At 36.6% G+C, this 72,089-nt stretch overlaps 1 pseudogene; it reads left to right on the forward strand.

The window, feature by feature from the left end:
• The first annotated feature begins 21,376 nt into the window (after positions 1-21,376).
• Positions 21,377-25,882, forward strand: LOC145089259 (protease Do-like 7; annotated as a pseudogene).
• Positions 25,883-72,089: the final 46,207 nt, after the last annotated feature.

Below are 72,089 nucleotides of genomic sequence, written 5' to 3' on the forward strand. Positions count from 1 at the left end.
GTGCGAAACCCTAAATCTCGAAACCCTAATGCATTGTGTGAGTTTGTGAGCCATCCTTGAGAGATTTTTGTGTGTTTGAAGCTTGTGGAAGAAGAAGAAGCTTAAGGACTCAAGAATGAAGTTTGTAGATCTAGAAACTTCACCTTATCCTCGTCACTTTTTGGTAAGCAAGTCTCAAACTTGCCAAATGATTGTGTAGATCTCTTTCTTAAATTTTGGTCCAAATATCTTGATCCATGGGAAATGGATGTCCCAAGTGAATACCCTTTTAGATCTAGAGTATTGAAGGGCTTTCATGGTATAAAGGTGCAAACTTTATGGCCATAAAGGCCCCATGCAACCTTTTGTATACCATTTTGGCTTTTTAAGCTCCAAAGGGCCATGCATGAAGGGAAAATTGAAGGCTTTACGTATTCATCTAGTCTCTAAGATCCAGATCTATATTTGTACACCCTATCTTGAAGTATGAATGACTTTTGGATCAAGATCTAGATCTTTTAGAGTTAGGGTTTGAGCTAAATATCTTGGGGAAGGGTATTAACGGGTAAATTTGGAAACTTTGCCCTTCTATGGACATTTCCAGTCTGTATTTGAAGTATGGAGCTTAGATATGAAGATTACTCACTTAATCCATTAAGAAAGCTTAACAGACTAAAGAACTCGACGAGTTCAGAGAGGAACTCGATGAGTTGGGTCAAAGTGCCTCGCTTCTAAAAAAAGGAAAGACTTGAAGAGTTAAGGACGGACTCGACGAGTGAGGTGGGAAAGTCCCGATTCTGTTGATAGGTGAAACTCGACGAGTTGGGTCACGATTTCAGGGTTTATGATTTATGGAACTTGGTGAGTTGATGGATCAACTCGACGAGTTGATGGATCAACTTAGCGAGTTGAGTCAACCCAGAATGTTGACTTTGACCAGAATGTTTACTTTTTGATCAGGGTGTTGACTTTGACTTTGACTTTGACCAAAGTTGACCCTTAAGGGGGTTATGAGTATGAAAGGGTAATTAAAGGAAATCTTTAATGTGTAGGAGTTTGAGTGGGGTTGATTTCAGAGCCAAGGACAGTTCTGCTGCTTCACAACATTTGAGGTGAGTTACCTTTCAGTAGAAGTGGGTCGAAGGCACCAATGCTGGCCCATTAGTAGTTGATTATAGTTGAGATGATTGTATTTGTGATAATTGTCTGGTATGCCACTATCTATTATGCTTATTGTGATAGTATGCTATGATACTATGTGGTAGTGGTAGGAGGGGTAAGATAGACCCCGTTACCAGTCGAAAAGACCGAAGGGGTAGGCCAACACCCAGATATGCTAGGCAGTATGTGACCTATGTATTCATGTATTAGGATGATATATGGTAGTGGTAGGGGGTGAAATAGTCCCCGTTACCGGTTGAAAGAGACTGAAGGTGTAGGCTAGCACCCAGATATGCTAGGCAGTTACCAGTTGAAAGAGACCGAAGGGGTAGGCCATCACCTTGATATGCTAGGCAATTACCGGTTGAAAGAGACCGAAGGGGTAGGCCAGCACCCGGATGTGCTAGGAAGTATGTTATTGTATGGTATGTGGTATGATGGGGGAACTCACTAAGCTTTGTGCTTACGATTTTCCATTTTGGTTCCAGGTACTTCCTCTTCGAAGGGAAAGGAGCCAACATGATCACAGCGCATCACACTACATTTTCCACACCGCAAATCTTTGGGATTTATACTCTGATGTTGTTTTTGATGGTTTTTGAGCACTCTAACAACCTTATGGTGCACATGCAACCCTAAATGCTTTGGATCTATGTTTTCTCTAATTATACATGCAATTTGATTTTCCAAAGAATTGTCCTAACTAGCATACAAAGCATGGGTACTTGAATAGCAAAACTAGTTAGATGACTTACCTCTTCTTGTAGCTTGTTAACTTGGACCTTTAAGAGCCTAGCACCACAAATGTGATGCCTCAAATGTTTCACAAAACACGACCAACAATGGAGGACTTGAGAGAAAGTGAGTTGCAAAAAAAAATCGGCTCTTATGATCTCCTAGAACCACTAGTCTGATTTTAGGAGCTAAGAGGCTTCTTTTATAGTGTGTCAAAGTCTAGGGTTACATCCATGTAAACCCTAATGGACATGACCTTTCATATTACTTAGGATCTATGGGTTAAACCTGCATGGACTATGCATGGACTACCATATTGGTTTAGTCCATCATAAATAACCATAGGCCCACACTATAAGAATTATTGATTTACCAAATCAATCCATGCACATTTAATTAGTCTCTTTTGATCACTAGATTAATTCCAAATTAATTCTTGATCAATACTAATTAAATAATATGATTTCATATTAATATATTAGAACTTATAATATATTAATAAATCATAAATAACCTTTTCTCAAAAGTCCATCCTGTCAAATTGTTCTGGTGAAATGCAACCCAAATGGACCATGCTACTCTCGGGTCAAGTACATACCAATCATAGTTATGGGCTTAGACACCTAATACTACAGTGTCTCACTTGGATAAGTCTAATAACTATAATTGTAAGTACGACTTAAAACACCGACTAGCAATCGTAGCTCTTAAAAGCCTCTGTCAAACTCTGACATGCCATTTAGATAAGGGATCATATAATCCTCTGTTCTTCAAGATATCAGCCGGAAAAATACATGGAACAATGTCTTACTTATTGTCCAACAGTTTGGTTCTCGATTTTCGATTTGTTTGACATAGAACTTAATCGAACACATCAATTGAGTTCTGACCGGGCCCGACAGATAAGCCAAAACAAAATTATCGAGGGGCCCAAGATATCGCTTTTAATCCTCCAAGGCCTAAAAGGAACAGATAAACTTCGACAATATATGCTTGTACTAACTACTCGTTAAATCATACACAATAGTGTGTTTTATAACATCAAGTTACTAATGTGGTTTCGCACTATCAATGTACAACCAACTTATAGTCAACTACTCATATATCTTGGTTTGAAGACTTATATGATGTTATCGTCTCACTATCACTCGAGATAAATCCCATGAAGTGATACAAGTGAGCATGGGTTTAATCCAATACTCAGACCTTATGAGCACTCATGAATGTTGTAGTAAACTTTGCTATGTCTAATACACTTCAGACAATCTACAAGCCAAATTCATGACAGTCTTGCCTCAATACCTACTTCCAAAGTATGATCGACTGTGGATAGTTTGAATAATATAATTATTCTGGAAGTCAAAACATGAAAAATGAAACAATAGTAAATGATTGACACAAGATAGTAACATTACTTATAAATAAAAAACACCTTTTATTTAATCATCAAATGTCAATTACATTTCAACTATTACAAGTTTCTAAACAGCTATCTATTCATTAAACTAATATCGTCCTTCAGCCCAATACGCCTCGCATGCTGTAAGTGCTTAACCCTACTCAGTACCTTTGTGAGGGGATCTGATGGGTTCTCCTCTGACGATATCCTCTTTGCTACGAGGAGTCCTTCTTCTATTCGATGTCTCATGAAGTGGTATTTTCTATCGAGGTGCCTGGATCTGCCATGATCCATTGGTTCCTTGGCTAAGGCAACCACACCCTCGCTGTCACAGAAAATCTCCATAGGCTCCTTTATAGCTGGTACAACTCCAAGGTCTCCGATGAAGTTCTTCAACCATATTGCCTCCTTCACCACCTTGCTTGCTACTATGTACTCTGATTCGCACGTTGAATCGGCTACTGTCTCCTAATTGGAACTTTTCCAAGTTAGTGCTCCTCAATTCAGGGTAAATACCCAGCCCGAATGAGAGCGAAAATTATCTCTGTCATTCTGAAAGCTGGCGTAACTATACCCCGTTACTCTTACGTCATCCCTCTCACCGAGGGTAAGGACCTAGTCCTTAGTCCTCAGTAGGTACTTGAGAAAGTTCTTTACCGTAGTCCAATGAGCCTTACCAGGATTCCCTTGATATCTGCTGACCATGCTCAAAGCAAAGGCCACATCAGGGCTAGTACAAGTCATAACATACATGATCGACCCAACTACGGAAACATATGGCACTCGACTCATCTCAGCTATCTCAGCCTTTGTACTCGGACTCTGAGTTTTACTCAGTTTGGTATTGCCTTGGATGGGTAAGTCACCTTTCTTGGAATCCATCATGTTGAACCTTTTCAACACGTTTTCCAAGTAGGTACTTTGACTAAGTCCAATTAGTCTTTTACTCCTGTCTCACAATATCCTTATCCCTAGAATATAGGCAGTTTCTCCATGGTCCTTCATAGCAAAACACTTCCTAAGCCAGGATTTAACCTCCTGCAAGGTTGGGATGTCATTTCCTATGAGAAGTATGTCATCCACATACAACACCAGAAAGCTAACTGTACTCCCACTAGCCTTGACATACACACAAGAATCATCCTTGCTTCTCGAAAATCCAAACTCTTTGAATTTCTTATCGAAAAAGATTCTGTCTGTGAGATGCTTGTTTCAATCCATAAATGGATTTCTCAAGCTTACACACTCTATTAGGATACTTTGCATTGATAAAACCCTCTGGTTGAATCATGTAAACATCCTCAACCAATTTTCCATTAAGGAAAGCGGATTTAACATCCATTTTCCATATTTCATAATCATGAAATGGAACTATGGCTAGCATAACCCTACTAGATTTAATCTTCACCACTGGCGAGAAGGTCTCATCCTAGTCAACTCCTGGAGTTTGACTAAAGCCCTTCGCAACCATTCGTGCCTTATATGTGTGTACTTTCCCATCCATGTCGGTCTTTTTCTTGAAGATCCATTTGCACCCGATTGTATTACGACCAGATACATTGTCAACCAAGTTCCAAACTTGATTGTCACACATGGACTGAATCTCGTTGTCCATAGCCTCTTTCCATTTAGCAGATTCGAGGCCTGCCATGGCTTCCATGTAGTTGTTAGGTTCATCCAAATTTATCACTGTGCTATCACTGATAAATGTATCACCCTCAGATGTTATATGGAAACTGTTGGATTAGGTGTCTAAGCACATAACTATAATTGGTATGTACTTGACCCGAGAGTAGCATGGTCCATTTTGGGTTGCATATCACCAGAACAATTTGATAAGATGGACACTTGAGTTAGAGGTTACTTTGATTTATTAATATATTATAAGTTCTAATATATTAATATGAAATCATAATATTTAATTAGTCTTGATCAAGAATTAATTTAGTGATCAAAAGAGACTAACTAAATGTACGGGGATTGATTTGGTAAATCAAGGATTCTTATAGTGTGGGCCTATGGTTATTTAGGATGGGCTAAACCAATATGGTAGTCCATGGATAGTCCATGGAGATTTAACCCATGGAGTCTAAGTAATATGAAAGGTCATGGGTATTAGGGTTTGCATGGATGTAACCCTGGACTTTGCCACACTATAAAAGGACTCCCTTAGCACCCAAAATCGGCTATTAGAGTTCTTGGAGTTCATTAGAGCCGATTTTGGAGCTAGCAACATCTCTCTCAAGTTCTCATTTGTCCTAGGTGGGTTGTGAACCGTTTGAGGCATCACACTTGGGGTGCTAAGTTCTTAAAGGCCAAATACAACAAGTTCTACAAGCTACATAAAGAGGTAAACTCCTAACTAGTATTTTATGTTGTTTATGTCAATTGTATCCTAGTTGTAGGATTAATGCTTTGGAAACAATATTGCATGTATAATTAGAGAAAACAAAGATCCAAAGCATTTAGGGTTGTATGTGCACCATAGCATGTTGTAGTATACTAAAACCCAACAGTGGTATCAGAGGCATGGGTTGTTTTTTGTTATATTGATGCAAATGTTTGATTTTCAAAGTTGAAAAAAAAACATGAAGTTTGTCAAATTTTAAGATAAGTACTTGATTTTATGAAAAACTAATTATTTGTAAAATTTGAGTCATTTTACTAAACGAGTTGAATTAGGTCAATTTATTAAAAGATAGAATGATATGATTATTTTATTTGTTTTAAAAGTTTGATCTAAATGTTTTTAAGGAGTTACAAATTTTGTCATAAAATTTTGGAACTCCAAAGTCTGTTTTAAAAGTTATGATCTTAAGAGTTTTGAAACTTCCATCAGTTGTAACATCCGGAATTCTAGGTATCATAATTTAATTATATATTTTGGGTGCAGAAGAGGGACTCGGCGAGTTGGCACTTAAACTTGTCGAGTAGGATCGCGACTTGCTGACTGGATTATTGAATGGACTCGACGAGTCGGTAAGGCGACTCGATGAGTCCGAGCTGTGGACAGAAAACCCTAAATCTTTGGGCATGTGCTCTATTTAAGGGCCCTTATAGCTCTCAGTTGCGGCTACAATTCCAGAGAAAAGAACCCTAGTGAGGTTGAGAGTATAGTGTGAGAGGAGGAGCCATCTTGAGACTTTTTGGTGTGATTTTGCAAAGGAAGAGAAGGGATTCAGCAGGAAGGACCAAAGGAGTTTGTGATTCTGAGACATTCAAGAAGGGATCTCCATTTTGAGGTAGTGATTCGACCCTTTCTTCCATTTTGTGTAGAATCCTTGAACCTACGGTTTTCTTTACACTTTCTTGGTTAGAATATGATGCAGATGAGGTCCCATTGAGAAATAGACACTGGATCTGGACCTTGAGAGGTCCAGAGAGCACCAACCTTCCAACTTTATTCTGTTCCATTGGAGTTGTGAAACTAGGTTGCTATTTTAGGAGCTATTTCTTAAAATAAGGCCATATGAGTGTTGCATGAGCTCAAAGATTGGACCTTTACGTGATTATTAGGTGTTAGAAGGTCAGATCTATAGGTTGGAGAAATAGATATGACCTCAGAAGGTCATTTGAGTGTTGCCATGGAGGGAACTCGCCGAGTCCATAAGGGGACTCGACGAGTCGAGTCGGGTTGCCCCGCGATTTGTGATCTGTGGTAACCCGTGGAGTGAAGGGTTAACTCGACGATCTGAGTGGGGCATAGGAGGATTCATAGGACACACATGGACTCGCCGAGTCACCCAGGTGCACTCGACGAGTCTGGTCAAAGTTGGACCGTTGTCTAGAGTTGACTTCGGTTGGCCTTAGGGTTTTGGTCAAGCTGATTCAAGAGAGGTCAGAGAAGGGTAGAATGGTCTTCTATCAATTATTAGAGATGAGGAAATGAGAGAGTATTGATTAGAGATGTTATCATTTTGGATAGGAGGAGGCTAGGTCGGGATATCGAGCATGAGAGTTTATCTGACTTCATACGAGGTGAGTCTTCTCACTATACTTTACCTTGAGTGGTAGTTATGTGTGACTGGAAGGTCTTATGTGCTTACATTGAGTATTATGTTATCCCGTTGTATGTGACATGCTATGCATTATGTCTTTGTGATTTATGCTATGCGGAGTTATAGACCGGACCGGAGGGTCCAATGATTTATGAGGCCGAAAGGCTCAAGCAGACCGGACCGGAGGGTCCAACGAGCTAAGGATCGGAAGGTCCACAGAGTTAGGGCCAGAGGGTCCATAGAGTTAGGGCCAGAGGGTCCATAGAGTTACGACCGGAGGCTCCATAGAGTTAGGACCAGAGGGTCCACAAAGTTATAGCCTCGAGTGGCTAATAAGTGTTGTATGTGGTATTTTGGGGAACTCACTAAGCTTCATGCTTACCGTGTTATGTGTTATGTGTTTCAGGTTTTCTCAGTATCTCGGGACGACACTGGTTTGATTGTACACACCAGTGAAAGAATTACATTTCGAGGATCCTGGATTATTAAGTAATTAAGAAGGGATTGTGTTTTGTAAACTAAACAAATGATGTTTTTGATGGGTTTTATACAAAAGAACATCCTATGCGCTCATGCAAAACCCTAAAGCTTAGATCTAGGCTTCTCTATTGTACATGTAATAAATCCTAGAATTGTAACCCTAGATCTAGCATGTATAATTCGAAATTAACACTATAAGAACAGATCTAAGTGATTACCTCTTTCAATTGGCTTGAAATCCTTTGATTCTTCTTGTTCTTGAGCTTAGAGTCACAAGTGTCACTCGTCTAATGGCTTACAAACACCACACAAGCAAGAAGGCAATTATGAGAGAGGAGGGAGGATGCTAAAATCGGCCCTAGGGTTTCTCTTGGAATCAAGTGGCCGAAAATTACAAGCAGGGGTCTATATTTATACTGTAGGCTACTAGGGTTTTAGGTAAAACCCTAATTGACAACTTAATCACCAAGTAGCCCATGAAACCTTCTGGAATGGGGCCTATGGACGCAAATATGATGGATCCCCATCATAATTTCGTTCCTCCTTTAATCCATTAGGTTTCCTAGCCCAAAAACTCAACTATCATACATTTGACAGTTTAAGCCCCTTTATTCAATTAATCTCTTTTAGTCACCAAATTAATTCCTAATGACCAATATTAATCAAATAATATAATTTCTCCTTTAATATATTATTCTTATAATATATTAATAAATCATAATATCTCCTCTCTCTCTCTCTCTCTCTCTCTCTTAAATTACCTTGTCAAGTTTCTTTGGTGAAGGCAACCTAAAAGGACCATGCACAACCGGGTCAAGAACATACCAAATATAGTTACGGACTTAGACACTAATCCAACAGTCTCCCACTTGGATAAGTCTAGTAGCTATATCTCACATATGACTTCAGGATTCGATTAGCAATCGTAGCTCTTATACGCCACTATCAACTCTGATTAGTAACTTATCCTTCAGATAAGGGATCGTATAATCCTCTGTTCTAGATATCATGCTTACAATACTTATTGTTAAGCATTTTGTTTCTCGATATCTGATTCGTTTGACATAGAACTTAGTTGAACACATCAACTTTGTTTAGACCGGGACCGACACATAAGTCAGACCAAATCATCGAGTGGCCAAGATATCACTTTTATCCTCTAAGAATAAAAGGAATAGATTAACTTCGAATCACATGCTTTTACTATTTACTAGTTAAATCATGCACACCAATTTGTTTTATAACATCAAGTTACTAATGCGTTTACACACCATCAATGCATAACCAACCGGCAAACAATAACCATATCTCTAAGTTTTAAGACTATAAGATATTATCGCCTTGCGATCACTTGAGATAAAATTCCATGAAGTGATACCAGCAAACGCGTGTTTATTCCAATGCTCAAATCATAATTCATAAGCACTCATGAACTTTGCAACAAACCATTGCTATGTCTAAAACCTTTTAGACAATCTACAAAAAAATTCATGACAGTCTTCTTTCATATCTACTTCCAACATATGAGTGACTGTGGACCGTTTGAATAATCCTATTATTCAGGAAGTCAAAACATGCAAAACTGAAACAATAGATAAATAACTAACACAAGATAGTAACCTTACTCTTAAATAAAACACCTTTTTATATCAAATGCCAAGTACCAATTATCTATTACACGATTCCTGTCTATCTAATCTAAACTCATATCGTCCTTTAGCCCAATGCTCCTAGCGTGCTGTAGGTGCTTAACCCTGCTCAGTCCCTTTGTAAGGGGATCTGCTGGGTTATCTTCTGACGATACCCTCTTCACTATGAGGAGTCCCTTTTCTACCCGATGTCTAATGAATTGGTATTTTCTGTCGATATGCCTGGATCTACCGTGATCCCTTGGTTCCTTGGTTAAGGCAACCGATCCTTCATTATCACAGAAAATCTCCATGGGCTCCTTTATGGACGACACAACTCCAAGGTATCCAATGAAGTTCTTCAACCATGTTGCCTCTTTTGACGCTTCACTCGTTGCAATGTACTCTGATTCACATGTTGAATCAGCCACAGTCTCTTGCTTGGAACTTTTCCAAGTCACTGCTCCTCCATTAAGGGTAAAGACCCGGCCTGACTGCGAACGGTAATTATCCTGATCCGTCTAGAAACTAGCGTCACTGTAACCTCGTACCCTTAAGTCATCACTCCTACCGAGGAATAGAAACCATTCCTTGGTCCTCCGAAGGTACTTAATAATATTCTTAACTGCGGTCCAATGGGCTCTACCAGGGTTTCCCTGATATCTGCTGACCATGCTCAAAGCGAAGGCCACATCAGGGTGAGTACAAGTCATAACATACATGATCGAGCCAACCGTGGAAGCGTAAAGTACTCGGCTCATATCAGCTATCTCTGCCTCTGTACTCGGGCTTTGAGTCTTACTCAACTTGGTATTGCTTTGGATTGGCAGCTCCCTTTCTTGGAATTTTCCATACTAAAACGCTTTAGTACCTTATCCAAGTATCTATCCTGACTGAGTCCTATCAGTCTCTTACTTATGCTTCTCACTATCCTTATTCCCAGAATATAGGTAGCCTCTCCGAGGTCCTTCATAGCGAAACACTTTCCAAGCCAGGACTTAACTTCCTGCAGTGTCGGGATGTCGTTTCCTATGAATAGTATGTCATCGACATACAATATGAGGAAACTCACTATACTCCCACTGGCTTTGTCATATACACATGAATCATCTTCGCTTCGCAGAAAACTAAACTCTTTAACCTTCTCGTCAAAACAAAGATTCCATCTCTGAGATGCTTGCTTCAATCCATAAATGGATTTCTCAAGCTTGCACACTCTATTTGGATGCTTTGCATCGAAAAAACCCTCTGGCTGATTCATGTAAACATCCTCAGCCAACTTTCCATTAAGAAAAGCGGTTTTCATGTCCATCTGCCATATTTCATAATCATTAAACGCAGCTATTGTAAGCATTACCCTAATAGACTTTATCTTCACAACTGGTGAGAAGGTCTAATCATAGTCAACTCCAGGAGTTTGAGTAAAGCCCTTCGCAACCAATTGCGCTTTATAAGTGTGCACATTCCCATCCATATCTGTCTTCTTCTTGAAGATCCATTTGCACCCGTCTGTCTTACGAACCGACACATTATCAACCAAATTCCAAACATGGTTGTTGTACATGGACTGAATCTCGCTGTCCATTGCCTCTTTCCAATTAGCAGACTCCGGGCCTGCCATGTCTTCCTTGAAGATGCTAGGTTTGTCCAAATTTATTAGTGTTTCATCACTAATAAACATAGCCCCTTCAGTAGTAATATGAAAACCATAAAACTGGGGTTGAACACTAACCCTACTGGAATGTCTAAGAGGTAAGGACTCGTCAATTGGCTCAACAGAAGTTTCCTCCTCGGGTTGAGTTCTAGTGTTAGAGGTTCCTTCATCGCTTTGCTCTTGAATCTCTTCAAGATCAATTTTCCTCCCACTGTCTTCTTGGATTATGAGTTCTCTTTCACGGAAAACCCCTCTTCTCGCAAAAAAGACAACATTGTCACTCGATCTGTAGAAGAGATAGCCAAAAGACTTCTGTGGATAGCCGATGAAATAACACTTCTCACTACGAGGTTCGATCTTGTCGTGAGTCTCTCCTTTTACAAAAGCCTTGATATGTGCCAACGAGGGAGCTTTCCATGTCCATATCTCGTGAGGTGTTTTGGCAACCTTCTTGGTGGAAACTATGTTAAGGATATGGGCGGTAGTCTCTAAGGCATACCCCCAGAAAGCTATTGGTAATGAAGCCCGACTCATCATAGAACGAACCATGTCCAAAATGGTCTGATTATGTCTCTCAGCCACACCATTCAATTGTGGCGTTCTTGGAGGCGTCAATTGCGAGACAATTCCACATTCATTTAGATAGTCATGAAACTCAAGACTTAGGTACTCTCCTCCTCGGTCTGACCGAAGCATCTTGATTTTCCTGCCCAGCTGATTCTCCACTTCATTCTTAAACTCTTTGAACTTTTTAAAGGTTTCTAACTTATGCTTGATTAAGTAGATATATCCATATCTGCTATAATCATCTGTAAAAGTGTTGTAGAAGTGGCAAGCATCCCTTGTGGTGGATCTAAAGGGCCCACACACATCAGTGTGTATGAGGAGGAAACCATTGAGACGGTTGGGATAGTGCAATAGATGTACTTGGAGGTCCAACTGATTGGTCGAGAACAGACCTGGTACTTAGTGTTAAAAGGGGTATGAGGAATGGAGCTTGTTAGGGTGCAAAGTCATGATTGGATGTAGTGTTTAGGCTTTCCTCTTTGTATGTGTAAATGGGTTGAGTCTTTCCTATAAATAGGAAGTGAGTGACTCCCATTATGTAAGGAATCATTTGGAGTGTTAGACTAGAGAGAGAAATTGTATACAAACCCATTTGTATAATATTTCTAGATCTAATAAGAGCTTACAAAGATTTATTTACTCCTTATGTTCTTGAATTTGTATGATGAATCACTAGATCTTTCTAATTCTGCACATGCCATCATAATCAACACCACTACAATTGGTATCAGAGCGGGTGTAGTTGATCCTTGATGGCTATCTTGATTTGGTGATTCTTATTGTTCATTGATCTTCGTGTTTAGAGAGTGTTTTTGTGTTCTAGAAGTCGAATTTTTCTTTGATTTGATCCATAATTCGACTTTCTCTCTCTAGAATACTTGTTTGTATCACTTTATCTCTCTAGAAAACCCATTCAAAATCACTTTCTCTCTCTAGAATTCTTCAAGTTTTTGTGATCATGGTGGGTTTGCCATATGATTCTTGGATTGTGATCGTTAAAGATGTGAAATACAAAGTCAATAAAGATCAATTTTATGGGTTGTTGTTAAGCAAATTGATTTCATGGGGTAATTTGGTTTCTTATGGAGGTTTGAAGGATGATCATGGAAGCTTGGTATTTCAACCACTTCGTAAGATTGCATGGTTGAATAAAATTTCCTTGTCCATATTAGTTCGTAGTAGAAATCAAAAGGAAGGAGAAGAAAGAGATTTGTTCAATAAGAAATATGTTTCTCTTATTGAAGACCCAAATGATCTTCGTGCTCTTAAATTTCTTGAAGTTCTGGATAATGGAGTTCAATGTAATGTTCTTGATGTTCAAGAAAAAAGAGTTCAAGTTGATTCTCAAGATGAAAAAGTTTTTTGCTCAATTGGAGTTCAAACTGATGATATTTTGTGTTCTTGTGATTCGTTTGAATGAATGATTCCTTATTGGAAGCCGGTGATCCAAGAAAATCACAAGTATCAAACTCCAAAAGATTTGATTCAAACTCAAAATGTTCATGTTGTTGAAAGTGGGTTTGTTCATGAAGTCAAGTCTTCAAGATGCAAAAAGATGAGAAAGAAAAAGAAGAAGAAGATGAATCGGAAGAATAAGCGGGTTTACTCACAAAAATCGTCATATGTTATGAAGGCAAAATCCGTGAAGCAAATTTGGGTTACAAAGCAACAATCTCCAAGTGTTGAATTGAATTTGAAGTCAAAACCCAAATGTGTTGGTGGTTCTTTTGAAGATGTTCTTGGATCGTTGAAGAACACGAAGAACGAGTTGTACATCTCGCATGGTGGGTGGTACAATGTTCGATTTGGAGATTTTCTCATTCCGACAAAAGAACCAAGATCTTCCAAATTTGATTCGTTTGTTGAAAACGGAACTCGATTCATCAAAAAGGTATCTCAAATTCTCAAATGGATTCCAAAACATCCATGATTTCGATTCGTACTTTGCGTTTTTCATTTTGATCGATTTGTTTCATTGGATCTAATCCGTTTCAACCCTATTGGTGATCCAACTATTTTTTTTAGATCAAGCCCAAACTCAAATACTGTTCATCAATTCAAATTTTGTTTGTATTGAGCCCAAATCACATGTTCGATAATGTTCAAATACCATTTTTGTCCCAAAATCATTCCAATTTAAATCATAATTGAACTCGATATCTTCAGTTCGTGACTTGTTTCTATTATCGCATCTTGTTGTTCACGACTCAAATCAAAATCGATTATGATTTTGTTATTTCACTATTTTTCTTGAATCGATTTGTTCATATCAATTTGAATCGATTTCGTTCATATCAAAATCAAGTTCGACCGGTATCTTATGAATCCAGGATTTAAAATTGAAAACGAATCAGATGAGTACGAAATCGATTTGATGTCTATCACAGTTGAAGTGGTTTGATTTGTACTGGAATCGACAGAAGAATATTGAAGGTTTGATAATACTTCAACTGAAATCGAATTTGATTTGGAATCGATGATTGATGCTTTTGATTTCGAAGCTTAAGATTCATCGATGTGTACAATTGTTAATGTCGATAGTCAAAAGCGAATGGGTTTGAGTCCAAGTCGTTTGTGATTATTGAATATGGAAAGCGAGTTCGTCTGATGAACGGAAAGTCAAAATTGAAAAAGTCAAAATTGATTCTTTTGTTCAGTAAATCAAAAGAATTGATTATTCAAGTGAATCGAAGGGAAGTCCAGTAATAACGAAGCGTTGTTTTTGAGTAAGGTTCAAATTTGATTGACAATAGTTATTTTGGATCATTGTATTGTCCATTGGGAAGACTTGATTTTTGAAAAGAAAAAGCTTGGAGTCACATAGTCGATAGTTGATTTGCGGAAAAAAAAAGTTGAATTCGATGGTTAAATGCTTTAAATAGGGTTCGATGGTCGATGAATGATGACGAACAGTTGATTAATGGTCATAGTTTTGGAACGAAATGGAAGTTGATATGTTATGTCGATTGCTTGAGAACGAAGACTGGGAATCGTTTTGAGTATTTGATTGTGATTGGGTTTGCATTGACTTTTTGGAGTCAAAATCAATGTTCTTGAGAACTTAGAACTGAAATTGAAATAAGATGGGTCAAGAAATCGATTTTGGTTGATGGCTTGATTTCCAAGATCTGTTGATCGATGGTTTGTTTTGGTGTTAATGGCTTCGCTATCTGATCGATTTGAGCTCACGATTTGGTTCATATGAGAATCGTGTTTACAGTTGAATGGTTACAGGTCGATGTCAAATGGGAAGCTGTGTGGGTTTATTTTCATTAGAATTGGGAAGATGATAGAATATTTCACAATTGGTCCCTGTTGATTCTGCAAAGTTACATCTTTCACCCAGTTTCGACAAAATGGGTGTTTTTGTTATGTTTGCGAAGTGAAGAATGCAGAAGTTTTGAAATGAGTCCCTGCAGTTTCGAAATATTGGCAGAAAATACCCAACTTCGAAATTGGGCAAATTTTCTGAGAAATTGAAGAATGTTCATTTCTGGTCCCTGCAGTTTGTACAAATTGACGCTTTCTACCCAGCTTTGGAAAAGGGGGAGAGTTTTGCATATTTGGCTGTTTTGGACGCAACGGGTCCCTGCAAGTTTCAGAAAGTGACAATTTATACCCGGTTTTTGGAAAATCTTGCAACTTTCACCCGAAAAGTCAAAAATTTTCACAAATTGGAAATTTTTTGAGGCTTTTTTGTGATTGTTTTTCCGTGCAAGATTTTTGGTGATTCATTTTTGGTACACATCAAGGGGGACTATTGTATTGTTCATTCCTCGGGCGCTTCTCATCCTTAGTGGGTTTTATAATCATTTTTTTGATTATAAAAAGGGGGAGAATGATGGGTATTCGAAGCTTCTCGGGTTTGTCGAATATTCATTTGCGGATTTGAAGACCGGTGTTACTTCGAGGGGGAGTTTGGTCTTGATCGCGCTAGCTCGTTGGAGATTAAAGCCGGACATCCAATACTAACTTTGAGGGGGAGAATGTTAGGGTGCAAAGTCATGCTTGGATGTAGTGTTTAGGCTTTCCTCTTTGTGTGTGTAAATGGGTTGAGTCTTTCCTATAAATAGGAAGTGAGTGACTCCCATTATGTAAGGAATCATTTGGAGTGTTAGACTAGAGAGAGAAATTGTATACAAACCCATTTGTATAATCTTTCTAGATCTAATAAGAGCTTACAAAGATTTATTTACTCCTTATGTTCTTGAATTTGTATGATGAATCACTAGATCTTTTCTAATTCCGCACATGCCATCATAATCAACACCACTACAGAGCTGAGGCTTATGATTTTGATGTCTGAGGACATTTCTGAGCGAGCACGATTATTCTCTTGTGTACGAGGGCAGAGTGTTGAGAATTCTTTGCTTGGATGGGTTCCGATAGCAGTTCAGTGGATGAGCCCTGGTGGGACGTGAACTGTTTCGTTTCTTGGGGCGTGATTCGGATCGTTGCTATGTTTGGTATGAGTGATCGGTAGCCGATTGTTGTATTATGTACGGAGAGAATCAGAAGGGTTGGTTTTCTTTTGGGATTGGGAACCCCTGTTTGGATTTAGGTGTCCAGAGAGGGGGGTGATAGCGGTGTGGTACGAGATCCTAGCGATGGCGCTAGATCTACATGTTGACGAGGAGCAATTTCGAGGGCGAAATCTAATTTAAGTGGGGGAGAATTGTAACATCCGAAATTCCATGTATCATAATTTCATTATTTATTTTGGGTGCAGAAGAGGGACTCGACGAGTTGGCGCTTAAACTCGTAGAGTAGGATCACAACTTGCTGACTGGATTAATGAATAGACTTGACGAGTCGGTAAGGCGACTCGATGGGTCCGATCTGTGGACAGAAAACCCTAAATCTTTGGGCCTGTGCCCTATTTAAGGGTCCTTATAGCTCTCATTTGCGGCTACCATTCCGGAGAAAAGAACCATAGTGAGCTTGAGAGTATACTGTGAGAGGAGGAGCCATCTTGAGCCTTTTTGGTGTGATTTTGCAAATGAAGAGAAGGGATTCAGCAGGAAGGACCAAAGGAGGTTGTGATTCTGAGAAAGTCAAGCATGGATCTCCTATTTGATGTAGTGATTCGACCCTTTCTTCCATTTAGTGTAGAATCCTTGAACCTAGGGTTTTCTTTACCCTTTCTTGGTTAGAATATGATACATGTGAGCTCCCATTGAGAAATAGACATTGGATCTGGACCTTAAGAGGTCCAGAGAGCCCCAGCCTTCCAACTTTATTCTGTTCCATTGGAGTTGTGAAACTAGGTTGCTATTTTAGGAACTATTTCTTCAAATAAGGCCATATGAGTGTTGCATGAGCTTAAAGATTGGACCTTTACATGATTATTAGGTGTTAGAAGGTTAGATCTATAGGTTGGAGAAATAGATATGACCTCATAAGGTCATTTGAGTGTTACCATGGAGGGAACTCGCCGAGTCCATTAGGGGACTCGACGAGTCGAGTCGGGTTACCCCGCGATTCGTGACCCATGGTAACCCTTCGAGTGAAGGGTTAACTCCACGAGCCGAGTGGGGCCATAAAAGGATTCATAGGACACGCATGGACTCGCCGAGTCACCCAGGTGCACTCGACGAGTCTGGTCAAAGTTGGACCGTTGTTTAGAGTTAACTTCGGTTGACCTTGGGGTTTTGTTCAAGCTGATTCAAGAGAGGTCAGAGAGGGGTAGAATGGTCTTCTACCCATTATTAGAGATGAGAACGTGAGAGAGTATTGATTCGAGATGTTGTCATTTTGGATAGGAGGAGGCTAGGTCGGGATATTGAGCACGAGAGTTTATCCGACTTCATACGAGGTGAGTCTTCTCACTATACTTTACCTTGAGTGGTAGTTATGTGTGACCGGAAGGTATTATGTGCTTACATTGAGTATTATGTTATCATGTTGTATGTGACATGCTATGCATTATGTCTTTGTGATTTATGCTATGCAGAGTTATAGACCGGATCAGAGGGTCCAACGATTTATGAGGCCGGAAGGCTCAAGCAGACCGGACCGGAGGGTCCAACGAGCTTAGGACCGTAAGGTCCACAAAGTTAGGACCAGAGGGTCCGCAGAGTTAGGGCCAGATGGTCCACAGAGTTAGGATCGGAGGGTCCATAAAGTTAGGACCAGAGGGTCCACAGAGTTATAGTCTCGAGTGGCTAATATGTGTTGTATGTGGTATTTTGGGGGAACTCATTAAGCTTTGTGCTTACCGTGTTATGTGTTATGTGTTTCAGGTTTTCTCAGTATTTCGGGACGACACCGACTTGATTCTACACACCAGTGAAAGAATTATGTTTTGTGGATCCTGGATTATTAAGTAATTAAGAAGGGACTGTGTTTTGTAAACTAAACAAATGATGTTTTATGAAATGTGTATTGAGAATCACATGTTTTTTAAAAGAAAAATTGTCTTGAAAATTTACAGTGTTACATAAGTTATGGATGTGAAAAGTCTCATTCATTAGCTCTTTAAGTTATGAATTCCAACAGTCTTCAAAGGTTACAAAATTTGTTATAAATGGCTTTGAAGAGTTTCATAACTTGCCCTCAAGTTATGGAACTTGGAAAGTCTCTTTTATGGAATCCTAAAAGTTTTCAAGAGTTACAAAACTTGCCCTCAAGTTTTGTAATTTGAAAAGTTTTTTTTATGAGACATTGAATGCTAAAACTGAAGTTATTTGAAAAGTTTTCAAAAGTGTAACTCATGGGTTCATAAGTTAATAATATATTAAATAGTTTTAATTTTGTTTTAGCATCGTGATGTTTTGAATAATTCATATTACATATTTATGGACTTTATTAATAGTTAATTAAAGTGTTTAACTAAAAGAGAATTAATAATTTCATAATGACATGGTTTAAGTTTAATTAAATTAAGAGTATAGTTTAGTTAACAGATTAAACAACTTAGTATTTTAAAAGTTTAAAATACACCCTTATACAATTATAATATTAAAATTTTATTATATTATTTGTATAATTAAAAACATGGTCTTACCGTTAGTAGGTCTCATTCACGAAGCCGGTTTATAGGGGGGAGGGGGGGGGGTATAAGGTCACTGCATATAAAATGGGGGTTTAATGCGTGTCCACTCCCACCCACCACTTCCTTGACTGTTGGTGGGTCGTTAGCCAAACGGTTAGGATAGGACATTAATTCAAATTAAAAGTATGATGAAAATACCAAGTAACTAAACATTTATAAATTCCCAATCTTAGTTACTTAGGAAAAATGTGAATTTGGTGCTAACCCATGAAATTGCACTTTGCACCTTGTTAAGTCGTTAGTGGAGCGCGTGTGGTTAACCGGCACACTAATCTGGGACTGACAGTGTGTGGCAAAGGGTAGCTTGATGTTAAACATAGATCAATGGAGCGTGTGTGGTTAACCGACACATTGATCAGGTGATCTATAACATTAAGTATACTAAGCTAATTTGCATGGTTATTCATACCTTGTTTGTGATCCTCGACATTCCAGTCACAAACTTGAAGGGCACAATCGAGATTTAAACATGTCATTGAAAAGTTTAATGAATCTCAAAATATCTAGGAATTTCAATTCATTTAAAACTTAATAATCAATTTTGTTTTTCATGGTGAATTGGTAAATCTTCATTTAACTACCTTCAAATATTTTGCAATTGGATTACGACATCCCTCTTCCAAATTGTAAAATATTGTGTTGGGTCCTAGCCTTAATATTTCATTTTGGGTGTTATATTAAGGACTTAAATCAACTAAACTTGAATTTATCCATGTAGATGTCTAGTTTTGACAACTATGGTCTTCCTAAATCTTTTGGAAAAAGCTTTCCTAATGAAGATGATATCCCACATGGTGATCAAGGTGAAAGATTAATCCCTTTGTCGTGCATTAGTGGGACTGGAAATCATACTTCACTTCCTCCACCTCCTCCAATTCTTCTCCCTAACCCACATGTTCAAAGAGTTGAAAAGTTCAAGGTCATTCAAGCCCTATTGGTAAGCAAACACAAAGACGAAAATTATGTATGTGCTTACATCTTGGAGAGGAAGTTACATATTGACAGGCTGGGAGAGTTGGGTGTCGAAGTCTCAAGGAAGTTGGCTGGTGACTGGGTTCTTCAGTCACTTCCTGAGTCATATAGCGGGTTCATTAAGGACTACCATATGACAGACCATGACATGACCCTTATTGATCTTACCTATTTGCTAATTGCTGCTGAATCATAAATGACTTGGGGCACTGGTAAAGCAAATGTGAATGGAAGATGAATTTCCCAAGCTTCCATGGACTTTGAGAATGGAAACATTGGAAGTCCAGAAAAGATTTCTATTTCCAAGGGAAAGGGAAAGGCTAAGGCTGAGATTGTCTCATGTGCCGATGCGAAAGAAGTCATTTGTTTCTATTGCCAAGAAAAAGGGACATTGGTTGCGAAGCTGCCGAATCTACCTAAAGGATCATAAGGACAGTAAAGTCAGAGTGTACGAATCTGCTTCAGGTAAGTACACTCTCTAACTCTATTAAGTTCCTATTTGGAGATTCTTAATACATGATGTAATGTAATTACATTTTGATGTTTTGTAGAATCAAAGAAAAGAAAGGAAGCTTAAAGGAAGAGTAAGCTGATTCTGATTGCGAAGAGATGGATTTCGTTCACATGGTTTGATGATCAGAATTTTGAGCTGCTGCTTAAGAGTTATGATAGATTGCTTAGGAATACATAACAACATAGTTTTCATTTGTATTTTCATTGTAAGGATAAGTTTCCGCAATTTTATGAATAAAGATTTTTTTTTTGATTTTTATTTGTAAGTCTCCTTACAATGGTATTTGTGAAAATTTTTGTTTATATGTTTCCATTGATAGCAATATAGGAAAATGGATTGGATTCTTTTGTTAGTGGCAGAGTCACAATTTACCAAATAAGGAAAGATTCTCATCACCCAAGTTTCAATTGGATAGAAACTCGTAATCATGCAACTTTTATTGTGTGATGAATGAGAACCTTCATCTTTGGGAAATTAAGACTAATTCCTTATTCACATGTATATGTGACTCAGGTGAAGGACTAGGCGATTGGGTACATTTGGTCGTGCACTTGTCAGGTCCACCATAAGGAGCAGTAAGCACTACTAGAAAATAGACCTTTAATGACGCGCTTTTTACGACACGCGCTGATTAATGATACGCAAAAGGATGTGCACTTAAAATAGTGTCATCTCTCCAAAAAAATTAAGGATATATGTCACGCATTATTGCGTGCCCTTAATTTAGTGTCTCAATAAAAAAATTAAAAACACGGAGGGCGCTTTATCTTAAACGCGCGTCGTCTGTACCTGTCGCTTTATAATTTTAATGAAACGCGCTTTTAGTAGACAAGGGGGAAACGAAATCCCAAAATTTTGAAAACCCTCCTTGTTTTTTCTATCTTCTATCTATTTTTAATCCTTGAAATCCAATCTCCTCTCTATGATACTCTCTCCTCTATATCTCCCTTCATTCTCTACCTCCCGTCTCTCTGTAAACCCTAAGCCATCGCCACCTTCCTTCTCTATAACACGTGCTAGGGTTTTATTTTCATCCAAGCTTCCACTTCTCTCGTTTTCTCTCAACCCAGTACGTGCGAGGGTTATGAAATATAGAAAAACCCCAATGCTCCGCAAAGACTCCTTTCTGAAAAATATCATGTAAAGTCGTAGAGACGGAGTCTGAAATCATCAAGAGGAGAACAAGAAGATAAAGCGAAGGTGAATCGTAATTGATCTGCGAGGTCTCCACATCAATGGGTCGACCAAATCTAAAACCTCAAATTCAAACTGGGGATTTAACCAAACCATTAACCCCTTTCATTTTTCATCAATGGCGTCGACCAAATCTAAAACCTCGAAGGTGAATCGTAATTGATCTGTGAGGTCTCCTTCTTTTTCTTTGTTTTCTTAGGTACGACATCATCCCAATCCATTATACCCTTTCATTTTTCATTAAAAAAAACCCTAATTGACATGGCAAGTTCATGAACCAGATGTAGCATATTCCAAACTGGGGATTTAACCAAACCCGATAGAGCCATTGACGGAAGCTTTGGATTCGGTTAACAAGGACTCTCTGTAATCGTGCAGCTTTCTTCACAAGGGATCGCTGTAGGTCTTCAATCTATCAATATACAATGGCCATTGTCAAGTTACATCGAATTAATGTATAGGGTTTCAAATGCTTCAAGTTCTTCCCAAATAACTTCCCCTCTCAAGACGATTTTCCTCAATTTTCTATCGAACTTGGTAGCTGTTGAATCGGTGCGTATCGGTGTCAAGAACCTGCCACGAGATCTGTTGTATTTATGAATGAGGAAGATTTGGTAAGGCAACTCACTTGATCTTCTACCTCTCTCATGTTTTCAACACATAAAACACAGACCAACCTTGAAGAGAAATTTCAAGCTTTTGAATAAGAATCCTCAAAAACCATCGTGATTTCAAATGAAACCCCTCCCCCTAGAGTCCAGACGCTTCTACTCTGTCGATAGCACATAAAATCTAGGTTTTCTATTGTTTCTATCGACCAGAGACTTTCAATGGAGAAGACAAAACCTGGAAAGAAAGATTCAGATGCCTAGAAATTCAAGGGCATAAACAAAGTTTTTCAATGTATATCATCTCTCTCTCTCTCTCTCTCTGTCTTGCTTCATCTACTCTTTTTTTATTGTGTTCTTCTGATATGATAATCAACAATCTTGTTGCTCTATAATAGAGTCGATTCAAGTGACCAAAGGTAATTAAGCAACATAATTAATCAAAGAATGTTGCACCAGTCCAAGAAGAAGAAAACAGTCCACATTCCTAATGGAGCTGAAAGTCATGTAACCATTCAAACTCATTTAACTATCTATTTTTACTACTTTTTAGCTAAATACTTATCTATGTTCCAGTTGATGCTCGATTTGGGATCCAATTAATGGATATTAACTATAATACCAACAAACTGCAGTTGGATTTTTTTTTCTTTTACATGGAGTTAATGAACCTTCCACGACACGGATAGCATTAGTAAATATGATGTATCACGGTTGTTGACCATTGGAAGTTATTGTTAGTAAATATGATGTATCATGGTTGTTGACCATTATATATATATATATATATATATATATATATATATATATATATATATATGTTCAGGAACTTAAATCTTTATTCTCCTAATTAAGTACTTTTTTTTAACTTGACTTAATGTGGTAATGTATAGACAACTTGATATCTCATATCTGGATGTAGTCAGAAAAATAAGCAAGGACAAAATGGTAAGAAATTTTCAAACTTGACTTAATGTAGTAGTAATGTGTAGTCTGTAGACAACTAGATATCTGGATGTAGTCATACAAATAAGCAAGGGCAAAAAGGTAATAAATTTATGATTATGTATGCAATATTAGCTTAAAATTCATGTTTTAACTAAAAAGATATATCTTTCCTTACTGCAGGGATGGATACAATGATTTCAATACTTTCTACATGCAAGTGAGCTTCACGTAATTATTAGCCTAAATTTTATGATTTTCTTCCAATCTTTTTTTTTTTTTTTATCTTTTTTAATTTTGTATTTGTTTTTTTCTACACACACGCACTAGGCTGCTTCAGATACTAAAGGTGGTTCAAGTGGTTCTCCAGTGATTGATTGGCAAGGAAGGGCAATTGCACTGACTGCTGGCAACAAGACTTCTAGTGCTTTGACATTTTTCTTCCTTCTAGAACGCGTTAGTTAATAATAAATTATCAAACTTTATTCTTATTATTTATATTTATAAAGAAAAATATAAAAAATGACAACTTATATAAATAATATTGTTGCAGGTGGTAAGGATTTAAATTTCTTACAAAAGAGGAGAGATTTTGGTCAAGATAAGTGGGAGGCTGTCTCAATACCTCGTGGTAGGCTAGGCCTGCAAACTGACACAAAGAAGGTATGTGGTTTTATACTTTTATGGGTTGATGATGCCTACGTGGACAAATGATGTAGGTGCAAGGTGGCCCAACTTATAACCATTTAGAGCCATGTGATGTACTTGTTCGCATGAATGGTGAGGTATCTATATGTATAAAATATAAAATATAATATAAATATCACCATATTTCATACCAACAAATACTAATTTATAAGTGTGTATACAGGTGACTACTCAGTTTCTGAAAATGGAGACTTTACTTGATGATAGTGTTGGCCAAAATGTGGAGTTACAGTTTGAAGGAGGTGGCACACCATTAACTGTTCAGTTAAAGGTAAGTAACTATATTCTCTAATTCTCTAGAATCATGCCAAGATATTGTAAAAGTCAAAATACTAGTCAATGATACTAAAATTCTCCATATGTTATTGTTATCTTCAGGTGGAAGATTTACACTCCATAACTCCAAACCATTTTCTTGAAGTTAATTAGTGGTGCTGTTATACACCCTCTCTCCTATCAACAGGCTAGGAATTTTCGTTTTCACTATGGTCTTGTACATCTATTAGAACCTGGCACCTACATCATATGTACATGTAGGCATCATCAACCCATAAAAGTATAAATGGTTATAAGTATGATTATGAAACCGAGAAATTAAGTTTTAACTGTTAATCTTAATTCTCTTAATTAAGTACTTTTTTTTTCAGGTGGTGTTTCTTCACCCTATTCATAATTATGCTATTATTGCATATGACCCTTCTGCCCTTGGAGCTACTGGTGCTTCAGTAGTACAAGCTGCTGAACTTCTTCCTGGTAGGAAAATTTTTGTTATTGAGCTTGACACAGTACTATTACTATACTAATACTATATGCAACACTTCAATAACATATTTTTAAAGAGATGAATGGATATTTTGTAGAGTTTATCATGGTGAATGTAGATTTTGGTAGCAGTTTTTCAGGGGTGCTTACGGATGAGGAAGGAAGGGTTAAAGCTATATGGGGTAGCTTCTCAACTCAGTTTTGTACTAATCATTGATCAAAAAACAAAAAGAAAAGGAAGGCTGGTTGGTTGGTTTTCTTTAGTATTATTGGAATCACTAATAGGTCAACTAATGCTCTAATATTTAAATCCTAATTTCAGATAAAATACAGGGTGAATTCATCTGAAGACCATCAATTTGTTAGAGGCATTCCTATACATTCCATAAGCCAAGTCCTTGATAAAATCATATCAGGCGCAAAAGGTCCCTCCCTTCTTACAAATGGCGTAACATGACCCATTCTTCTAGTTAGGATTTTGGATGTTGAGCTTTATCCTACTTTGCTTGCTTTCTGATAGAGAATGGGTCCTATATAAATATAGGGGCAAAGATGGAGGGACTTATTTGGAATATTTATTATTTACTGTTTTACCCCCATTCTAGAAACACCTTAGCTAAGTATAAATAAGAGTGATAGGAGTAGTGGGGAATATCTTCTGGTTTTGGTTAGAAAGAATCGGCTAGCAATAGCTTGGGCAGGAAGGTTAATCATTAGGTTATCTTCTCTGAATTAGGCAGGAAGGTTAACCATTAGGTTATCTTCTCTGATTTGATTTGTTTCGTTGTATCTGCATTTCCATTTTACTGAAATTGAAGCTTTTTTCCCCTTTCAAACCCATCTTTCATTTCCTTGTTTATTTGTTGGTTATTGTTTCTATCACTTTCTAAGGCTAGAAGTTTTGGCCTCAACAATAATTGGATCAAAGTATGTTTCATTTTTTAATTTTTTTCTTATCGTCAAATTATATGTATAAATTTATATTTTTATAACTTTGTTGTCAGGCTCTTGTGAAAAAGGATCCTGTTAGACGTCAAGTTCTACAGGTGAAAGGCTGTTTGGCAGGATCTAAAGCTGATAATTTATTAAAACAAGAGGATATGGTGTTGGCTATTAATAAAAAGCCAGTTACATGTTTCCAAGATGTTGAAGATGCATTTCATGCATCGGATCTTTCTGATAACATGGAAGAGAAACTTGAATTAACCATATTTCGTCAGGTTTGTTTAATCAAATATATATGGCTCTTATTTGTTGACTTAATGTGTAAAAAAGAAACAGTTCCTTAGATTATTTTAATTTAATGATTTTTATTTGTGATTTTTTTCTCAGGGATGTGAAATTGAAGTTGTTGTAGGAACAAATATAAGAGATGGAAATGGTACAAAACGTGTTATAAATTGGCGTGGATGCTTTGTACATGAACCTCACCCAGCAGTGCGTGCCCTTGGCTTTCTTCCTGAACCTGATCCTGCTGGTTTCCATGATCAGTTAATACCAAATGGAAACACACTTCCCTTTTGATTGTTTATTATAGTTATACACTTTCATTTCTTCTTATTATAATATGAAAATTCACTCAATTATAAGTATAATGTTGTAATATAATGATTTAGAAAAAACATATTTGAAAAGTGAATAAGGGGAAACTTGTTAAAAGTTAGGACTTGATAAGGATAGTTAAAATCACATGTTTTGTAAGGATAGTTAAATTCACATGTTGTGTGAAAACGTTATTCATCTGGAAACCAACTATTGTTTGCTAAACAGGAGTAAAAACGTTATTCATCTGGCAATTCACATGTTTTGTAAGGATAGGTAAATTCACATGTTTTGAATCATTTAGACTACATGTTTCCCTCTTACATTATTTTTGTTTCATTACTCTGTAGGGTGGAGGGATGCTCTTGACCAAGCTACAAAGGAAGGGGAGATAGAGATACATTAACTGTTGTGGCGCCTATTGTTAAAAAAGAAAAGTGCAATAAAGCTTATGATGAGGACATGATATCTGAAACAAGAAGGTGCCCCTTAATAGCAATGTAGTATTAGGTTATATAGTTAGAGAAAACCTCTTAATAACAATGTACAATCAGATTCTTTTAATATCAATGTATTACAATTTTTTGACATAATGTTATTGGATGAAATCGAATGTTTTGGTATATAATTTTTTCTATATTTTTGTATTATGCGTAAAAGAGTATCGTAAAGGCACGTCGTATATGCATATTGTAAATGGCTGCTAAAATTTATGACACACAAATGCGTGTCATCTTCATTTATGATAGGGGCTATAATGATACGCAATGCATGTCCTAAATGCGCGTCCTAAGGTTACGACACGCAAATGTGTGTCTTCTTCCTTTATGACAGGGCCTTCCTTGATACGCATTGCATGTCGTAAATGCACGTCGTAAAAGCGTGTCGTAAATGAGCGTCGTCTATAGATGACGCACAAAAGCATGTCGTCTCTCGTTATGATAGGGCCTTCCTTGACACACATTTTTGCGTCGTCTGAGCGTTTTACGACGCGCAATGAGTGTCGTAAAAGGCCTTTTTCTAGTAGTGAAGACTATTCGTCATGATTTACTAAAGTTTAGTAAATATGGTTATGCTTACAAGATTAAGTATAATTCTGAATCGTTGTAAAAGTTTCAATGTGTAGTAGAACGAATAAAAAGAATCAAATTAGGCAGAAAGATAAAAGCTTCTCCAATCTGAAAGGATGGGAGAGTACCTTAGTATTGTGTTTTATGATCATCTTCGAGTCATACTCCAAGATTGTAACTTGAGTGACATAATCTTAAGAAAGGATTATAACACTTGTCAAATGCAGAGTAAAATGTTTTCTACTCTTGTACATCTGAAATTGGTAAGGTGTGATGTTTTGGATAAAACAAAGGCCAACTAAGACCAATGGTGTGAAGTCTTAGTCTTGATAAGAAACCGCACTAACTCTTGAATTTTGTTTTTCAAGTAATGTCGCTTGACAAAGAGAAATTTATATGTCAAGAGGTCAGTGGGAGTCTTAAAGATCTTGAAAAGGTTCAAGAACTTTTCAAGAGTAAACCTATTGTTAATCACTAGCTCTCGATTTGAGGTTTATAACCTATCGTGTTGACATATTCTTGTTTCTGTGCCCATTCCAGTTGAAGTTGACTATGCATGTGAGTTCTATTAGTGCTAAATTTTTTGCATAACAACTTGGAAGAAATGGTAGGCGCTTGTGCTGCCACGTGGCAAAAAATTAAGATTGAACAAGTTCAGTCCATATGAGTTTGTATTTGTCACTAACCTTGTCTTGTGATTATGGTTATGGAAAATTCACATGGATAGGAACACGTACACCATAAAATCAAAGTTTCATAAGGTTTCTCTCCACTTCATGAAAATGATTGTGAGGAAACGCTTTCACCAAGTAGATTTTAAGAAGAAAAAACTTGTGGTATTTGCGTTCTCAAATTCGATTATGATTATGGCATCCCTCTTCATAGTTCAAATTGTGAGAAATGGCAAAGGTCTAAACATTTGATACTTATTGTTGTAAGTTATAAAATTGTTTAGACACACATGTCGGCTATCTAAGGAAAGGTGTATGAGTTTGAGAAGCCTAGATAAATTCTTATCGAAGCATCTCGTATCAGAAATTAGAACTTTGGTAAGGAAGTCAATAGGTATTGATTTCTAGATGTCCAGCTGATTTCTGGGTACATGTCAAAGCTAGTGGGAGCATAAGTGTTATGCTAGTAAGATATTAATTATTATGCTAGTGGGAGCGTAATTATTATGGTAAGTGTTGCAAGTTAGCAATGTTAATTATTGAAAACAAAAGTTTTAAATCGCAAAGTTATAGGGTTTGAAAAGTTGTTTTGCTATAATTAAGGGAGAGGATTTCATACTTCATCTCAAATCTAAAAGCTTAGTTTGAGATTTTAATTGAATTTAGTCATGGACATATGTGAATGTTATGTTGAAATGATTCAACATAAGGAAATTCTATATGTGGAAATATTATAGCGAAAGACTGGTAAACTATCATGTATTTATGTGAGACATTATGAATCGTATTCCATATGGTTCAGATATAGGATCGATTACATATGTTATAATATTATTGTGTTCTAATTTTCCAAATGCCTAGGGCATTAAGAGGGAAAAGGGACTAGAATGAGATATGACTAAAATGGTTAAGCAATTGTCAAGGACAATTTGAGGTTTACCAAACATTGGTTGCTTATGGACAGTTGGAAGTATATTCTAAATTTTGGAAAGGACCATATTGACATACTCTGAGAAGAGGTAACTCTTGTTCAGGAGTGATAGTCAAAATGGGAATATGGAAATGTTTCCATAAGTGGAAGTTATTCTTTAAATCTGTGTAAGATTAGGAAACTTAATACAAGAAGGATGTTCAAAGGAATGTAATTTGAATGTGAGAATTCGTTTCCATGGAATTCCTCTCCATTGGATTACTTTGTAATGTTTGTTGCCAAGCCTCTATGACTTTTGTGCATAGTCATTACAAGAGGATCATTGCATATAAGTTTAGAATCTAACAGATTACAGTAAATGGCAAGAATTTGGTATTATTACATTTACGGTAAGGATTTGAAATAGTGAAATGAGTTTCAATGAAGATGTGTTCAATTGATTTATTTCACAAAGAGAGGACCATAGGCAAACATAGTGTGCATGCTTTTAGCATGGGATAACTATTGTTTTAATTCAAGTATTAAGTTGATTAATCGAAACATTATACAATGAATAATGTGTAATCAATATGGTGATTAGATAAAAGGTGTTTTATTTATATTAATAAGTTCTGAGACCATACTGGATTCGATTATTCTTGTGTTTCACTTTGCATGGTTTGACTTCCCTAATAACAAGGTCATTCAAATCTTCCACAATCAATCATACTTTGGAAGTAGGTATTGAAGCTAGATTGTCATGAATGGGTCTGTAGATTGTCTAAAGGCATTTAGACATAGCACAAGTTTGCTGAAGTGTTCATGAGTACTTCTGGAATAAGATTCAAGTATTGGATAAAACCATGCTCATCTGAATAACTTCATGGATTTTATCATGAGTGATTGTGAGACGATAATATCTTATATTCTTGAAACCAAGACATATGAGTTGTAGTTTGCAAGTCGATTGCACATTGACATATGTAAACGTACCAGTAACTTGGTGTTATAAAACATATTGTTGTGTGTGATTTGATGAGTAAGTACAAGTAAGAATTTGAGTCGAAGTTTATCCATTCCTTTTACCCAAAGTGGGATAAAAGCGATATCTGTGAGCCCCTCAATGATTTATTGATGACAACCCTAAGCGCTTGGCTAAGCCTGGACTGATTTGATTTGTTCAATTAGTCGGTCGTCATAAATCGGAAATCGGGAAACAACAGATGGACAGAGAGAATGATTATAATTCATGTCTCATGTCCGTATGTATCTAGAATGGAGGAATATATTATCCCTTATCTAATGGATGCGTTATTGACTAGGTCAGAGTTCGTCAGCGGCTTTTTAAGAGCTACGATTGCTAGTCAGGATTTTGGAGTTGTGCTTACAATAATAGTTATTAGACTTATCCAAATGGGAGACTATTGGATTAGGTGTCTAAGCCCATAAATATAATTGGTATGTACTTAACCCGAGAGTAGCATGGTCCATTTCGGGTTGCATATCACCAGAACAATTTGATAGGATGGACACTTGAGTTAGAGGTTACTTATGATTTATTAATATATTATAAGTTCTAATATATTAATATGAAATCATATTATTTAATTACTATTGATCAAGAATTAATTATGTGATCAAAAGGGACTAATTAAATATATGGGGATTGATTTGGTAAAGCAATTATTCTTATAGTGTGAGCCAATTGTTATTTAGGATGGGCTAAACCAATATGGTAGTCGATGGATAGTCCATGGAGGTTTAATCCATGGAGCCTAAGTAATATGAAAGGTCATGGGCATTAGGGTTTGCATGGATGTAACCCTAGACTTTTCCATACTATAAAAGGACTCCCTTAGCACCCAAAATGGGCCACTAGAGTTCTTGGAGTTCATTAGAGCCGATTTTGGAGCTAGAAACATCTCTCTCAAATTCTCCTTTGTCCTAGGTGTGTTGTGAACCCTTTGAGGCATCACACTTGGGGTGATAAGTTCTTAAAGGCCAAATACAACAAGTTCTACAAGCTATATAAAGAGGTAAACTCCTAACTAGTATTTTATGTTGTTTATGTCAATTATATGCTAGTTGTAGGCTTAATGCTTTGGAAGCAATATTGCATGTATAATTAGAGAAAACATAGATCCAACTTTAGGGTTGTATGTGCACCATAGGATGTTGTAGTATACTAAAACCCAACAAAAACCATATAACAAAGATGGAACACTAGCTCTACTGGAGCGCCTGAGAGGTATGGACTCGTCAATTGGCTCAACATGAGTTTCCTCCTCAGGTTGATTGCTAGTGTTTGAGGTTCCTTCACCACTTGAATCTTGAAGCTATACAAGGTCAATTTGCCTCCCACTGTCTCCTTGGCCTATGATTTCTATCTCACGAAAGACTCCTCTCCTCGCAACGAAGACAACATTGTCACTCGGTCCGTAGAAGAGATATCCAAAGGATTTCTATGGGTAGCCGATGAAAATACACCGCTCACTACGAGGTTCGAGCATCTCGTGAGTCTTGCGTCTCATGAAAGCCTCACAACCCCAAACCTTGATGTGTGCTAATGAAGGAACCTTCCCTGTCCATACCTCGTGAGGTGTTTTGGCAACCTTCTTAGTTGGGACTAAATTAAGGATATGGGCGACAATCTCTAAGGCATACCCCCAGAATGAGATAGGTAACGAAACTCGACTTATCATGGAACGAACCATGTCGAACAGGGTTCGATTGCGCCTCTTAGCTACACCCTTAAGCTGTGCTGTCCTGGGTGGCGTCAATTATGAAACAATCCCACATTCCCTAAGATAGTCTTTGAACACGATACTAAGATACTCACCACCCCGATCAGATCGTAGCATCTTTATCTTCCTGCCTAATTGATTCTCCACTTCTTGTTTAAACTCTTTGAATCTCTCAAAGGTTTCTGACTTGCATTTAATTAAGTAGATATAGCCATATCTTTTGTAATCATCAATAAAAGTCACATAGAAGCAGTTAGCATCCCTCGTAGCGGTCCTCTAAGGTCCACACACATCGGTGTGTATGAGATCCAGAAAACCTTCACCCCTTTCACAAGCACCAGTGATAGGTGACTTGCTCATCTTTCCAAGTAAACAAGATTCACAAGTGTCATCCGACCTTAAGTCGAATGACTCCAAAACTCTAGCCTTTTGGAGTTGGCCTATGCACTTCTTGCTGACATGTACAAGACGACAATGCCACAAGCATGCCTTATCCAAATCATTAAAAGAATCAATGTGCAACACATTATTTCCTAAGTTGTCTACAACCATCACAATTTCATATACACCATTACAAGACAATTCTTTAAAATAAAAAACACCATTATAAAAAGCATTAATAGCACCGATTTCATTATCAAATGAAAAACTAAAACCTTATTTGTACAAACCATGAAAGGAAATAATATTTCTCGCCATTTAAGACGAGTAGCAAAAATTATTAAAATCTAATTCTAACCCACTACTAAGCAATAAAGAATAAAGTCTAATCTTGGTGACAGGTGAAACCTTCCTATTCGCCACGATCAAGTTCATCTTCCTGTGCTCCACATCCTTACTTCTTTTTGGTCCCTACAAATCAGAAAAAATGTGAAATCCACAACCTGTATCAAGGACCCAAGAACAAAAATGTGATGATTTATTAGATCGAATAGTATAAATACATGCATGGGTGGCCTTAACCTTCCCATCTTTGACATCCTGAAAGTATTTGGGGCAGCTTCGCTTCCAGTGCCCTTTCTCATGACAATAGAAACACTCTGCTTCCTTAGGAATAGTAGAGGGAACAACAGAACCGGCCTTGGTCCCACTTGAAGAGGGTCCATCAAGAGACTTTCCTTTGTGGCTATTAGAGGGAACCTTCCTCTTTTTCCCTTTCCCATGTCCAATTGCCAAGACAGGGGCAGTAGCTGTAGGAGTAGAAACAAATTTAACTTTGAGACTACTTTCAGCAGTCCTCAAAAGGCCTTGAAGCTTGCTAAGAGTGACCTCCTCCTTGTTCATATGATATGTCATACGGAACCGATCATACCATGGAGGTAAAGAGTGTAGAATGATATCTATGGCCAACTCCTCATTGAAGTTCACATTCAACTTCAATAAGCGGTCCACAAACCTTTGCATTTTCTACAAGTGGGCCATGATGGGTTCACCATCCTTCATCTTAGTTGTTATCATGGAGGCGATGATTTCATACCTCTCTTGATGAGCACTCTGATGGTATCTTTCCATCAGTTCTTGGTGCATCTCAAAATGGTAGAAGTCCTCATAGGACTTTTGGAGTTCAACTATCATGGTGGCCAACGTGATACAATACAACTTGGTGGCATCCTTCTCATGAGTCCTAAACTCAATGATCTCCTCAGTAGTAGCAGACGAATCATCGATTTCCTTAAGCTCCTTATTGAGGACATATTCCTTGTCCTCATAGCGAGTGATCATCCTGATGTTCCTAATCCAGTATTTGAAGTTGGTACCATCAAAGATGACTCTCCCACACAAGTTCATCAGAGAGGAGCCAATAGGGTTTGAGCCAGAAGCAGTGTTGGAAGACATCTGAAAAAGAAAGAAAAAGATTAGATTAGATAATAAACCTTAATATAACACCAAAAAAGAAATATTAAGGCTAGGACCCAACACATTATTTTACAATTTGGAAGAGGGATGTTGTAATCCAAATGTAAAATATTTGAAGGTAGGTAAATGACGATTTACCAATTTCCACCATAAAAAACGAAATTGATTATTAAGTTTTAATTGGATTGAAATTCCTAGATTCCTTTGAGATTCAATGAACTTTTCAATGGCATGTTTAAATCTCGATTATGCCCTTCAAGTTTGTGACTGGGATACCTAGGATCACAAACAAGGTGTGAATAACTATGCAAATGTGCTTGGTACACTCGATGTCATTTATCACCTAATCAATGTGCCAGTTAACCACACACGCTCCATCGATCTATGGCAAACATGAAGCTACCATTTGCCACCCTTACTAGTCCAAGTTAATGTGCCGGTTAACGACACACGCTCCATTAACGACTTGGCAAGGTGCAAAGTGCAATTTCATTGATTAGCATCAATTTCACATTTTTCCTAAAGTAACTAAGAATGAGAATTTAATAAAACATTTAGGTACTTTATAATTTTCATTATACTTTTAATGAAAATTAATTTCTTATCCTACCCGTTCGGCTAACGACCCTCCACCAGTTAAGGAAGCGGTGGGTGAGAGTGGACACCCATTAAACCGCCATTTTATTAACAGTAACCTTATACCCCCTTATACACCGGCTACGTGAATGAGGCCTACTAACGATAAGACTGACTTGTATTATACATATATATAATTATTAAACTTTTAATATTATAATAGTATAAGGGTTGAATTTTAAAGTTTTAAATTCTAGGGTTTGGAATTAAAGTATTTATAAGTGTGACTTTCCAAATTCCAAAACTTGAGGGCAAGTTTTGAAACTCTTCAAAACTTTTCATTTCCATAACTTATGAGTTTAATGACTTTTTAAAGAAAATATTTTTCATTTTCCATAACTTGATGACAAGTTATGGAGTCCACTAAAGGCATCCAGATCATTATTTTAATTAACACAATAATCAAAATAATTCATCCATGATTTAATTAAACTTATAAGAGCAAGATAATTCATATCAACAATCTTCAAGAAATTAGCCTAATCATATAAACTAACACAAATCATGAAATTATGACAATTATCTTTTAATTGGACAAGCATGATCATTACTATATCAAAAACAGATTTTATGGTTAAAAAAAACAGTTTGGGGGTAGTGATCCTAATCCAATTCTGGCCAAAAACACGAAATTCGTCACACAGGAGCATCAACTCGGCGAGTACATGAACTGGACTCGTCTAGTTGATCGAGTACTGAGTGGAATCGTCGAGTCAGCCAGTGGACTCGGCGAGTTCACCAGTCCGAAGGCAGAAAATCGATTTTTTCATCTTTGAAAACCAATAAGCATCAAGTATAACAGAAAAACAATCCTAGTCTCTGATACCATTGATGGGTTTGGAGCACTCTAACGACCTTATGGTGCACATGCAATCCTAAATGCTTTGGATCTATTTTTTCTCTAATTATACATGCAATTTGATTTTCCAAAGCATTGTCCTAACTAGCATACAAAGCATGGGTACTTGAATAACAAAACTAGTTAGATGACTTACCTCTTCTTGTAGCTTGTTAACTTGGACCTTTAAGAGCCTAGCACCCCAAATGTGATGCCTAAAATGTTTCACAAAACACCACCAACAATGGAGGACTTGAGAGAGAGTGACTTGCAAAAAAAAATCGGCTCTTATGATCTCCTAGAACCACTAGTCCGATTTTAGGAGCTAAGGGGCTTCTTTTATAGTGTGTCAAAGTCTAGGGTTACATCCATATAAACCCTAATGGAAATCACCTTTCATATTACTTAGGATCTATGGGTTAAACCTGCATGGACTATCCACGGACTACCATATTGGTTTAGTCCATCCTAAATAACCATAGGCACACACTATAAGAATCATTGATTTACCAAATCAATCCCCGCACATTTAATTAGTCTCTTTTGATCACTAAATTAATTCCAAATTAATTCTTGATCAATACTAATTAAATAATATGATTTCATATTAATATATTAGAACTTATACTATATTAATAAATCATAAATAACCTCTTCTCAAAAGTCCATCCTGTCAAATTGTTCTGGTGAAATGCAACCCAAATGGACCATGCTACTCTCGGGTCAAGTACATACCAATTATAGTTATGGGCTTAGACACATAATCCAACAGTTTTATCATGACATGTTATGACTATCGATACACTGACTTTTGATATGAGTGATACTATGATTGTTTTCAGACAAATGATTTTATAATTATTTAATTTAAAATGAAATTTTTGGTCTTAAATTTTGAGATGTTACAGAAATTGATATAGTAATTAATTTCGGGGTATCCTCGTTTTATGGCTTCTTTTTAAATACTTTATCTCATTTAGGATGTGAATGCGTATTGCATGATTAATTTTTAAAGAAAGATTTAGTTTTTATTTTCTCTTTGCTCCTTGGGTATATATTTGTATATATACTTAGGAGCTAAGGAGAAATACTGCCAAATTTTTCTTAAACGGTCAAGCATGTAATACACATCAACATATGAGGTAAAGTATTCAAAAAGTGGGTTTAGAAGTCTAACCTTGTGAATACTCTATCTGATTGAGTGGCTACTCTATCCTTATAAATATTCAATCATAATTTTAGTTCTTGTAGAGTAAACACTAAAACTTAACTTATGTTTCGGTTGCAACATGTCTATATAAAACCTAACTTATGTATTTGGTACTTTGGTAAATTGTTAAAGACTTAATTGGATTTGTGGTTTGATAGTTTGTTAAATTGTTAATGACTTAATTCATTTGACGGTTTGATAGTTTGTTAATTGTTAATGACTTAATGTGTTTGTGACTTAATTGTTAAGTAACAATAATATGTTTTTTAGTTTGATATTTTAACGTATATACTTACTTTGTAAGATGTGGATGTCAATATTTTTCTCCAAAACCCGACGTTTGTGACGGCAATTAGAGATATTATCCGTTCATTTAAGAACCAATTCATCAACAAGGAAAACAACGATTGGGAAGACGAAGACGCCTCGTATTTCTTGTTTTATGTAATGTATGATGTTATTTTGGATTTATTAGATAGTTTATAGCTGATATATTTGATGTTTAATTTTGATTTATTAGATAGTTTATGTATTTTGGTATATTTGATGTTTTATGTAATGTGTTATGTGTTGTTTTATGTTTTTTGATGTTGTATGTAATGCGGTATGTATTGATTTTTGTGTTTTTATAAAATCCGCATTTTATAATATATACACTAATATCAAATATAAATTGTTTAAAAAACCATAAGCGGCGACACCTTTAGCGACGAAATGCACCAATTGCGACGACGCCTGCCTCCAAGAAGTCTTGCTGGAAAAACTCTGACCGGTGGCCGAAATATCAATAGAGAAGACGCTAATAGCGGCGTCCGAGGCAACGATGACAACTATTAGAGACATCATTAATTGCGACGACAATTTAGCATTAGCTATGAGGTAAGAGTGACGACCTTTTAGCGACGACAAGTCGTCGCTAAACGTATTAGCAGCGATTTTAGGCATCCATTGCGACGATTTTTGTTGTCGGTAAAGGTAAGGTTTTTTGTTGTGTATATAAATAATTCATGTAGCGAGAGTAAGGCTGAGCAGTTCTCACAATTTCTTTGGTTTTGTTTATATTTATTTCTCTTAGTAGATTAGGGTTTCTCTGTATGTTTCTTAAGATATGGCAGTAATAAAAATAAACATGATATATATATATATATATATATATATATATATATATATATATATATATATATATATATATATATATATATATTATTTTATTTTTATTATTAATATGGAATATATATATATATATATATATATATATATATTATTTTATTTTTATTATTAATATGGAATATATATATATATATATATATATATATATATATATATATATATATATATATATATATATTCCATATTAATAATAAAAATAAAATAAATTAAGTTTACATGTAATTTACTCATGAATAAAGTCTTACTTTATTTTGTGAGGATAAAATAAGAAGGTTGCGTAATAACATAGAATTCATGTTGTATTTTTACCGATTGTACAAGACATTTACATAACTCGACAGTTTTTGTTTAGATGTGCATGTCACTCTTTTTCGCACAAAAATGAGTGTCATGTAATAATTTTATACAAAAATGAGTGTCATGTAATCATTTTAAACAAATAATCCCCCTATTTCATTCTCCTTCTTAGGTAGGGATGTCAAATCGTGACATAACGTACGTGATACGAAATGAAATTGGGATGAAACTGAAATTTGAATTCGTGCTCGAGTCTTGTTCATGTCAAATGCAAAAAATATGATGTCGTGTTGTGTTTTGTTTCTGTTCAAAATTTGATATGAAATTGACATGATTTAACATTTATTTTTTGTGTTTTTCGTGTTTATCATTATGTTATCATTGTCGTATCGTGTTGTGTTTATCATTTTTTAATTTGTTCTTTTTCGTGTTAGTTAAAAAAAAACACATCATGTCATGTCATGTCCGTGTTACATAAAACCTTGACGTGCCATATTATGTCAAATAAAAACACGACACGATTACCCGATTTGTCACCCTTATTCTTAGGTTAAAAGCTTGAGGATTTGATTCGCCCAAAAACTTTGATAGGAGATCGACCTTGGCTCCGTAATTCCCATTGATTCTTTTATTGACCAAGAGAAAATGAGATCTGATATGTAACACTTTCAAGATATTGTCATTGAAAAATAATTGAATGACACAATCCACTATCGATATGATAACTATAGGAGAAATAAAATATTCTTCTATTTTTTGTTCCTATTAATCGTGTTGTTGATTTTAGTGTTATCAACATATTTTAGTGTAGTTAGTATTAATATGGAGACAATATGAGTTTAGCTTACTTACCAAGACTATGTGCGGGATGCACACTCTGAGGGACACATGTGGACTTTGGAATACGGGGGTCCGGATGCATCTCCCTTGGGAACAGGTTCCAAGAGGCAGCCCCCTAGCGGGGTCCAAGCGGTAAAGCCCTTGGTGGGGTTCCAAAATTGTATTTTCCCATAAAATCCTTTATTACATCATCGGTGATGTGGCATTGGTTATTCCTATGTAACTGCCATTAACCACCCTTAACCGCCATATTCCATGTATAAAAGGAAGATGGATGTTGCAAGTAAAAGTTAGAACTTTCAATAAACAAAAAATGTTCTTCTTTGCAAACCCTCTTTCTTTCTAAAAACACAAAACAACATCTAGATTCCGTATTTTGGATTCGGAACAACTTTGAATTCCAAATCGAATGTTTTTGGATTATCTCAAATCAAATTTTGGAAAATGTATACACAAAACATGATCCTTGAATTATCCAAGATATTATTGCTATTCTTAAAACCCAAAATCTAACAAATCTTCCTGCACATCATATCAAATAATATTCAAAATCAAGAGAGAACATTAAGAAAAAGAATTAGTGGATTATACATGTCATTATTTATATGAGTAGGAATATGGATAGGAAAAAATGGTGAGTGGATATTTAATTTTGCTTTGATATTAGAACTATATAACTTTTACTTGAAAAATATATCTCATAGTTCGGTTATTTGGTTACAATTAGTTCGGTATCTACTATGACACTTAGTGGAGTATTTGGAAGACAAGAAATGATAGACTTTTCAATAAAAAAAATCATGGTTTATATTTGGTTCAAAAATAAGAGTACAAATAAGGGTTTTAACGGGTGTGAATGGTGCATTTGCACATTCCTATGTTTGTAATCTAAAATTCTATGTCGATCCCCTTGTCTATCTTCTTGCTAGCGCGAGTCTTTATTTATTTTAATATACTCGTTGGCGGGTTCTAAAGAAAAGAACTTTTCAATCAAAATTGATACGTTTGATGTACTCGCCTTTAATGTATCCAATAGTCTCATTATATTAACTGCCAAGCCAACCATGTGAATATTATTCATTAAAAGAGGTATAAGTGATGTGGTTTGACAAATACCCATAAGAATGTAAAGTGATTCTTGGATTGCAAAGGGTTGGATTCCATTGGAAAAGATACAGAATTATGAAGTGAAGACAAAGTAAAAAAGGGATGAATTAGATGCTTTCTTTTCTTTTTCTTAATGAAGAGAAGATTTCCAAAGATAGAGTTCTAATGGCTAATCATGGCGGAAGAAAGCAAACAAGCTTTGAGGAAATGGGGGAGAAGTATAAGTATTATTTAATTGAATTGTTATGGATTTCTTTGAATGGATTAAGCACTTGTTAGTGACAAGTCACCTATTACCTTTCTCCTTTAAGTAAAACGCTTCTTTTGATATTTTAATAAAAATGAGTTAATATGTAACATCACTAGGTGCTATCACCCACATAATGCGACCACTATGATAGTTTTAGTGGTTAAATTGACATCTTTATTTACTAGTTTTATAAGCATAAAGTGAGCTCTTATCCCAAAATAAGCTCTTATGCTAAAAAATTGACCGGATTTATTAAAAACTTGTTTATATATATATATATATATATATATATATATATATATATATATATATATATATATAAAAGTTTTTAATAAATCCGGTTCATTTTTTGGCATATATATATATATATATATATATATATATATATATATATATATATATATATATATATATATATATATATAGGATGAAATGAGAACACTAAAAATGTTGAGAACGCGAGAACAAAGTATATTAATTTGTGATTCCATGTATTCATTTGTGGAGGATTGATAAATTTTTACGCGTTTACTTTCAATTGAAGAAAAAAGCATATTAATGTTGATTGTGCGTAAAAATTTAATATTTCTTCACAAATAAATACATGGAATCACAAATGAATATACTTTTTCTCGCGTTCTCAACATTTTAGGTGTTCTCATTTGATCATTTCCATATATATATATATATATATATATATATATATATATATATATATATATATATATATATATATATATATATATATGATAAAAAAATTTACGTTACTAGTTGACTACTTTAGTTTTTAAAAGGTTCATACATTATTTCAAAATCTTCTCAATTTCTAATATAATGATAACTTGATAGATGAAATCTTGATTCACTAATAAAATCAATGTTTTTTTTTATCATGACATAAGTTTTTTTTGAACGACAGTTATATATTAAAAAAACGAAAGTTATTTAAAAACTAGCAAAAAATGAACACAAATTAAGAGAAAATTGAATGTTGGACCCACACATTCCAATATTTAGAAGTCTTAGCGTTTCTAAAAGAAAACGCTACAATATTATCAAATAAAAATCGCTTCCGATACTTGCTTTGTCAAAAAAAACGGCGTTTCGATACGTCTAAAGAACCCAAATTAAGGCCGAGACAATCGAATCAAGCTTAACCTACTACAATCTCCTTGTAGATCTACAATCAATCTAGTGAAAATGTCTAAAACCAGACCAAAACTACGCATGCCAATATCAACCCACAAGACAACTCTCTTCCACAACTCAACATCTACTTGACATTTGAAAAAAAAATGAGAAGTATCTTCCCTATTTGCACCATATATCGGACAAAGGACATTATCCAAATCGACACCTATCAAGTCAAGATTGGATCTCATAGGAATACGATCAAGCAAGACCTGCAAAATAAAAACATTGATCTTGATAGGGATCAACCTATTCCATCTAGTTATAGAGTTACCCATCGGAAGACAAATGTCATCAATGTGACAACGAACCGACTTCATCGAAAAAAAATTCCGCCAAATCAAGATCCTAACTTCATGCATCACGTTTCGAATGAAAATTAACCGACTCCAACACCTCTAAAAGGGCCGAGAGTTGTGTGACCTCAACACCACCTCGAATAGGACGTCTGTAAGAAAAACTCCACTCATTTTGGGACCTGAACTCCATAACATAACCTTCCTTCAACAAAGAAAGGACATAAAGATGATAAAACCTTAATATAAAAGAAGTAGAACCACACTAAATATCTAGCCAAAACCTTATGTTAGTCCCATCGCCCAACTCCCTATTAATGAAAGTTAAGGAATAACATCATTGTCATGAAAGATGGTTTATAAAACCATCAATGGAAGACCAACTGTAACGTTCCAAAATTTACAAAGAGGTTATTCATTTTTAAAATAGATTAAACAGTTAAACCCTTGTTTCAAAAACCATTTAATAACATTATATTGATTGAAAATCATACATTATCAGAGTTAAATTTACAAAACCACATAAATGAATAGTTTTGATGTGTGTGTATAGTCTCATCGAGCTCTTCTCACGAACTACTTACAAAATGTTTAATCCAAAATTGTAAGCATAAAGCTTAGTGAGTTCCCTAATATACCACATATTCCACCATACATATAGTGCATACACAGAAAGTCCTCGGCTTTAGTGCCGACCTATCAACATACATACAACATACGTATCAATACAAAACATGTGAATGTTGTGGTCCTCTCATAGTCTTACATACGGTTGCCATGGTCCTCCCATGGTCTTGCATACAAGTGTCATGATCCTCCCATGCTCTTTCATGTAGTTTCCAGGGGCCTAATCCTGGTCTTTTATATAAGTGTCATAGTCCTCCCTGTTGGATATAGTGTCGAAGTCCATAAATTTATTTGGTATGTACTTGAATCGACCCGGCATGGTCCATTTGGGTTGCATGACATTGCAATACTTGGATAGACTAAATGAGAGAATAAGGCACTTATGATTATTAATATATTATAAGTTCTAATATATTAATAATAATATTATTTAATTAGTATTGATCAAGTATTAATCTAGTATTAACTTGGTGATCAAAGTGAGACTAATTAAATATATAGGGTTGATTATGACAATCATCAATTCTTTTATGGTGAATTAATGATCCATGGTTTATGGGTTATGGATGTAACCATTTGGAGCTCCATGGACAGTCCATGGGAGTTACAAACCCATGGGTCATGAGATATGAAGAGTCATGACAATTATGAGTCTTCTTAATGAAACTGTAATTGTTACACCGCTATAAAAGGGACCCTTTGGCTAGCAAAATCGGCACCTAGTGTTACTAGAGAGGGCATAACCGATTTTGAGTGCTAAAAGTATTCTCTCAAGTTATTCCAAGTTTTGTGGTGTTGTGTGAAGCATTTGAGGCACAACATTTGGGGTGCTAGTCTCACAAAGTCTTGAAGGAATCCAAGCAACAATAAGGTATGTATTTCTACTAGCTTTATATTTTATTTATTCCCCATGCCATGCTAGTTAGGAAATAACCTTGAAAAAGAAATTTGCATGTATATAGAGAAAACATATATTCAAGGTTATTAGGGTTGCATGTACACTTAGGAAGTGTTAGAATGCTTAAAACCCATCAGTGGTATCAGAGCCTAGGATTGTTTTCTGTATACTTGATGCAAAACTGCTTGAAACATGAAAAATCTGCTCACTGATGGGAGGACTCGCCGAGTCCATGAACAAATTCATCCTACTCGTCGAGTAGGATAATGCACTCGACGAGTAGGAGCGTGCTGGGCAGTTTTTCGTGTTTTGTTGCTAGAAATGGATTGAAATCATTATCCCAATCTATTTTGGACTTGTAAAGTCTGTTTTTCAAAATGATAATGATTATGTTAACCCATTTTTGCATGACTTTTATCAATTAACAAGTATTGTATATGTTTATATGATTCTTGAAATTGCTTGACATGAATTTGTGTTCTTATGAGTTTTTAGAAGATCATAGAAATTATGTGTAACCTCCATGTATGTTTAATTCATGATCTTAATGGCAATGATGGTGTCCATAACTTGTCCTCAAGTTATGGATAACCAAAAGTCACTTCTTTAAATTGTGATTAAAGAACTAAAGAGGTTTCATAAAATGAAGAGTCTTCATTTTTATGAACCATTAAAACTCATAAGTTACAAATTGAAGAGACTTGGAATAGTTTCAATTCCTGCCCTCAAGTTTTGGAATTTGAAAAGTCTTACACTCTAATACTTTAATTTCAAATTAAACCTTAGATTTTTAAAAAGTTTAAAAATCAACACTTATACTATTATTATAATTTTATTAGATATGTATAAGAATATGTCATTCTTACCGTTAGTAGGCCTCATTCACGAAGCCGGTCTATAAGGGAGGTATGAGGTTGTTTCCTATAAAATGGTGACTTAATGGGTGTCCACTCTCACCCACCGCTTCCTTGGTCGGTGGAGGGTCGTTAGCCGAACAGGTAGGATACGACTTTAAATTCTCATTAAAAGTATAATGAATTATAAAGTAACTATACATTATAAATTCCCAATCTTAGTTACTTTAGGGATATGTGAAATTGGTGCTAGCCCATAAAATTACACTTTGTACCTTACCAAGTCGTTAGTGGAGCGTGTGTGGTTAACCGGGACACTAACATGGACTAGTAAGAGTGGAAAAGGGTAACTTGACTTTATTATAGGTCGGTGGAGCGTGTGTGGTTAACCGGCACATCGATTAGGTAATATTGTTAAGGGTACCAAGTCAATTTGTATGGTTATTCACACCTTGTTTGTGATCCTCGGCATCCCAGTCACAAACTTGAGAGGGCACATTCGAGATTCAAACATGCCATTAAAAAGTTCAATGTATCTCAAAAGATCTAGGAGTTTCAAAACCAATAAAACCTAATAATAAAATATTTCGTTCTTATGGTGGAAATTGGTATATCGTCATTTACCTACCTTCAAATATTTTATAGTGTGGATTACGGCATGCCTCTTCCACCTATAAATAGTTTGTTGGATCCTAGCCTTAATATTTCATTTGGGTGACTTATTAAGGACTCTTAATCTAATGAAACTTATCTTCCTTTTATTCCAGATGTCTTCCAATAACGCTGTTGGCTCAAACCCTACATGCTCCTTTTCCCTAATGAACTTTTGTGGTAAGGTCATCTTTGATGGATCCAAATTTAATGAGTGGATCATAAACATCAGGATGATTACCCGCTATGAGGACAAAGAATATGTCCTTGACAGGGAGCTTAAGGTTGTTAATGAAGCCACTGCTACTCCAAAAGAGCTTGCGGAGTTCATTGCACATGAGAAGGATGACACCAAGGTGTCCTGCATCATGATGGCCACAATGACTCCGGAACTCCAAAAATCTTATGAAGATTTCTACCCCTATGAGATGTACCTAGATCTGATGGAAAGGTACCATCAGAGTGCGCATCAAGAGAGGTATGAAATCATTTCCTCCATGATAACCGCAAGAATGAAGGATGGTGAACCCATCACCGGTCGCTTGCAGAAGATGCAGAGGTTCGTTGACCGATTGCTAAAGCTCAATGTTGACTTCCCTGAGGAATTGGCGATTGACATCATTCTCTATTCCTTACCTCCAAGTTATGATCAGTTTCGTATGACTTATCATATGAACAAGGAGGAGGTCACACTTAGCAAACTTCAAGGACTCTTAAGGACAACTGAAAATGGCCTTAAGGGTAAAGCGGTTACTACTTCTACTCCTTTAATAGCCCCTGTTCTGGCTATTGGGCAGGGAAAGGGTAAGAAGAGGAAAAACCCTTCGAAGGGTACCAAGGGTAAGACTCTTGATGGTTCCTCTTCAAGTGGGACAAAGAAAGGTCCCATTACTCCTTCTTCACACCCAAAGGAAGCACAATGCTTCTATTGCCAGGATAAGGGACACTTCAAGCGAAGCTGAGCCAAATATCTGCAAGATGTAAAGGATGGGAAGGTTAAACCCACCCATGCAGGTATTTACACAATATTGTATAACAACTCATCTAATGCAAATTCTTGGGTGCTTGATATATAGGGTGTGGTATTCACATTTGTACTGATTTGCAGGCACTAAGAAGAAGTGAGCAAGTGAAGCACGAGAAGATAAACTTAGTCATGGGCAACATGAAGGCATCACCTGTTACCAAGATATGAGTTTATTCTTTATTTCTTAATAATGGGTTAATGTTAGATTTGAATAAGTGTTGTTACTCACCCGAAATGGCGAGAAATATTATTTCTTTTCATGGCTTGTACAAACAAGGTTTTACATTTTCATTTGATAATAAAAATGGTGCTATTAATGTTTATTACAATGATGTATTTTACTTTAAAGCAATACCTTGTGATGGTGTATACGAAGCTGTGAATGTTTTAGACAATTTAGGAAATAATGTGTTGTATATTGATTCTTCTAATAGCTTGGACAAAGCATCCTTGTGGCATTGTCGTCTTGGACATGTTAACAAGAAGCGCATAGGCCAACTCCAAAAGGCTGGAGTCTTGGAATCATTTGACCTCAATTCAGATGATAGTTGCGAGTCTTGTTTACGTGGAAAAAATGACAAAGTCACCCTTCGCAGGTACTTGTGATAGGGGTGAAGGTTTGTTGGACCTTGTACACACGGATGTGTGTGGGCCCTTCAGAGTTGCTACAAGGGATGCTAATCGTTATTATGTGACTTTTACTGATGATTACAGTAGATATGGATATATTTACTTAGTGAAGCATAAGTCAGAAACCTTTGAAAAGTTCAAAGAGTTTAAGCAGGAAGTTGAGAATCAATTGGGCAGGAACATCAAGATGCTCCGATCCGATCGGGAAGGAGAGTATCTTAGCATTGAGTTCCTTGACTATCTTAAGGAATGTGGGATTGTCTCACAATTGACACCTCCCAAGACACCACAGTTGAATGGTGTAGCTGAGAGGCGCAATCGAACCCTGTTGGATATGGTTCGTTCCATGATAAGTCGAGCTTCGTTGCCAATCTCTTTCTGGGGGTATGCCTTAGAGACTGCCACCCATATCCTTAATCTAGTCCCTACTAAAAAGGTTGCCAAAACACCTCATGAGATGTGGACTGGGAAAGTGCCAAATTTAGACCACATCAAGATTTGGGGTTGTGAAGCTTTTGTGAGGCGTGAGACTCATGACAAGCTTGAACCCCGAAGCGAGAGGTGCATTTTCATTGGCTACCCACAGAGATCCTTTGGTTACCTCTTCTACAGACCTAATGATAATGTAGTCTTTGTAGCAAGAAGAGGAGTCTTTCGTGAGAGAGAATTCATAAGCCAAGGGGACAGTGGGAGGCAAATTGACCTTGAAGAACTTTAAGAGTCATGTGGTGAAGGAACCACAAATGCTGTCAGCCAACCTGAGGAGAAAACTCCTGTTGAGCCGATAGATGAGTCTATGCCTCCAAGACGTTCCACTAGGGTGAGGAACACACCTGATTTTTATTATGGTTATCACATCACCACTGAAGGTGATACATTTATCAGTGATAGTACACTGATTGATTTGGATGAACCTAATAATTATAAGGAAGCCATGGCAGGCCCTGAGTCTGCGAAATGGAAGGAGGCTATGGACAGCAAGATTCATTCCATGTATGACAATCAAGTTTGGAACTTGGTTAACAATGTACCAGGTCGTAAGACAGTTGGGTGCCAATGGATCTTCAAGAAGAAGACCGACATGGATGGGAAAGTACACACTTATAAAGTGCGACTGGTTGCGAAGGGCTTTACTCAAACTCTGGGAGTTGACTATGATGAGACCTTCTCACCAGTAGCTAAGATTAAGTCTATTAGAGTGTTGTTAGCCATAGCTGCATTTCATGATTATGAAATATGGTAAATGGATGTCAAAACCGCTTTCGTTAGTGGGATGTTGGCTGAGGATGTTTACATGGCTCAGCCAGAGGGTTTTGTCGATCCAAAATACCCTAATAGAGTGTGTAAGCTTGAAAAATCCATTTATGGATTGAAACAAGCATCTCGCAGGTGGAATCTTTGCTTTGATGAGAAAGTCAAAGAGTTTGGCTTTTCTAGGAGTGAGGATGAGTCTTGTGTGTATGTCAGGGCTAGTGGGAGCATAGTTAGCTTCTTGGTGATGTATGTGATGGGTTTTGAGCATTCTAACACTTCCTAAGTATACATGCAACCCTAATAAACCTTGGATCTATGTTTGTCTAAGATACATGAAAAAAATTATTTTTCCAAGGTTCATATCCTAACTAGCATGCCATGGGGAACTTGAATCAAATAAAGCTAGTAGAAATACTTACCTTGTAGCTGTAGTTGATTCCTTGGAGTTTTAGAGCCTAGCACCAATAGTGTGGATGCCTCAAATGGAAGATGGTCTTCAAATCACAAATCACCACAAACTTGGAACTTTGAGAGAATAGTCACTACTATCTTGAAATCGGCCTCCTTACTTTACTCACCTCAACTAGTGTGTTTTCAAGAACCAGAGCCTCCTTTATATAGTGTGGTGGATTAGGGTTACATCCATGTAAACCCTCATACCCATGTCTCTTCATTTCCATGAGATCCATGGGTTAAAGCTCACATGGAGTATCCATGGACTTTCCATGCAAGCCTAGCCCATTCAAAATAAGCATTAGCCCACACTATATAATTATAGAAGCCCATATTTAATTAGTAATATCTTTGATCTCTAAATTAATCCTAGATTAATTATAGATCCATACTAATTAAATAATATGATCTGATATTAATATATTAGAACTTATAATATATTAATAAATCATAACTTGTACTATTCTCAAAAGATTATCCATAAATTGTTCGAGTGAAGTGCAACCCAAATGGACCATGCCGGGTCGGGTCAAGTACATACCAAATATAGTTATGGACTTAGACACTATATCCAACAGTCTCCCACTTGGATAAGTCTAATAACTATAGTTGCAAGTATAACTTCAGGAACCGATCAGCAATCGTAGCTCTTTAAACTCTGTTGAACTAGAACGCGCCATTTTAGATAAGTGATCATATAATCCTCTGTTCTAGATATCAGCTAGACAAATACATGGAACATGGTCTTACTTATTGTCCAACATTTGTTTCCCGATTTCCGATTTGTTTGACATAGAACTTAACTGAACACATCAATTTAGTTCTGACCGGGCCCGGTACATAGGTCAAAACAAAATCATCGAGGGGCCCAAATATCGCTTCTAATCCTAGAAGGAACAGATAAACTTCGACTCATATGTTTGTTCTACCACTCATTGAATTATACACAAAGGCACATTTTATAACATCGAGTTACCAATGCGTTTTCGTACAATCAATGCATAACCAACTCATAAGTAACAAATCATATCTCTAGGTTTGAAGACTTATATGATATTACCGTCTCACGATCAGTCGAGATAAAATTCCATGAAGTGATTCCAGTGAGCGTGGGTTGAGTCCAATGCTCAGAACTTATGAGCACTCATGATTGTTGTAGCCATGTCCAACACCTTAGACCTCTGCAACCAATCATGACAGTCTTGATTCATCCCTACTTCCGACATATGACCGACTGTGGAGGTTTGAATAATATGATATACGAAACATAATTATTCTCGAAGTCAAAACATGCAAACGAAATATAGTAAACGATCGACAAGAGATAGCAACACTTTACTCATAAATAAAACACCTTTTATTCATCATCTAATGTCAATTACACTTTACAAATTTCATGATTTATCTAACTACTAAAACTTATATCATCCTTCAGCCCTATGCTACGAGCATGCTGGAGATGCTTAACCCTACTCAGTCCCTTCGTGAGGGGATCTGCTGGGTTCTCATCCGATGATACCCTCTTTGCCACGAGGATTCCTTCTTCTATTCGATGTCTGATGAAGTGATATTTTCTGTCAATGTGTCTGGATCTCCCATGATCTCTTGGTTCATTGGCTAAGGCAACCATACTATTGCTGTCATAGAAAATCTCCATTGGCTCTTTTATAGCTGGTACAACTCCAAGATCTCCGATGAAGTTCTTTAGCCATATAGCCTCCTTTGTTGCCTCGCTTGCTGCTATATACTCTGATTCACAAGTGGAATCATCCACTGTTTCCTGCTTGGAACTCTTCCAAGTGATTGCTCCTCCGTTTAAGGTAAAGACCCAGCCGGAATGAGAGCGGAAATTATCCCTATCAGTCTGAAAGCTAGCATCACTATACCCTACAACTCTCAAGTCATCACTCCCACCAAGGGTAAGGACCCAGTCCTTAGTCCTTCGCAGGTACTTGAGGATATTCTTTACTGCAGTCCAGTGTGCCTTGCCAGGGTTCCCCTGATACCTGGTAACCATGCTCAAAGCAAAGGCTACATCAGGTCGAGTACACATCATAGCATACATGATCGATCCTACAGCTGAAGCATAAGGTAGTCGTCTCATTTCTGCTATCTCAGGTGCTCAGGTGCATTCCTAATGCTCAGGTGCATTCCTAACTCTCGTGGAATGTCTCAGAGGTACAAACTCATCAATTGGCTCAACAGGAGTTTCCTCCTCAAGTTGAGGGCTAGCGTTTGAAGTTCCTTCACCACTTGACTCTTGAATTTCTTCAAGATCAATTTGCCTCCCACTGTCTCCTTGGCTTATAAACTCTCTCTCTCTCTCTCTCTCTCAAGACTCCCCTTCTTGCTACAAAGACCACATTATCACTAGGTCTGTAAAAGAGGTAACCAAAGGATCTTTGTGGGTAGCCGATGAAAATACACCTATCGCTTCGGGGTTCTAGCTTGTCATGAGTCTCGCGCCTCACAAAAGCCTCGCAACCCCAAATCTTGATGTGGTCTAAGTTGGGTACTTTACCAGTCCACATCTCGTGAGGAGTTTTGGCAACTTTCTTTGTAGGGACTAGATTAAGAATATGGGCGGCATTCTCTAAGGCATACCCCCAAAATGAGATTGGTAGCGAAGCTCGACTCATCATGGAACGAACCATATCCAACAAGGTTCAATTACGCCTCTCAGCTACACCATTCAACTGTGGTGTCCTGGGAGGTGTCAATTGTGAGACAATCCCACATTCCCTAAGATAGTCGAGGAACTCCGAACTAAGATACTCACCACCTCGATCGGATCGAAGCATCTTAATGTTCCTGCCCAATTGATTCTCGACTTCTTGTTTAAATTCCTTAAACCTTTCGAAAGTCTCTGACTTATGCTTGATTAAGTAGACATATCCATATCTACTGTAATCATTAGTAAAAGTCAAATAATAACGATTAGCATCCCTTGTGGCATGTTTGAATGGTCCACACACATCCGTGTGTACAAGGTCTAACAAACCTTGACCCCTCTCACAAGAGCCTGTGAAGGGTGAATTTGTCATTTTTCCAAGTAAGCATGATTCGCAACTATCATTTGACTTTAGGTCAAACGACTCCCAGACTCCATCCTTTTGGAGTTGGCCTATGCGTTTCTTGCTTATATGTCCAAGACGACAATGCCATAATGATGCTTTATCCACGTTATTATTATTAATAGAATCAATACACATCACATTATTTCCTAAGTTATCTACAACAGACACAGCTTCATACACACCATCACAAGGTAATGCTTTAAAACAAAGAACATTATTAAAGAAAGAATCAATAGAACCAACTTCATTATTAAATGAAAAGGTAAACCCTTGTTTATACAATGCATGAAAGGAAATAATATTTCTTGCCATTTCTGGCGAGTAACAACATTTATTCAAATGTAAATTTAACCCACTACTTAGAGACAAAGAATAAACTCCAATCTTGGTGACAGGTGTAACTTTCCTATTCCCCATTATTAAGTTTATCCTTCCTTGCTCCACATTCTCACTTCTTCTTAGTCCCTGCAAGTCACAACAAATATTAATACCACAACCGGTATCAAGGACCCAAGAATTAGAATGGGGTGAGTTATTAGATAAGATAGTGTAAATACCTGCATGGTTGGGTTTAACTTTCCCATCCTTCACATCTTGCTGGTACTTTGGGCAGTTCCGCTTCCAATGTGCCTTTTCATGGCAATAGAAGCATTCAGCCTCTTTTGGGTCAGAAGAAGGAGTGATGAAACCTTTCTTGGTTCCACTTGAAGAAGAGCGATCAAAGGTCCTAACCTTGGTACCCTTCGAAGAACTCTTTCTCTTCTTCCCTCGTCCTTTCCCGATTGCCAAGACAGGGGTGGAGTTGGTAGGAGTAGGAGTAGTAACAACCGCCTTACCCTTAAGACCACTTTCCGCGGTCTTTAAGAGTCCTTGAAGTTTGCTGAGTGTGACCTCTTCCTTGTTCATGTGGTATGTCATGAGGAATTGATCATAACATGAAGGTAAGGAGTGCAAAATGATATCTATTGCAAGCTCCTCGGGGAAGTTCACATTTAGCTTCAGCAAACGGTCCACAAATCTTTGCATTTTCTGCATGTGGCCCGTGATGGGTTCACCATCCTTCATGCGAGTTGTTATCATGGAGGAGATGATTTCATACCTCTCTTGACGAGCACTTTGATGGTATCTTTCCATCAAGTCTTGGTGCATCTCATAGGGGTAGAAATCTTCATAGGATTTTTGGAGATCTGCAGTCATAGTGGCCATCATGATGCATGCCACTTTGGTGGCATCCCTTTCATGTGCCCTAAACTCAGCGATCTCTTGAGGAGTAGCAACTGTCTCATCAATCTCCTTAAGCTCCTTATCGAGGACATATTCCTTGTCCTCGTAGCGAGTAATCATTCTGATGTTTCTGATCCATTCATTAAAGTTGGATCCATCAAAAGTGACTTTCCCACACAAGTTCATAAGAGAAAAGGAGACACTAGGATTAGAGCCAGAAGCAGCGTTGTTTGGAGACATCTGATAAGAGAAGAAAGAAAGGATTAGTTTAGATATAGAGATAGTCCTTAATAAAACACCCAAATATAGTATTAAGGCTAGGACCCAATCACAATATATTATACTTAGAAGAGGTATGCCGTAATCTAAGTAATAACATATTTGAAAGGTAGGTGAATGATGATTCACCAATTTCCACCAAAGTTGAAATATTAAAAATCTTTAATTTGGTTTTTAGAAACTCCTAGATTCTTTTGAGATTCAATGAACTTTTCAATGACATGTTTCAATCTCGAGTGTGTCCTCCAAGTTTTGTGACTGGGATGCCGAGGATCACAAAACGAGGTGTGAAGTAACCATGCAAATTACTTGGTACCCTTAATAAAATACCCCTCAATCGATGTGCCGGTTAACCACACACGCTCCATCGATACTACGATAAATATTAAGTCACCCTTTACCTACCTTGTTAAGTCCAAGTTAGTGTGCCGGTTAACCACACACGCTCCACTAACGACTTAGACAAAGTGTAAAGTGTAATTTCATGGATTAGCACCTTATTCACATTTTTCCTAAAGTAACTAAGATTGGGAATTTAATAAAACATTTAGTTACTTTATAATATTCATCATACTTTTAATGAGAACTTATAAGTCCTTGTCTTTACCGGTTCGGCTAACGAACCTCCACCAGTCAAGCAAGCGGTGGGTGAGAGTGGACACCCATTAAGTTGCCATTTTATAGACAACAACCTTATACACACCTTATAGACCGGCTTCGTGAATGAGGCGTACTAGCGGTAAGACGACTTTAATCTTATACATATATATATATATATATATATATATATATATATATATATTATTAACTTATAATATTATAAGTATAAGGGTTGAATTTTAACTTTTAAAATTCTAAGGGTTGGAACTAAAGTTTTAATCAAGACTTTACTTGTTCCAAAACTTGAGGGCATGTTTTGTAAAGTTTCAAAACTTTTCATTTATTGTAACTTATGAGTTTATTAGGGTATTAGAAATGAAGACTCTTCATTTTTATAACCCATGTGTTCTTTTAATGGTTTTAAAACAAAGTGACTTTTGGTTTTCCATAACTTGAGGACAAGTTATGGACTCCATTAAAACACATAATGATCATGAATTAATCTACCACATAGGTTACAAATAATTCCTATGATCATCTAAACATGATAAGATCAAGAACATGAATATGAACACTTTCATGAATCAAAAATTACACTTAAAACTTTGTAATTTTGATAACAAGTTGTTGTAAATGGATTAACAAAGACATTACACCATCTAAAAAAAGTTTTCAAGTACCAAAACCATTTAGGGTAATGTTTCTAGTCCATTTCCAGCAACTAAAGTCGAAAATTTGCATTCTGAGGCTCCTACTCGCCGAGTGCATGAACCTACTCGCCGAGTAGGATGAAGATACACATGAAATCGGCGAGTCCCCCATGGACTCGACGAGTTCATCAGACAGACAACAAGTTTTTCGACCTTTTCCAATATTTTGCATCAAGTATCAAACAAACAAGCCTAGGCTCTGATACCACTGATGGATTTTGAGCATTCTAACACTTCCTAAGTGTACATGCAACCCTAATAAACCTTGGATCTATGTTTGTCTAAGATACATGCAAATAATTATTTTTCCAAGGTTCATATCCTAACTAGCATGGCATGGGGAACTTGAAACAAATAAAGTTAGTAGAAATACTTACCTTGTAGTTGTAGTTGATTCCTTGGAGTTTTAGAGCCTAGCACCAATAGTTTGGATGCCTCAAATGGAAATCACAAATCACCACAAACTTGGAACTTTGAGAGAATAGTCACTACTATCTTGAAATCGGCCCTATTGCTTTACTCACCTTAACTAGTGTGTTTTCAAGAACCAAAGCCTCCTTTATATAGTGTGGTGGATTAGGGTTACATCCATGTAAACCCTAATACCCATGTCTCTTCATTTCCATGAGATCCGTGGGTTAAAGCTCCATGGAGTATCCATGGACTTTCCATGCAAGCCTAGCCCATTCCAAATAAGCATTAGCCCACACTATATAAATATAGAAGCCCATATTTAATTAGTAATATCTTTGATCTCTAAATTAATCCTAGATTAATTATAGATCAATACTAATTAAATAATAGGATCTTACATTAATATATTAGAACTTATAATATATTAATAAATCATAAGTTGTGCTATTCTCAAAAGATTATCCATAAATTGTTCGGGTGAAGAGCAACCCAAATGGACCATGCCAGGTCGGGTCAAGTACATACCAAATATAGTTATAGACTTAGACACTATATCCAACAGTATGTGGATAACATACTCCTCATAGGAAACGACGTCCCAACTTTGCAGGAGGTTAAGGCCTGGCTTGGGAAGTGTTTTTCTATGAAAGACATTGGGGAAGATGCCTATATCCTAGGGATAAGGATATTGAGAGATAGGAGTAAGAGACTATTTGGACTTAGTCAAAGTACTTATGTGGATAAGGTACTGAAGAGGTTCAGTATGCAAGATTCGAAGAAAGGAGAATTACCAATCCAGAGTAATGCCAAGCATTTGGATAGACTATAATGAGAGAAATAAGACACTTATGGTTATTAATATATTATAAGTTCTAGTATATTAATAATAAGAATAATAAGATTATTTAATTAGTATTGATCAAGAATTAATCTAGGATTAATTAAGTGATCAAAAGAAGACTAATTAAATATATGGGTTGATTGTGTAAATCATCCATACTTGTATAGTGGGCTAATGCTCCATGGATAATCAAGTTGGGATAAAACCCATAGGATGGTCCATGGATGCTTCATGGTGTATGTGAACCAATGGATCCAAGGAAATGGAAAGTCATGACAATTAGGGTTTACCCTAATTGTAACACTATATAAAGATCTTATTCTTGACCAAAATCGGCCACTAAGTGTGTAAAAATAAGGGCTAGCCGATTTCATGAGTTGTGGATTTCTCTCAAGTTATTCCAAGTGTATTCGGTGTTGTGTGAACCATTTGAGGTGTCACACTTGGGGCACTAGGCACTCAAGCTTCATGAAGGCTTCCTACATTAAAGAGGTATGTATTATATCTTGTTATATTCATTATTTTATATGCTAGATTAGGATAATACCTTGGAAAGTTCTTATTTTCATGTATAATAGAGAAAACATAGATCCAAGGTATTTAGGGTTGCATGTACACTTAGGAGTGTTAGAATGCTCAAAACCCAACAGTGGTATCAGAGCCTAGGCTTGTTTTCTTGTTATACTTGCAAAACTGCTTAAAAAAATCGAAGTTGTTGCTGTCTGATCATCAGACTCGGCGAGTCCATCAGGAGACTCGGTGAGTCCATGCCTAAAAAGTGATCAAATCGATCCAACTCGCCGAGTTGGTTCATGCACTCGACGAGTTAGACCCCTAGACAGCATAAATTCGACTTTTTTTTGGCTGGAATTGGACTAGGAACATTACCCTAAGATGTTTTTGGACTTATAAAATTGTTTTTGAGGTGGTAATGTTCATGCTAATCCAATTTCAAAGATAATTGTCAATAGATTCATGTTTTGTATTAGTTTAAGGTTTAGACTAATTACATGAAAAAGTTTGATTTGAATTATCTTGTTCTTATGAGTTGCTTAGATTAATAGAAAAGTTGAGTGAAATAGTTGTTTTCAATCCAAATTAATCTAAGAGTTGATTCTAAAATGTGTTTTTGTAACTTGTCTTCAAGTTATATGAAAAGTCACATGTAAGTTTCATAAAACTCATAAAAAGTTGGCAAAGGTTACAAAAAATGAAGAGTCTAGTTCTAATTAAATGGTGTTATGACTCCATAATTTGTCCTCAAGTTATGGAGGACCAAGAGTCTCTTCATTAAATAATAAATTAAAAAAAAAGCGTAACCTTAATTAATTCCATAAGTTATAAAATAAAGAAAAGTTAATTCTTTTATTAGTTTAAAGACTTCCATAACTTGTCCTCAAGTTATGGAACTTGAAGAGTTTTTGGATTAAAACTACTTTAAACACATAAGTTATGGAATTAATTAGTTTTGAATAGTTTCAAAACTTGCCCTCAAGTTTTGGAATTTGTAAAGTTTCTCTTATGAATACTTTAATTCCAAGTTATCCCTTAGAATTTTAAAAGTTAAAATTCAACTCTTATACTTTATAATATTATAAGTTAATAATATATATGTATAAGAGTAAAGTCAGTCTTACCGCTAGTACGCCTCATTCACGAAGCCGGTCTATAAGGTGGGTATAAGGTTGTTGCCTATAAAATGGCAACTTAATGGGTGTCCACTCTCACCCACCGCTTGCTTGACTGGTGTAGGGTCGTTAGCCAAACGGGTTTGACAGGACTAGAATTCTCCCTTCATTAAAAATATTAATGATCAATACTAAGTAACTAAACTCTTAATAATACCCAATCTTAGTTACTTAGGAAAATGTGAATAAGGTGGTAATCCATGAAATTACACTTTGCACTTTGTTTAAGTCGGTTAGTGGAGCGTGTGTGGTTAACCGACACACTAACTCGTATTTAACAAGGTAGGTAAAGGGTAACTTAATGTTTATCATAGTATCGATGGAGCGTGTGTGGTTAACAGGCACATCGATTGAGGGGTAAACACTTAAGGGTACCAAGTAATTTGCATGTTTACTTCACACCTTGTTTTGTGATCCTCGGCATCCCAGTCACAAAACCTGAAGGGCACACTCGAGATTGAAACATGCCAATGAAAAGTTCAATGAATCTCAAAGATCTAGGAGTTTCAAAAACCAATTAAAACCTAATAATACATTTCGTTTATCTTGGTGGAAATTGGTGAATCGTCATTCACCTACCTTCAAATATTTTATAGCTTGGATTACGGCATACCTCTTCTAAGTTATAAAATAGTTTGTTGGGTCCTAGCCTTAATATTTCATATTGGGTGTCATATTAAGGACTTAAGATCAACTATCTTGAATATCTCCCAAAAGATGTCTGGTTTAGACATTTATGATCTTCCCAAATATCTTGAAACAAGCTTTCCTAAATGAAGATGATGTCCCATGGAAATCATACTTCTTTCACCTCCTCCAATTATTCTCCCTAACCCACAAGTTCAAGGTCACTCAAGCCCTATTGGCAAGGCAAGGTCTAGGTGTGATCACATCTTGGAGATGTAGTCACATATTGACAAGCCGGGAGAGTTGGGTGTCAAAGTCTTGAGAAAGTTGGTGGTTCAATCATTTTCTAAGTCACATAGTGAGTTACTTTGGGACACCTATGAAACAGACTATGACAAGACCCTTAATGATCTTATCTATTTGTTAAGATCAACTTCCTTAAAACTTGATGGACATTGACAATAGTGACACAGGAAATCCAGAAAAGCATTCTCTTCCCAATGGAAAGGGATCGTCCCTAGTCAACTCGGTTGACCAAATGGTAAAGAGAAAAGCTAAGTCTGTGATAGTCCCGTGTACCATTATCAAAGGGTCCATATGTTTATATTGCCAAAGGAAGGGGCATTTGTTGCGAAGCTGCCAAATTTACCTAAGGATGTTGAAGTCAATAAGTTTGACTCTACTTCAGCTAAAGTCCACTATCTAACTTTGCTAAGTCTCCATTCTGAGATTCTTGATACATGATGTGACTGGGTCACATGTTGATGTTTAAGAATCAAAGAAAAAGTGAAGAAACTTAAAGAAAGAATATGCTGAATCTGATCGCGTAGATGTATTTCTATCGCATGGTTTGAAGATCGGATTCTTGAGCTACTTCTTAGGAGTTATGATATATTGCTTAGGAATGGATAGCAACAAGGTTTTCATGTGCTTTTGCACTGTAAGGATAGTTTTCCGCAAAGTTTTAAAATAAAAGAAAATTTTTGATTTTATTTATTTTAAAATATCCTTACAATGGCATTTGAGGAAAAAATTGTTGCTTATATGATTCCATTAATAGCAAGAGTGGAAATATGAAATTGATTCTTTCATTTGTGGTAATGTCTAAATTTACCAAATAAGGAAAGATTCTCATCACCCAAGTTTCAATTGGACCGGAACATGGAATCATGCAAGTTGTATAGCATGATGGATGAGAACTTTCAAGTATTGGAAAAATTAAGACTAATTACTTGTTCACATGGATGTGTGAGTCAAATAAAGGACTAAGGGATCGAGTACACATTCTTGTGCATTGATTAAGTCCACCACAAAAGATTGATAAGACTGTTCGTCATGATTTACTTAAGTTCAGTAAACATGATTATACTTACAAGCTTAAGTGTAACTCTGAGACATTGGAAAAGGTTCCAATGTATGATAGAGCGAATAAGAAGAATCCAATTAGGCAGAAGGATAGAAGTTTCTCAAATCTGAAAAGATGGGAGAGTACTTTCGTATCGGTTTTTATGATCATCTTAATGATTTAGAGACCTTATCACAATTCATCCTCTAAGTGCTTTCTTATAGCTAAGAAGAGGAACTATGAATTGGTGAAGTGGCTAAATCAATAAGATGAGTCATACTTCGTTCCAATACAAGTCTTAGAGTCATACTCCAAGATTGTAACTTGAGTGACATGTCTCAAAGAAGGTTTAAAACACTTGTCAAATTTAAGAGTAAAAGTTTTCTACTCTTGTAAATTTGAAATTGGTAAGTTGTGATGTTTTGGATAAAACAAAGACGATCTTAGGCCAATTGTGTGAAGTGTTTGTCTTGGTTTGAATCCACACTATCTTTTGAATAACTGACAAGAAAGTCTTATATGTCAAGAGGACAGTGGGAGTCTTAAAGGTCTTGAAAGTCTCAAGAACTAATCAAGAATAAAACCTGAAGTTGTTCACTAGCACACGACTTGAGGTTTATAACCTATCGTGTTGACATATTCTGTGCCCATTCCAGTTAAAGTTGGCTTGCATATGAGTTCTTAGAGTTCTCAATGTGTTGCACAACAACTTGGAAGCAATGGCAGGCACTTGAGCTGCCAGGTGGCAAGAAATTAAGATTGAGTTCAGTCCATATGAGTTTGGATTTGTCATTATCCTTGTCTTGTGACTATGATTTTGATAATTCACATGGATAAGAACACATACACCATGAAATCTAAGTGTCATAAGGTTTCTCTCCGATTCATGAAAATGATGGTGAGGAAACACTTTCACTAATTTGATTTTAGCTAGATAGCAATTGTGATATTTGCATTCTCAAAGTCGTTAGTGGAGCGTGTGTGGTTTACCGGCACACTAAGCTGGACTTGTGATATTTGCATTCTCAAAGTCGTTATTGGTCAAGAAGTAATTTTGTGGTTAAAAGAGATTGATTAAATTTAGGGGACTGATATTGTAATTATAAGATAATTGCAAAATGGGTTGTGGATCCCTAAGTTAAGGAATGGTCGAAATTCTTGCGGATGCCTACATAGAATTCGTCCACAGGGTATTCTCGAAGGATCCTATGGGCTCCTTAAGGCCTAAGCAACCGTATTAGGTATTTGAATAAAACCCTAATACCTCAGCTATATAAGGAACCCTTGGGGCATCCTATTTAAGGCTACTTGAAACCCTAAGAAGAGTTTGTGACAACCCAAAAATTATATTCTTGTAAAAAGTCAAACATATCATGTAAAGGTCAAAATCATTTCTTTTATTAACATATTTGGCTAGATTAATGGGTTTTAAGTGTATAAACCTTGTACCAAAGGTATTGTATGCTTAAGAAGTGAAACAAGTTGAACCGAGAACCCATGCGAGGCCAAAACTTTGGACCATAAAGCCCCTTCATGCGAGGTTCACGACCGCAAACACGGGCTGCAAACACTCGGACCATGAACAGTCTTTGGAGCTGTGAACGAGGCTTCGCCGTGAACCATCCATCGGTTGTGAACCATCCTTCGGCCGTGAACTCTTACCCTATATATATATACATACATATATATATATATATATATATATATATATATATATATATATATGAGACAGATTTTCTTCATTCTTTCACTTCTGACCGCAAACTCCAACATTTCTCTCTGAAGTATCATCTTTCAAACCTTCAACTTTTCTTGGAATATTGTTTGGATCTTTAAGGTGTTCATCATTTCATCATCATTCTACGGATTTCTAGGCAGAAAACACTTGCATCTTCATCATTCTTCAAGCTTGTTGGGTCGTGTACTCAAGAACATCATGTGTTCTTGGGCCGTGAACCCTTCATCAGGCCGTGAACTCTCTTGCAACCTACAAAATTTGCTTCTAACACCTTTATTTGTAAGTTAAAATTGCAGATAAGTTCGTTTTCCTTGCACTCTTATGAGTATATTCATTTATAATTATACATGTATATTGTATGAATCGGGTTTAGGACTCATTTTGTTAGCAAGACTTCACTTGTGAAGCTAACATCCTATAAACAAATCTGCAATCGAATTTCCAACATAAGGTGAGTTGATACCTCTATAATCTATCTTTTAAATGCTTTTAAATGGGGGGGGGGGGGGATACAAGTTGAACACAATCTAATTGTGTTAATAATTACATGTGATATCAATGACATAAAAGATTTCCTTATGTTTTTAATTATTATTTTTACAATAAAGGATTACCAAATACTTCCATAATGACTTAAAGTCATGTAAACTCTTTTAAAAGTCACATAAACTATTTTTAGAATACCGTTAAACTATTTTAAATGTTTTTATAAACTCTTTAAACTTATATTTTTTCAAAAGCATATGTATATGTATATATGTACGTAAATAAGATTTAAAGGATTTAGGACTGATGAATTTCCTTATTTTCTTTTCCATGTGTTGGATGTGGACTTAAGGTGGGTTTATTTGTCCAAAGGTCGTTTCCTTCATAATTATGTATTGTATATACACACACACACACACACACACATATATATATATATATATATATATATATATATATATATATATATATATATATGAATATAAAAGATTACTTCTATCGGTATCATTACCTTTGTATCACGCTGAGCAAAGCGATACATGTTGGATTAGGTGTCTAAGCCCATAACTATTATTGGTATGTATTCGACCCGAGAGTAGCATGGTTCATTTGGGTTGCATATCATCAGGACAAGTTGTTAGGATGAACTTTTGAGAGAAGGTTATTTATGCTTTATTAATATGAAATCATATATTTGGAATTAATTTGGTGGTCGAAAGAGACTAATTAAATCTATGGGGACTAAATAAGGTAATTAATTATATTTATATGTGTTGGGCTTATGATCCATGTTGGACCAAGTTTATGTATGGATACCTAAAGAGTTGGGCCACATGAACCATGGATCATAAAACCCATGGGTATGGATTTGGGTTATATCCATGACCCTAGAAATCCCACATATAAATAGATACTTCATTGCCCAAAATCGCCACTTGTATCTTTTTAGAGTTCATGGTGTGTTTTGTGTGCATGGAATTCTCTCGCAAGTTCATCCTTTGTCCATGGTGTGTTGTGATTCCATTTGAGGCTTCTACACTATTGGGGCTAAGCTCTTTAAGGCCAAATACACCAAGAATTCAAGCTCCATCAAAAGGTATGTCATGCTAACTAGTATATTATATTTTTATGTTAAATGCATGCTAGTTGTAAGATTAATACCTTGGAAACCATTTGCATGTATAATTAGTGAAAACATAGATCCAAGGTATTTAGGGTTGTATGCGCACCATAGGATGTTGTAGTATACCAAAACCCAACAGTGGTATCAGAGCCATGGGATGTTTTCAATTATACTTGATGCAAGTTGCTGGAAAAAACTGAAAAAAATCGAATTTTTTGCTATCCGGATAGCAGACTCGACGAGTCCATGAACAAATTCATCCAACTCGTTGAGTTGGTTCATGCACTCGATGAGTTGGACCCCCTGACAGCTTATCTTCGAGTTTTTTTTGGCATGTTTTGGATTAGAATCATTACCGCAAAGTGTTTTTGTTCATAAAATTTGTTTTTTGATACTATGGTAATGTTTATTCTCATCCAAATAAAGGATAATAATCAAAGTTTCAAGTTTTATACATGTTTATATGATGCTTGAAAAATGTTGATTATGAATGTGCATGTTTATGAGTTTGTTTAGATTAATAGGAAAAATTATGAGATACTTGTTTTCAATCCAAATTAATCTTGAGGTTGTTCATAATATGTGTTTTTCTAACTTGTCCTCAAGTTACATGAAAAGTCACATTTATAAATTTTAAAACTCATAAAATTTCCATAAGTTATGAAAAAATGAAGAGTCACATTTTTTAATGCTTCTAAAGTCTTCCATAACTTGTCTACAAGTTATGGAACTTGAAGGGTTTTTTCCATTAAACCATAAGTTTTTTGAATTGTTCAAAACTTGTCCTCAAGTTTTGGAATTTGTAAAGTCAAACCCCATATACACTTTAATTCCAAACCCAAGAATTTTAAAAGTTAAAGTTCAAACTTTATGGACTTCATTAAATTAATTAAAGTGTCTAATTAAAAGAGTTAATAATTCCATAAAGACATGGTTTAAGTTTAATTAAATTAAGAGTATAGTTTAATTAATAGATTAAACCAGCAAGTATTTTAAATGTTTAAAATACACCCTTATACTATTATAATATTAATAGATAATACTTATATATATATATATATATATATATATATATATATATATATATGTATATATCTTACCGTTAGTAGGCCTCATTCACGAAGCCGATCTATAAGGGGGGGTATAAGGTTATTGCCTATAAAATGACAGTTTAATGGGTGTCCACTCTCACCCACCGTTTCCTTGACCGGTGGAGGGTCGTCAGCCGAACGGGTAGGACAAGGACTATAATTATCCCTTCATTAAAAGTATTAATGATAAATACTAAGTAACTAAACCTTTTATAAATACCTAATCTTAGTTACTTAGGAAAAAGTGAATAAGGTGCTAATCCATGAAATTACACTTTGCACTTTGTTTAAGTCGGTTAGTGGAGCGTGTGTGGTTAGCCGGCACACTAACTCATATTTAACAAGGTAGGCAAAGGGTAACTTAATGTTTATCATAGTATCGATGGAGCGTGTGTGGTTAACCGGCACATCGATTGAGGGGTAAACACTTAAGGGTACCAAGTAATTTGCATGGTTACTTCACACCTTGTTTTTGATGGGTTTTGAGCATTGTAACACTTCCTAAGTGTACATGCAACCCTAATAACCTTGGATCTATGTTTGTCTAATTATCATGCAAAGTTGAATTCCAAGGTTATATTCCTATCTAGCATACATGGGGAACAATTTTTAACTTGAATCATAGATAGAATAACTTACCTTGTTGTTGCTTGAGTTCCTTGAAACCTTGTGAGCCTAGCACCCCAAGTGTGATGCCTCAAATGCTTCACACAACACCAAATGCTCTTGGAAAGACTCTTGAGATAACACACACTTCTCAAAATCGGCCAAGCCCTCTAGTTTCTTATGTCTAGCCAATTTTGGTGGAGAATATGATTCTTATATAGTGTTGACACATCTAGGGTTACACCATGTAAACCCTAATGTGTCATGACTCTTCATTTCCATGACCCATGGGTTTGTAACTCCCATGGAGCATCCATGGAGCATCCAATGGGTAGAACCCAACTTGATAATCCATGGAGCCTTTTAGCCCACTATACAAGATATGGATGATTTACATAACCAACCCATATATTTAATTAGTTATCCTTTGATCACTTAATTAATTCCGAATTAATTCTTTGATCAACTAATTAAATAATATTATTAATATATTAGAACTTATAATATATTAATAATCTCCAAGTGTTATTTCTCTCATTTAGTCTATCCAATTGCATGGTGCCATGCAACCCAAATGGACCATGCTGGGTCGGGTCAAGTACAAGCCCGAAATAGTTATGGCTTAGACACCTTATCCAACAGTCTCCCACTTGGATAAGTCTAATAACTATATCTCTAGTACTTCAGGAACCGACCGGCAATCGTAGCTCTTTCAAGGTCTCTCGGAACTGAGAAGATGATGATACGCCATTTAAGATAAGTGATCATATAATCCTCTGTTCTAGATATCAGCCGGACAAATACATGGAACATGTCTTGCTTATTGTCCAGCATTTGTTTCCCGATTTCCGATTTGTTTGACATAGAACTTAATTGAACACATCAACTTAGTTCTGACCGGGCCCGGTACATGGGTCAAAACAAAATCATCGAGGGGCCCAGATATCAGCTTCTAATCCAAGAAGGAACAGATAAACTTCGACTCATATGTTTGTTCTACCACTTATTGAATTACACACAAAAGTACGTTTTATAACATCGAGTTACCAATGCGGTTTCGTACAGTCAATGCATAACCAACTTGTAAGTAACAAATCATATCTCTAGGTTTGAAGACTTATATGATATTACCGTCTCACGATCACTCGAGATAAAATTCCATGAAGTGATTCCAGTGAGCGTGGGTTGAATCCAATGCTCAGAACTTATGAGCACTCATGATTGTTGTAGCCTTGTCCAAGACCTCTACAACCAAACATGACAGTCTTGATTCATATCTACTTCCAACATATGACCGACTGTGGAGGTTTGAATAATATGTTATACCAAACAAAATTATTCTGGAAGTCAAAACATGCAAAAGAAATATAGTAAACGATTGACAAGAGATAGCAACACTTTACTCATAAATAAAACACCTTTTATTCATCATCAAATGTCAATTACACTTTACAAATTTCCGGGTTATCTAACTACTAAAACTTATATCATCCTTCAGCCCTATGCTCCGGGCATGCTGAAGATGCTTAACCCTACTCAGTCCCTTCGTGAGGGGATCTGCGGGGTTCTCATCCGATGATACCCTCTTTGCCACGAGGTGTCCTTCTTCGATCTGATGTCTAATGAAATGGTATTTTCTGTCGATGTGTCTGGATCTCCCATGATCCCTTGGTTCCTTGGCTAAGGCAACAGCACTTTCACTATCACAGAAAATCTCCATTGGCTCTTTAATAGCTGGTACAACTCCAAGGTCTCCAATGAAGTTCTTCAGCCATATCGCCTCCTTTGCTGCTTCACTAGCTGCAATATACTATGATTCACAAGTAGAATCTGCCACTGTCTCTTGCTTGGAACTCTTCCAAGAAATTGCTCCTCCGTTTAGGGTAAAGACCCAGCCCGACTGAGAGCGGAAATTATCCCTATCAGTCTGGAAGCTAGCATCACTATACCCAACAACTCTCAAGTCATCACTCCCACCGAGGGTAAGGACCCAGTCCTTAGTCCTTCGTAGGTACTTGAGGATATTCTTTACCGCAGTCCAGTGTGCCTTGCCAGGGTTCGCCTGATACCTGCTAACCATGCTCAAGGAAAAAGCTACATCGGGTCGAGTACACGTCATAGCGTACATGATCGATCCTACAGCCGAAGCGTAAGGTGTTCGACTCATTTCTGCTATCTTAGCCTCAGTGCTAGGGCTTTGTGTCTTACTCAATCTGGTGTTACTCTGGATGGGTAACTCTCCTTTCTTGGAATCCTGCATGCTGAATCTCTTCAGCACCTTATCCAAGTAGGTACTCTGACTAAGTCCAATTAGTCTTTTACTCCGATCTCTCAAGATTCTTATCCCTAGAATATAGGCAGCTTCACCAAGGTCCTTCATAGCAAAACACTTCCCAAGCCAGGACTTTACTTCCTGCAGAGTTGGAATGTCGTTTCCTATGAGTAGTATGTCATCCACATACAATACCAAAAAGCTAACTATACTCCCACTAGCCTTGACATACACACAAGATTCATCTTCACTCCTAGAAAAGCCAAATTCCTTGACCTTTTCATCAAAGCAAAGATTCCATCTGCAAGGTGCTTGCTTCAATCCATAAATGGATTTCTCAAGCTTACACACTCTATTAGGGTACTCGTTGCTGACAAAACCCTCTGGATGACTCATGTAAACATCTTCAGCCAACTTTCCATTAAGGAAAGCGGTTTTGACATCCATTTGCCATATTTCATAGTCATGAAATGCAGCTATGGCTAACAGAACCCGAATAGACTTAATCTTGGCTACCGGAGAAAAGGTCTCATCATAATCCACTCCAGGAATTTGAGAGAAGCCCTTTGCAACCAGTCTAGCCTTATAAGTGTGTACTTTACCATCCATGTCGGTCTTCTTCTTGAAGACCCATTTGCACCCTACTGTCTTACGACCTGGTACATTTTCAACCAAGTTCCAAACTTGATTGTCATACATCGATTGTATCTCGCTATCCATAGCCTCTTTCCATTTAGCAGACTCGGGGCCTGCCATGGCTTCCTCGTAGCTGTTAGGGTCATCTTGACTTACTAGTGTCTCATCACTAATAAGTGTCTCACCTTCTGCAGTAATATGGAATCCATAGTAATGCTCAGGTGCACTCCTAACTCTCGTGGAACGTCTCAGAGGTACAGATTTGTCAATTGGCTCAACAGGAGTTTCCTCCTCAAGTTGAGGGCTAGAGTTTGAAGTTCCTTCACCGCTTGATTCTTGAATTTCTTCAAGATCAATTTGCCTCCCACTGTCTCCTTGGCTTATAAACTCTCTTTCTCGAAAGACACCTCTTCTTGCTACAAAGACCACATTGTCACTAGGTCTGTAGAAGAGGTAACCAAAGGATCGCTGTGGGTAACCGATGAAAATACACCTCTCGCTTCGAGGTTCGAGCTTATCATGAGTCTCGCGTCTCACGAAAGCCTCGCAACCCCAAATCTTGATGTGGTCTAGTTTAGGTACTTTACCAGTCCACATCTCGTGAGGAGTTTTGGCAACTTTCTTTGTAGGGACTAGATTAAGAATATGGGCGGCAGTCTCTAAGGCATACCCCCAGAATGCGATTGGTAGCGTAGCTCGACTCATCATGGAACGAACCATATCTAACAAGGTTCGATTACGCCTCTCAGCCACACCATTCAACTGTGGTGTCCTGGGAGGTGTCAATTGTGAGACTATCCCACATTCCCTTAGATAGTCGAGGAACTCTGAACTAAGATACTCACCACCACGATCGGATCGAAGCATCTTAATGTTCCTGCCCAATTGATTCTCGACTTCCTGTTTAAATTCCTTAAACCTCTCGAAAGTCTCTGACTTATGCTTGATCAAGTAGACATATCCATATCTACTATAATCATCAGTAAAAGTCAAATAATAACGATTAGCATCCCTTGTGGCATGTTTGAATGGTCCACACACATCCGTGTGTATAAGGTCCAACAAACCTTCACCCCTCTCACACGAACCTGTGAAGGGTGACTTTGTCATTTTTCCAAGTAAGCATGATTCGCAACTATCATCTGACTTTAGATCAAACGACTCCAAGACTCCATCCTTTTGGAGTTGGCCTATGCGTTTCTTGCTTATATGTCCAAGACGACAATGCCATAAAGATGCTTTATCCAAGTTATTATTAGTAGAATCAATACACAAAACATTATTTCCTAAGTTATCTACAACAGATACAGCTTCATACACACCATCACAAGGTAATGCTTTAAAATAAAGAACATTATTAAAGAAAGCATCAATAGAACCAACTTCATTATTAAATGAAAAGGTAAACCCTTGTTTGTACAAAGCATGAAAGGAAATAATATTTCTTGCCATTCCTGGCGAATAACAACACTTATTCAGATCTAAACTAAACCCACTACTTAGCGATAAAGTATAAACTCCAATCTTGGTAACAGTTATAGCTTTCCTATTCCCCATGATCAAGTTTATCCTTCCTTGCCCCACATCCTCACTTCTTCTTAGTCCCTGCAAGTCACAGCAAATATGAATACCACAACCGGTATCAAGGACCCAAGAATTAGAATGAGGTGAGTTATTAGAAATGATAGTGTAAATACCTGCATGGTTGGGTTTAACTTTCCCATCCTTCACATCTTGCTGGTATTTTGGGCAATTCCGCTTCCAATGAGCTTTTTCATGGCAATAGAAGCATTCAGCCTCTTTTGGGTCAGAAGAAGGAGTAATGAAACCTTTCTTGGTTCCACTTGAAGAAGAGCCATCAAGGGTCCGAGCCTTGGTAACCTTCGAAGATCTCTTTCTCTTCCTCCATCGATTCTTCCCGATTGCCAAAACCGGAGTAGAATTTTGAGTAGGAGTTATAGCAACCGACTTCCCCTTAAGACCTGATTCTGCGGTCTTCAGAAGTCCCTGAAGTTTGCTGAGGGTGACTTCTTCCTTGTTCATGTGATATGTCATGCGGAATTGATCATAGCACGATGGTAAGGAATGCAAAATAATATCTATTGCAAGATCCTCCGGGAAGTTCACAGTAAGCTTCAGCAAACGATCCACATACCTTTGCATTTTCTGCATGTGGCTCGTGACGGATTCCCCGTCCTTCATCATGGTTGTTATCATGGAGCAGATGATTTCATACCTCTCTTGTCTTGCACTTTGATGGTATCTTTCCATCAAATCTTGGTGCATGTCATAAGGGTAGAAATCCTCATAAGACTTTTGGAGTTCCGCTGTCATCGTGGCTGTCATGATGCAAGCCACTTTCGTAGCATCCCTTTCATGTGCTCGAAATTCAGCGATCTCCTGAGGAGTTGCAGTGGACTCATCAATCTCCTTAAGCTCCTTGTCAAGGACATATTCTTTGTCCTCGTAGCGGGTAATCATCCTGATGTTTCTGATCCACTCATTGAAGTTGGATCCATCAAAGGTGACTTTCCCACACAAGTTCATAAGGGTAAAGGAGCCATTAGGATTAGAGCCAGAAGCATTGTTGAAAGACATCTGAAGGAAAGAGGACAAGATTAGTTTAGATATAAGAGAGTCCTTAATAAAACACCCAAATGTAATATTAAGGCTAGGATCCAATCACAATATAATATAACTTAGAAGAGGTATGCCGTAATCTAAGCTATATCATATTTGAAAGGTAGGTGAATGACGATTCACCAATTTCCACCACGAAAACCGCAATATTTTAGTATTAGGTTTTTGAATGGTTCTTAGAAATTCCTAGATTCTTTGAGATTCAATGAACTTTTCAAAGGCATGTTTCAATCTCGAGTGTGCCCTCCAAGTTTTGTGACTGGGATACCGAGGATCACAAAACGAGGTTTTTGAGCGGTAAGACGACTTTGTTCTTATACATATATATATATATATATATATATATATATATAATTATTAAATCATAATAATATAAGTATAAGGGTTGAATTTTAACTTTTAAAATTTTAGGGGTTGGAACTAAAGTTTTAACTTAACTTTACTTGTTCCAAAACTTGAGGGCAAGTTTTGTAAACTTTCAAAACTTTTCATTTCTTGTAACTTATGAGTTTAATAGAGTAATAAAATGAGGACTTTTCATTTTTCCTAACTCTTGTGTTCTTTTAATGGTTTTTAATCCAAGAGACTTTTGGTTTTCCATAACTTGAGGACAAGTTATGGACTCCATTAAAACACATTATGATCATGAATTAATCTACCACATAGGTTACAAATAATTCCTATGATCATCTAAACATCATAAGAACAAGACTATGAATATGAACACTTTCAAGAATCAAAATCACATTTAATCTTTGTAATTTTGATAACTAGTTGTTGTAAATGAGTTAGAAAAGACATTACACCTTCTAAAACAAGTTTTCAAGTACCAAAACATTTTAGGGTAATGATTCTAATCCTTTTCCAGCAACTCAAGTCGAAATTCTGCACTCTGTCGACCCTACTCGCCGAGTGCATAAACCTACTCGCCGAGTAGGTTGAAGATACACACGAACTCGACGAGCCCTCCCCATGGACTCGCCGAGTCCATCAGTCAGACAACAGAATTTTCGACTTTCTTCAACTTCTAAGCACAAATAACAAACAAACAAGCCTAGGCTCTGATACCACTGATGGGTTTTGAGCATTCTAACACTTCCTAAGTGTACATGCAACCCTAATAACCTTGGATCTATGTTTGTCTAATTATCATGCAAAGTTGAATTGCAAGGTTATATTCCTATCTAGCATACATGGGGAACAATTTTTAACTTGAATCATAGATAGAATAACTTACCTTGTTGTTGCTTGAGTTCCTTGAAACCTTGTGAGCCTAGCACCCCAAGTGTGATGCCTCAAATGCTTCACACAACACCAAATGCTCTTGGAAAGACTCTTGAGATAACACACACTTCTCAAAATCGGCCAAGCCCTCTAGTTTCTTATGTCTAGCCAATTTTGGTGGAGAATATGATTCTTATATAGTGTTGACACATCTAGGGTTACACCATGTAAACCCTAATGTGTCATGACTCTTCATTTCCATGACCCATGGGTTTGTAACTCCCATGGAGCATCCAATGGGTAGAACCGAACTTGATAATCCATGGAGCCTTTTAGCCCACTATACAAGATAAGGATGATTTACATAACCAACCCATATATTTAATTAGTTATCCTTTGATCACTTAATTAATTCCAAATTAATTCTTTGATCAACTAATTAAATAATATTATTAATATATTAGAACTTATAATATATTAATAATCTCCAAGTGTTATTTCTCTCATTTAGTCTATCCAATTGCATGGTGCCATGCAACCCAAATGGACCATGCCGGGTCGGGTCAAGTACAAGCCCGAAATAGTTATGGACTTAGACACCTTATCCAACAGTTTTGTGATCCTCGGCATCCGAGTCACAAAACCTGAAGGGCACACTCGAGATTGAAACATGCCATTGAACAGTTCAATGAATCTCAAAGATCTAGGAGTTTCAAAAACCAATTAAAACCTAATAATATATATTTCATTTTCATGGTGGAAATTGGTGAATCGTCATTCGCCTACCTTCAAATATTTTATAGCTTGAATTACGGCATCCCTCTTCCAAGTTAGAAAAGTATTGTGTTGGGTCCTAGCCTTAATATATCATATTGGGTGTTATATTAAGGACTTTAAATCAACTATCTTGAATATCTCCCAAAAGATGTATGGCTTAGACATTTATGACCTTCCCAAATCTCTTGAAACAAGCTTTCCTAAATGAAGATGATGTCCCATGGAAATCATACTTCATTCACCTCCTCCAATTATTCTCCCTAACCCACAAGTTCCTGAAAAGTTTAAGGTCACTCAAGCCCTATTGGCAAGAAAAGGTCTATGTGTGATCACATCTTGGAGATGTAGTCACATATTGACAAGCCGGGAGAGTTGGGTGTCAAAGTCTTGAGAAAGTTGGTGGCTCAAATACTTTCTAAGTCACATAGTGAGTTCTTTTGGAACACCTATGAAATAGACTATGACAAGACCCTTAATGATCTTATCTATTTGCTAAGATCAACTTCCTAAAAACTTTATGGACATTGACAATGATGACACTGGAAATCCAGAAAAAGCATTCTCTTACCAATGGAAAGGGATCGACCATAGTCAACTCGGATGACCAAATGGTAAAGGGAAAAGCTAAGTCGGAGATAGTCCCATTACCAAAGGGTCCATATGTTTATATTTCCAAAGAAAGGGGCATTGGTTGCGAAACTGCCAAATTGACCTAAGGATGTTAAAGTCAATAAGTTTGACTCTACTTCAGGTAAAGTCCACTATCTAACTCTGCTAAGTTTCTATTATGAGATTCTTGATACATGATGTGACTGGGTCACATGTTGATGTTTTAAGAATCAAAGAAAAGTGAAGAAACTTAAAAAAAGAATATGTTGAATCTGATCACGTAGATGGATTTCTATCGCATAGTTTGAAGATCGGATTCTTGAGCTACTTCTTAGGAGTTATGATATTTTGCTTAGGAATAGATAACAAGTTTTCATATGGATTGTAAGGATAATTTTTTCCGCAAAGTTTTAAAATAAAAGGTAAATCTTTTGATTTTATTTATTTTAAAATATCCTTACAATGGAATTTGTGAAAATCTGTGTTGCTTATAAGATTCCATTAAGAGCAAGAGTGGAAATATGAATTTGATTCTTTCATTTGTGGTAGTGTCTAAATTTACCAAATAAGGAAAGATTCTCATCACCCAAGTTTCAGTTGGATAGAAAATTGGAATCATGCAAGTTGTATAGCATGATGAATGAGAACTTTCGAGCATTGGAAAAATTAAGACTAACTACTTGTTCACATGGATGTGTGAG

This window comes from Lactuca serriola, chromosome 2, assembly GCF_051521515.1.
Source record: "Lactuca serriola cultivar US96UC23 chromosome 2, Lser_US96UC23_V15, whole genome shotgun sequence".
Taxonomy (NCBI): Eukaryota; Viridiplantae; Streptophyta; class Magnoliopsida; order Asterales; family Asteraceae; genus Lactuca; species Lactuca serriola.